General features: G+C 37.9%; 3 protein-coding genes and 1 long non-coding RNA gene across 4 annotated transcripts; 2 read left to right on the plus strand and 2 right to left on the minus strand.

Moving 5' to 3' along the window:
- Nucleotides 1–4536: 4536 nt before the first annotated feature.
- LOC113095812 (small conductance calcium-activated potassium channel protein 3-like) lies at nucleotides 4537–14204 on the minus strand. Its single transcript, XM_026261182.1, has 5 exons — nucleotides 13678–14204; nucleotides 8937–9032; nucleotides 6026–6480; nucleotides 5495–5630; nucleotides 4537–5317 (listed from the first exon to the last, which is right to left on the minus strand). Exons 1-5 carry the CDS (start codon nucleotides 13960–13962, stop codon nucleotides 5270–5272), a joined length of 1020 nt encoding a protein of 339 aa, XP_026116967.1. The 5' UTR covers nucleotides 13963–14204; the 3' UTR covers nucleotides 4537–5269.
- A 1096-nt stretch (nucleotides 14205–15300) lies between these two features.
- Nucleotides 15301–20620, minus strand: LOC113095816 (maternal B9.15 protein-like). The gene is made up of 5 exons (XM_026261185.1): nucleotides 20479–20620; nucleotides 18213–18393; nucleotides 17792–17929; nucleotides 17358–17637; nucleotides 15301–17166 (listed from the first exon to the last, which is right to left on the minus strand). Exons 2-5 carry the CDS (start codon nucleotides 18383–18385, stop codon nucleotides 16972–16974), a joined length of 786 nt encoding a protein of 261 aa, XP_026116970.1. The 5' UTR covers nucleotides 18386–18393; nucleotides 20479–20620; the 3' UTR covers nucleotides 15301–16971.
- A 4598-nt stretch (nucleotides 20621–25218) lies between these two features.
- Nucleotides 25219–55649, plus strand: LOC113095815 (uncharacterized). Its single transcript, XR_003288419.1, has 4 exons — nucleotides 25219–26196; nucleotides 39954–40042; nucleotides 55088–55145; nucleotides 55401–55649. It is a non-coding gene; the product is annotated as an uncharacterized LOC113095815 (long non-coding RNA).
- An 11683-nt stretch (nucleotides 55650–67332) lies between these two features.
- LOC113095804 (uncharacterized) lies at nucleotides 67333–70551 on the plus strand. Its single transcript, XM_026261175.1, has 6 exons — nucleotides 67333–67339; nucleotides 67582–67682; nucleotides 68692–68848; nucleotides 68943–69116; nucleotides 70189–70369; nucleotides 70464–70551. Exons 1-6 carry the CDS (start codon nucleotides 67333–67335, stop codon nucleotides 70549–70551), a joined length of 708 nt encoding a protein of 235 aa, XP_026116960.1.
- Nucleotides 70552–72089: the final 1538 nt, after the last annotated feature.

Genomic DNA, 72089 nt, shown 5'->3' on the forward strand with positions numbered 1-72089 from the left:
CGCCTCTATGATTGACCCATCTCGTTTAGCTAAAGACTCTTACGATCTTTGCCGTGACGCTGGCTTGCTACGTCCTAAACGATATATTCACCGGGGTTTGAGGCGAAGCTTTACAGCTTCATCTTCTCCCAGCATTTGTATTTCTACATGCCGACGTAAGACTTACAATCTGTTTTACACTTGTATTGATCAACGTAATTTAATACTAGTACCCCGTGTGGAGATTAAGTCATTGTTGACTCCATTTCATAGCTCGACTTATGCTGCATTATTTAATGCCCGCTCTGTGAATAACAAGGCACTGTTCTTATCGAATTTTATTCTGGACAAAAAGTTGGACTTCCTGTTTTTAACTGAAACATGGCATAGAGAAAATGATGGATTCTGTTCAATTAGATCACTCCTGTTGGTTTTGGAATCTTAGATCTTCCGAGGTTATCTGGCAGAGGTGGAGCATTATTGTGATTTACAGCCTGCAATTCAAGATAAGCCCTGTATCTGTTTCCCCTTCTCATCATTTGAATGCCTAGTTCTGAGTATTTCTGCTCCTACATCTACCATCAATTGCAACAGTCTATAAACCACCTAAGACATCACACAAAGCTTTACATCAGAATTTGCTGAGTTGTTGAGCTTGAGCTTGAAGTTCCATAGAATTCTTATTGTGGGGGACTTTAATATACATTGGACCGAAGTGACTGCTGCGTTGCCAAGGAATTTTTATCGCTTCTTGACTGTCTTGACTTCTCACAGTTGGTGACAGGCCCAACTCATTATAAAGGCCATACCCTGGATCTTTTGATATCAAATGGTTAATTTGTATCACAGTTATCATCTGTTGACATTGGATTGTCTAAACACTCAGCTGTTTTCTTTAATCTGGAGATGCATCTTTCAAGTGTGCCTACAAAATGAACTGCAGCATTCCGGAAGTGGAAGTCTATTGATCAAACAGTTTTTTCTAATTCTGTTGTATCCACTTTAAGTGACCAGCATTCAACATCTTTGGAGGAGAAAGTTTCACAGTTTAACAATGCACTTGTTACTAATCTTGACTCTTATGCTCCTCTAAGGTCACGTCAGATTACTTCAGCCCACACTGCTCCTTGGTATAATGATAATTTGCACACTAGGAAGGCTGCATGTCGTAAAAATGGAGCGTAAATGGCGTCTTACTGCTTGAATGGTCATTATTTGGCTTGGAAGGACCTTTGGGTGACTACAGAGCATGAATTGAGACTGAAAGATCTTCTTATTTTCTCAGACTATAGAAAACAATCAAGGAAACCCCAGACATTTGTTTCAAACTATAAATAGACTGCTTAAAGTTGATGCTGCCACACTTGCCTGTTTCTCAACAGCTATCTGATTCTTTTTTAAATTTTTTAACTCTAAAATTAATAGTGTTCACAAAAAAATTTCTGTTGCATCTGCTCCCACTGTCTCACTTCTCTGTTCATCTGGGTTTACTGGTTTTCCTCTCACTAATTTTCCACATCTTGATTCTGAGGTCTCAAAAGGGAGGTATCAAGCATGAAATCTACACTTGCTTGCTTGATCCTATTCCCTCAAGCTTATTTAAATATTGCTTCGATGTTTTGAGCCCTATTGTCCTTAGTATTATGAATGATTCATATGCAAGATGGGAGAGGTTCCAGCAGCATTAAAGATTGCTGCTGTAACCCCAGTACCAAAAAAAGAAAATAGTACTCTGGAGGATTTTAATAATTTGTGACCTATCTCCAAACTTCCGTTCATGGCAAAAATACTTGAGCGAGTATGTTACCTTTCATCTACGTAACCATCTTGCAATTAATAACCTGTTTGATCCTCTTCAGTCAGGTTTTCGTAAATTTCACAGTACTGAAACGGCTTTGGGTCAAAGTTACCAATGATTTGTTGATGGCTTCTGACTCTGGTGTAATTTCCATTCTCATCCTTCTTGATTTAAGAAGCAGATTTTGATACTGTTGATCATAGTCTATTACTCGCCCGCCTTGAACAAGGGGACAGCTTTGAAGTGGTTTAAATCCTATTTTACTGACCGCTCTCAGTTCGTTTCCATGGGTGGTTTCAGGTCTGCGATTAGGTCTGTTTTCACTGGGTTCCTCAGGGCTCAGTCTTGGCCCTTTGCTTTTTAATATTATCTGGCACCACTTGGACAGTTGTTGCAATCGCTTGGCCTCCATTATCACTTTTATGCTGATGATACACAGATTTATATACACTCAAAGTCTGGTGAACATCTTGATGTTGATTTTCTGTCCGGCTGTGTTTCTGAGATAAAGGAATGGATGAGTACAATTTTTTTGTGTCTGAATAGTGGTAAAACTGAAGTTATGCTTATTGGTTCCCGTCGTCAAATTTCAAAAGCTGGTTCCTTATCTTTGACTATTGATAGGCTTTCATTTGAATCTTTTGTCCAGAGTACAGTTAAATCATCCTTTTTTCACCTCAGAAATATAGCTAGATTACGTCCTGTGCTAAATTTCTCAGTAGCTGAAAAGCTGATGAATTCCTTTGTCATCTCTAGGATAGATTACTGTAACGCCCTTCTAGCCGGAGTCTCTAAATCCACACTTAACAAACTACAATATGTACAAAACTCGGCCACCAGGATATTGACAGGGTCCAGGGTATGCAATCACATCACTCCAGTTTTGGAGTCCTTACACTGGCTCCCAGTCCCGATTCAGAGTAGATTTTAAAATTATGATGCTGACATATAAAGCATTGCATGGCTTGGCCCCTTATTATTTATCTGAGTTGTTAACTTCCTATACCCCAATTCGGAGACTGCGTTCTTCACAATCCAAATTGTTGGCTGTTCCTCAAACACGCTTACGATCTATGGGTGACAGGGCCTTTTCTTCTTATGCTCCTGTCCTTTGGAATTCTGTGCCTCCTGATCTTAGGGAAGCACAGGGCTATGACATGTTTAAAGGTAGACTTAAGACTTATTTTTTTTAATTAGCATTTGATTGTTGATGTTACTTTTATTGTTTGAGCTTTGTATTGCTTGCTTTTTGTACAGCGCTTTGAGAAGTTGCCTTTAAAGGCGCTTTTTAAAATAGAGTTTATTATTATTATTATTTAAAGTAACAAAATCTGTTTTATGGTTTTAGTTTTAATTAACTATAATAACCCTGTTTATAACCAGTGTGATTTTATTTATTTATTCATACTCAATTTCTCAATGATAAGTATCTATTTGGGCAAGAAGAGAAAACATACTGATGAAGAATATATTTTTTTTGCAGTGCTGGTGGTGGAAGTGCAAGTCAAACACACAGAAGTGCATCATACTTCAATTTGATGGGTAACAGGTGATAATGGAAGCTGATCTCGACACTTGAAAGTCAATAAAATCTCATCTTTAAGTAGAGAAAGTGATGTGAGGCATTTACATGAGACAACCAGGCATGTTGAACACTCCCATTGAATGAGCTGCAGGTGAGAGGGCTATCCCTAATCAACATCCCGTATACTGTTCCAACTGAATTAGGAAACATTTTTCTGGTTTTCCAAGTCTTGGGCACAGGTTGGCACACCCTCCTGATCTAGTGGCGCCAAATGCTATAAACCACCTAAAAATGGCAATGGTGGAAAGTTTTCCCTTAAAAAAAAAGGGGAAAGCTTATAAAAATACTGAGCGAGGGAGAGAAAGAGGAGTGAAGGATTATTTTCCACTGTGTCAGGGAGGTGTCTGGGTTTGGCTTTAGCCTCATGCTTCTGTCGTGTGAGCCGCATGCTCCTATCCTGCGGGCTTATCTGCTCTGATCGGAAATGAGGGATGGAGAGAAGAGAAGGGTGGACAGTCCGGTGCAGATGCAGCTGCCTGAGTCAGAGAGGGGCTGGAAACCTAACCCTCACGAATATACGGCACAACACAGCACATGTTCACAACACGCACTGGCACACGCTACGTTTGTTCATAAAGTACATTAGTTGTCATGAACTAACAATGAAAAATAAAGAACTGATTAATCTCAATTGTAAATAAAAGACTTTTTAAATCTCAATGTATTGCTCATTGTTGTTATTTACTGTTAGTAAATGTAGTAACTAGTGTTAACTAGTGTGACCTTATCGTAAAGTGTTACTAATCATCCTTTCATTTTCTTTGTTAATTACCTTGTTTTTAAACTACAAAATTGTAAATCTACAATAAAAACGATCATTTGACCCTAACGTTAAGAAGTAATATGTGTTAATATTTAAAAAGAATAGTAATATTTAATACGCTTCTTCCATGAAATTAATACATATCGACAATATTTTCAATCATTCTGTCTGAAATGATCTTGTACGGGTGTAACCAAAGTACTTGGTTTACAGACAAAACAATCTGTGTATCATTTTGCTAAATCATTCCCTCCCTTCTTCACTTACTGAACTCAATGCTCAGATACACCCAGACACACACAAAGCCTGAGAGTCCATATTTAAAGCATTTTTAAATATGTTCATCATGCCTTAAAGATATGATTTAAGCATACAATCTATAACAAACAAAAACTAGTTTGCTGGATACTTGTTCAAATGCAACTTATTTATTCAGATGACCGTGTTTATTAATCATGCGACTGAATAGCTGAAAGAAGTCACAGACTGAGACTATGATTCTATTTAAATCGTAATCTTCATCCTTCTTCAGAGGGCCTGCTTGCACAGCATCACTGAGTGCCGCTGTCAGGAAGGGTGGAAGAACAGCTGTGACTGTACAAAAAATGTGTCCAGATGGACGTGGATCTTATAAATCAGTCACAAAGCTTTAAGTGTGATGAAGTGGAACCAGTGCAGCAAGGTGTCATTTAAGAGACAAATGACTTACAAACCACATACAAGCATTCTTAGACCGGTATTATTTAACTGAACTATGTTGTGAATATGCATCTTTAATTATAGGTTATCCTGTGATCAACGGGTCAGTAAAATGTACATCTAAAGTATATGGCATAGTTACAGTTAACTGAAAAATGACTCATAGTGATTCTGATTTAAAGCACAAGCTCATGAGCAAATTTGAATCTCTTTTAATAAAACGAACATAAGAGTAAGTTTTCACATCATCATGGCTCACGCTGTATTTGTTGTTGTTATGAAATATTACATACATATACTGTACACCAATATAGCTGACTAAAGCACACACAGTTTTCAGGCTAAATTATTGTCACATTTGCGACTATTAAAATCAAAGTCGAGAGCTACCTAACAATGCATATACAACATCCTGTTATAATGCTAAACAAAATGTATTTCTTTACTAAACTAAAGAAATGGAGCTCAGTGAAACAGTAGGAGTCTTTGTCTTCTTTCATAAAAAAAAAAAAAAAAAAAGTTTTCATCTTCAGTAATTGTCAATAATTACATCATTTATTGCATTTGTCTCAAACTGCTAGTACCAGTAGATCGAGAGCATAAGAGTAATAGTTAAAATGAATAATAGTTGAGTAATATGAGTAATAGTTAAAAGTAAGTTTTTATTTACCATGACACCTGTGAAGAGACACACCAACTTGCCACAGCTGGTGTGAGGGTACACATCTCCATATCCCACTGTGAGGAAGGTGATGGCTATCAGCCACAATGCTGTGTCCATGCCACCTGTCTCTACCTGTTGCTGCCTATAGGTGGAGACAGAGAGTGACTGTAAATATACGTAGGGTATGTATTCTGCAAAACTAACAAAACCAGACTTAAACTGATTAAAAATGTCTAAATAATTGTTGCAAAAAGGCAATGACTCATCTATGCCATGACAAGTAAAACAGAATATATTGCTCCAAATTTGATGGTCAGTAATGAGCTGATGCTGAAGAGCAATTTGTTTGTTCCTGAAATAAATCTATTCATAAGAAACGTACGACCACAACTCAAATTGACCATAAACATCAGAAGAAGCTTGATAACACTTGATTAGCTGTTTCTAATGAGTCGAGCAAAAAGCAAGTGAATGGAAAAAGCATAATAAATACTGTCTGTGTCAGTGTTTCGCTGCAAATGATTGCACATTCTGTACCTTTCACACAGTCGCAGCATCCAAGCTGCGGAGAGCCAGAAGAACATAATGAAGACCAGCAGCGTGCGGGCCGGATACTTGTTCATTAGCACCTTGAGCACAAAGCGGAAGCTGAAGTTGATGTTGTTGAGGGAGCCGATGCTCCTGTACGAGGCGCTGAGGAGCACCTTGCTGTGTAGCAGGACGGCTCTGTGCACGAGATACAGTCTCAGGAACATGAGGGCCGACAGCAGCAGCTCCACATCCAGCATGACTTCTTTGTGACTCGAGGACAAGCAGAGGGGGGTAGAGGAATTTTGCTCTGGCTCCCCCGCCAGTCTGTCCCCCATATCTGGCCTCAGGTAGATTGCCACGGGATGGATAGCACAGACAACGAGTTCCAGGGAGATGCCAAGCACCCGGTTACTGGTCATGGCAATGCGCCAGTCCACCTGGTTGTGGTCAATGATAAAAAGCTTGAAGAAAGGAAAGAAAAACAGAGGCAGGATGTGTATCAACAAGAGAATCACTTGATTGATCTCATAAGGAAGCAAAGATTAACAAAAGTAAGGCCGAGACGAGAGCGTGAGCAAGATGTTCTTGATTCACTGTAAGAACGGGGCCAAAACAAATACAGCCCTGCCCTCCCTGATAGGACGCCCAGCTGTAAACTGTTTTGCTTGTGAAGGACATGTGTGTCGGTGAAACTACCCGAAACCATAAATCACAAATGAATGGCTCATTAATTACATGACACAAAAAATATTAAACATGACTTGAAAAGCTGGAAATGAGTGACACCACATATCAGCAGTCGTCTTGGATTACAACAGACGGTTTGAAAAGTACATGGACCAGAATTCGGTTGTAATTGTAACTGTTGCTTACATTTTCCTGCTACACTTATTGTACCAGATCCAGCCGCTGTATAATCTGCAAAAGTTTTTCACTCTGCACTGCAGAATTCTCCTCATACATGAGGTCATTGGGGGCGATGACAAGACACAGAATTCTAGGTAATTTACTCAAATGTTTAGGCATTTCAAATCAATAGAGACTTACTGTGGCAAAAAGGCATGGTTTAGCGAGGAAAATTTATAATGCTTAAACTACACCAAATAATGTAACATATTGAGTGTAACATAATTAACCACACTATAATCTAATGAAAATAGAAATATATTAGTAGTAGGGTTATTGCATGTGCATCCCAAGGGGTTCCAGAGTGTATTTGGAAAGGTTTTGCTTTTGCTTTGTGAAACTCAGGTATAAAATAAATGAAAAATATTAGAACTGTCAGTATATGAATATACTTAATATTGATTACAATCTTGATAAAGGACAAAAAAATTTAAAAGGTTATTGTGAATTTTCTAATATTTGTCTTGTTGTTATGAATTTATATCTCACGTTTCAGACTTTTCTTCTCAGAAATGCACTTTCACTGGTAGAAACATTAACTTTTACATTAAACTTTTTCATTTTACATTAACTTTTATAAAGTGTTTCTGTAGCTCAAACTATAGAGCAGTGCATGGCACTATACCATGCTCATAAAAAAAACGTATAAGACAAAAACAAACTATAGCTTATATTATTATTAAACTTATAATGTATAAAACTAAAACAAAATGTAAACATATTATGTTGCACCATAAATACTTATTAAAAAAAATACTTTTCTTAAAAGGAAGCTTTTCACCCTGCTGTACAATACTGATAGCAACATGTAGTTGCATAAGTTCCTGCTATGATAGGAATGACAACTGAAAATATCAATACTGAAGAGTCACCCCAATCAACAAAAGACTACTGGACTACAAAAGTGTTGGCCTTAATCTGGAGCAGTGTATGACACTTAATATATCAGTCCATATGACATTTTACATTCATTTGCTTCAATAGAAGTTAAGCAAACCTAATTCATCTGGCTGCAGAGAGTCAGATTTTGTCCCCCTCATGGAGACACAGTTAAGGGCTCGTCGGGTGCAAGGAATGGGGTAAGGGTTGGGCTGGTCTGAGAGAGATGTGAGATTGTGTAGAAGCAGGTAATGTCGAGTGGGACGATGAAGACATGTGCTGAGGTACTTAAGAGTAGCAGGGGTTTTTGGCCAAGCGTCATGCTTTCCCAGAGTACAGCAGATTTTAAAAGACAAGAATTAAGAATTGTGCATAAATATGCTTTCTCATTCAAGTTCCTAATTCTTCTGTTCCTTTTTATCTTCGCTTTTGTTTTACTTCATTGCCCCAAATGAGTCAGAAAGTGTAACTGACTTTTTAACTTTAAAGACCATGAGGTCCCTTTGGCCCCCATAATGCTAACTCTGTGCGAGGAGTTCAGATAACCCCCATCTGCTCCTCACACTTCACCCTTCTTATCTCTACACTACACTTGTAGATAGATGCCCTGCTGTGAAACGTTTTCTGAATTTGATGCTGCCAAAATTTAGTCCGATTTCTCTTCCTGGCCTCAGTAAATTTTCTCTTTAACCATTATTCATTCCTGCTTAAGCCAAAGCAACATACATTATAGTTTTGGAACTGTGGTCACACAATCAAGTGACTATTTTTCAGAACTAGAAGAACTAGAAACAAAACTGAAAACAGTACTAAAATTAGGATGAAAAATATCTTCAAGAAATTCTTAAAGGACCAGTTCAAAAAAAGAAAATTATGTGATTGTTCTACAAGCTAAATATTTGAATGCATGTTTCAACTAAGTTAACATTCATTATATGGGCAGAAAATACCTTTGTTTGTGTTTCACAAAAGAAACAAAGTCATACAAGTGTCGAACAACACAAGGCTAATGAGTAAATGATGACAGAATTGTCATTTTTGGGTGAACTGTACCTTTAAGAGTAATATCTTCTGACATTCAGAGTTTAAAAGGAGGCGATTCAACGTAATCAGATTGAACAAAAACACTCACTCTGATGTCTTTATAATGGAAGGCGATGATGAGAATGAGCAAACAACCCGTGGAGAAACTGATGAGACCATTTATGGAGAGGGCATAAATGGATTCCTGGAGAGAAGAGAGAAAACAAAGAGAATGAGAGTGAATTATACCATAAAGGTTATAATGTTGTACTACTTTTCAATGGGAGAACTGAAAAATAGTACTTAAATTCAAATGATAAACATTTAATAGTCTAAAGTTACAGTATTTCACTGTAATTTCCACTGATTAATTATTACATTTGGTTTAAATAAAGTGAGGCAGGTGCTTCCTGTTGAAAGAAAGCAATGAGCAATGTAACATTTTTAGAATCCTATTTAAGATAGCTTTGCTAACTTCAACAACCATGTTATGTGGGGATGACCATGCATGAAAATCGGCATCAAGCTTATTTGCCATTAGAGGTCAAAACTCAAATCCATTATTCAAACAGGCGCTAATTATGCACTAAATGATGTGGAAAGATGCAATATGACCGCAGGCAGTGTGAGCAACACAAAGGGGAGGGAGACAAAATGTGGAAAAACTTGCATAAATAGCCAATTTTCCTGCATAACCTGTTTTCCAAGAGAATGGTAAGCTTAAATAAATTATCGTGCCTGGAAGATCGTTCTGTTAGCATGTGCTCCTTCTCCATACCAATGCAATGAAAACAAACTAAAACAAATTCATGCACTGCAATGCAACTGTGAAAGCAAATGCCATTACATTGCCAGAGGAAAATATACAAACAATTACATCATTATACCGATTCTGATATAATGACAGTTCAAACAGATCATGTTTCTCAGCAGTTTTCTGAGCAGATTTTCTACAAACACAATAATTTTAACATGAAAATGTGGTAACTCATAATTTACTAAATAAACTGATCACTGAATGAACATAAACTTTAATTTGGCCTATAAACTAAGTGATTTGATCTTAAGAGTGACATTAAAAACCAGAAAGGACCCTGCCACTTTTGTGTTGAGTTAATAAACAAGGTGTCCTGCATCAGTCGGAAACAGATTATTCTATGCATTAAAGGAATCATGCTTGGCAGGTATTTTGACGTCAACAGCGTATTTAACAAAATCAGAGTCCACATTTCATATAGAGAAATCTGGTATAACCAAAGTGGTTTAATAAGACCAGGTGCATACGTAGAGAGGAAACTTCCATTGCATAGGTTATATACCCAATCAATGCATGCTTTGGGTTTGTATAATAACTTGGCAACTTCCTGTACACAGTTCTGCTCAATCAATCTTCAAGCGATCACCCAAGTTCAGCCAAAAATGTAAATTCTGCCATAATTTCTTTCTTTCGTCAGACACAAAAGAAGATATTTTGAAGAATGTTGGTAACCAAACAGCTGCTGGTAGCCATTGCTTTCCACAGCATTTTTTAATTACTGTGGAAGTTAGTGGGGACCATCGACTGTTTGGCTGCCAACGTTCTTCAAAATATCTTCTTTTGTGTTAGAATTTTCATTTTTGGTTTAACTACCCCTTTACATTTACATTAAGTCGTTAAGCAGACCCTTTTAGCAGAACCTGATTTTACCAACTGAGACATGTTCCTGGGACAACATCTTTGTTGACCCTGAAACAACATTGTGATTAACCAATCAGATTTGAAGAACAAGTTTATAGATTTTGTGAAGTTTACGCTTACAATCACTGTTAGGTGCTTGTACATCAGTGTCATTCATCTATCATTTCCTCTGATTTTAAGGATCACTCATGGTTAAGGTTAGGTGTAAAATATGTTGACCTAGGAACACATCTATTTCAGCGATATCAGGACGTGTGATGCTTTTATCCAAAGCCATTTACAAATGAAGACAATGGAAGCAATCAAAATAAAAGTCCCTTTAAATCCAAAGTCTAAAACCACATAATTGTGATAAGCATCTATAGAAATAAATGAAATGTATAATTTTGTTTTAATTGTATGGATGGCATGTGCGGTATTGTAAAAGTTATTCACAAATTGGCTTCAGAGAAATAATGAATGATTTCTTTGTGTTCATGGTAAATGCACCACACTGACATTCAGGAAACAGTAAAGTTTACAGGGTGTAGGGCTGAAGTTTGTTTTGCCCACTTTAATCACCACGGAATGTGGACAGGACAGCCTATGAAAATCAGCATAGTGCTTATGTCCCGTTTGAGGTCAACACTCAAATCCATTATTCAAACAGGCGCTAATTATGCACTAAATGGAGTGGAAAGATGCAATAGGCAGTCTGAGCAGCAGAAAGGGAGAGAGGACAAAATGTGGAAAAACTTGCATAAATAGCCGCTTTTCCTGTATAATTTGGTTTCCATGAGAATGGTAAGTTTAAATACACCGTCACGGTTGCAGAATTAGGCTATGCTTTGGAGGCGTAAATTAATTATTTCTCTAAATTGTCTGAAGCAGTATAATCAAAAATAAGTTTTAAGCAATATAACCAAAAATAATTGGAGGAAACTTGCTAGAGCGTATCAAGAAAACCGAGATGAGAACACTGATTAGTTGTCAGTCAGGGCGTTAAAACTCTTCAGCCATCCATGTTGACTAGTACAGTGTGAGACTGCAAAAATAGAGATTAAGTGATAGAAGTGAAGAGTAGTACATTTTATAAAGGTCTAAATGAAGAAGATGCAGGTCTTAATGAGCCTGGTTTCTCCCAAGGTTTTTTTCTCCATTCTGTCACCGATGGAGTTTCGGTTCCTTGCCGCTGTCGCCTCTGGCTTGCTTAGTTGGGGTCACTTCATCTACAGCGATATCGTTGACTTGATTGCAAATTAAAACAGACACTATTTCAACTGAACAGAGATGACATCAATGAATTCAATGATGAACTGCCTTTAACTATCATTTTGCATTATTGAGACACTGTTTTCCAAATGAATGTTGTTCAGTGCTTTGGCGCAATGTATTTTGTTTAAAGCACTATATAAATAAAGGTGATTGATTGATTGATTAATGTAGAAGAAAAACAGCTGATACATTCAGGTTTTGTTCACAATAATATAAAACACTAATGAGGTCTTCAAATTAGTGTTTTTATACATTTATGAAATGTAAATCGGGGCCAGATAAAAAAAAATTGAAGAATGAAGTTAAGAAATGTCTAAAACTAAATTCCAAGAAGTTTGTAAAATTGTTCCTAAGTGCAATAAATAATAATAATACAATTTAAGAAATACTCAAATATTTTCTTAAGAACAACTTTTTTTTCTTACAAAAAATATGTGAAGGCTTTGCAAGGTCTGGATTCACAAAATAAATAAATACATAAATTCTAAAGAAGGAAGTTTAGGAATTTTCTTTAGATAAATTCCAAGACATTCATAAGAATGTCCCAAAGGGCAATTCCTACGAAGAAAATTATTAAAACATTATGAACATCTTTCTTATTTTTGTTTTTTTTTTAAGTAATGACAGTCTTTTGTAAGGAAAATAGCAGTTAAGAAGAATTCTGTTCCTAAGAATGTTTTGTGAATCTGGCTCCAGAGATATTATCCCTTATTATTGTTATGTTGTTGTTGTTAAATACAATCCAAAATATATATAACTGTTTAGTAGAGCAAGGTGCTAGCAAAACCAAGGTCATGGGTCCAAATCCTAGGGAATGGATAAACTGATACATGAATGCACTGCTGCACTGGACAGCACTGTGATTTGCTTTGGCTAAGCGCATAAATGATCAGACAAATCTAAATAATGACTCTGGGATACATAACAGTTAATAAGTGATCACAGTGACTATCCGGTTTCCTGTGTTAAGTTTGGTTTCTGAGAATCTACTCAGTATTACATGTTCTGTTGTGCTTTATTTGTATGTTCTTTTTTCACCTTAGCGTTACAAATTAATATTTTTCTTCTGAAGACATATGTGACCAAGTAAACCTGCTATAGAGTCATGATTTTGCAAGACTAAAAGATGTTTCCTCTTTTGGTCAACCTGATACCCCCATTAATGTGTTCGCAAAAAACGACTCTAGCTTTTTTCGAGATTACTGGCTGATTTGTGGAATGGAACGAAAGAAACTCCATTAATGTATAAATGCATTTGTGTGTATTACCACCTGCAGGGACATGATATGAGACCTCAGAGAAGTTTTGATTGGTGGAAGTTAATAAAGCGTATCTCATGTATTTCCATGGGTGTTCTAGCCCCCTAAATGAACAAGTTTTATCCAGATGAAACAATAAAGAGTTAGATCAGTGCTTCCCAAACCTGTCCTGGATGCCCCCCTGCCCTGCACCTTCTGTATGTCTGCCTTATCTAACACACCTGATTCCACTATTCAGCTCGTTAGTAGAGACTGAAAGAACTAAATTGGGTTTGTCTGATTAGGGAGACAGACGAAATGTGCAGGGCAGGGGTCCTCCAGGACAGGTTTAGGAAGCACTGAGTTAGATCAAGTAGTAATAGTGCATTAAGATAACAACATGTATCCACTTTTTAACAAAAAAACTGTTACAAAATAGTTACTTTTCTTTGGTTCCCCACAAGTCCCTATTTCAGGCGTGCAGTTTTGGAATTTTTAATTTCTTTATTAGGGTAAATGATTGTGACTCTTCTCCTAAATCTGGATGATGTTTCTCTTTATTGAAAATCATTTTACCCTCTAGAGCCCATAACTGATGCCCCATCCATCAAATTCACTACTCACTTGTCTCAAGCGCTCTGGTGTTTTCTGTATTTCACAATAGCTGTAGATCTACTTACTGGTTGATACACTAGTGGGCACAGCTCAGCATGTAATACCATCAGCAAAATGCCTAACAGCGCGGCTCCCAGTGCCCACGCGCAGAGGCGCTTCTTGTCCTCCAGAAGGAACTTTCTGTCACGCAGTCTGTAAAGATTCCCCCCCTCGATCGGACCGAGTCTCTTCCCCGTGTGAGACAGCGGTACTCTTATCTCAGTCGTTTCCCCGTTATGGTTGACAAGTCCATCACAGTTTCTGCCATCCACCTTGGTGTCCAAGTGCGCGAGGCGAGCGGTCATCTCCATAGCGCGCTCTTGTCTTCAGTCCATACAGACGTCAGTCGCCTTGTTCTCCATCCTGCTGTCCTTCCCCGTCTCCAACCAAAATTTCGGAAGGCATAACGCGTTGAAGTCGAGAAGTAGCCTATTTCAAAGCTCAGAGCGAAGACCGAAACGCGCGCTCATACCTGCGAACTTCCACTGTTACGCGCCTCAGCATTTGACTTGGGTCTGTGGGTAGGAGCTCTGAAACGGTTCACTATGATGAAGTAGCGTTCTTACGTATGCTGTGCTCTTACGTACGTATTAACTATACAGTTAATTGTGTATAGGTAAAGCGCTCCAATTATAATATACTTTTTAATGATTTTATGTATCTTCGAGGCACAAATCCGTTCCCGCGTGACTTTTTTTTTCTTACACAAAACACACACAATATTTATTTTTGACAAGTTTGTAAAGTGATAAATAGCTACTAACGGAATTTCTCATGTTTGTTTGTGTACCGCCCGATAGTGATATTTATATCGTATAGGCCTATTTAAACAAGTTGCAATTTTTGGAGGTAAATGAAACATTTCAAAACACCAATCAAAAGGAATGCATTTTTTTTAGACTTAGCCTTTCTTAAAGTTCCTTTTCAGCCTTAAAACATATTTTGCTGGCAGGTGGTCCTCAAGCAGCTACTTTACTGCCCACAGAAGTTATTTGTTCTCTTGTTTAACACTGACACCTAATTTAAAGAATTTGGTAACGAGATTTCTATAATAGACCATTTGGAAAATGAAACATGAAACTGTCACTTTCATGATGAACACAAGAGGGACAGGAACTCAGAAACTAAACATTCATAGCCACGAGGTTTGTTGCTCTCTCTTTTTAGTTTACAATCCCCCTCCTTCAAACCCAGTGAACTGAAGCAGATTCTATTTCTATGCTGAAATCCTTGCTTGTCTTCCTCTAGGAATGACGTAATGACCTTGGGCCATGTGACGCACTTGCCCCATGTGGATCCTTCCGCCAGGGCATCCTGTACAGAATTTACAACCATTATTCCAATAAGTGTTTAGTCCAGCTCACTCTATAGGAGCCCATGAAGAGTAATACATTGGTAGGAAGTTTCCACCATTTGGCCTGATTTCAGAGGTTAGAAGGTCTTAAGAAAGATCACTAAGAGCCTGTAACCTTTAGACTCTACAGTAGGCCTATAAGACTCACCAAATGCTTAATTCTTCAACCCGGCCATAAAGAGTGTGTAAAGATTTAAAAAAAAAAAAAGGTTAAAGAGTCTGAGTTTGTTTATTTTCAGACTATGAAGAATACTGTGAATTGCACAATTCAGGAATTGATTGTATCCAGAATCGGTTAAAATTCAGAAATTAAGTAACATTTATTTACCATAATCAAATAAATAAAAAAACTGTTACTGTTTTAGTAATAAAATATATATTTGTAACATCAGGACATAGCTTTAAAAAAGATCTCATTACTCCATTGCTAAAGCAGAAGCAATATTTACAGTGACTGCATAACAGCACAACATTATTTAAAGCTCCAATAATCAACATTAAAGCACATAGATATGCATTTAAAAAATACGCACAAAAAACTGCCAAAAATTTGTAAAAAATAATGAAGGTTACAAGTTTGACATACAAAATTGCACACAATTAATTTATATAAAACATTATAATGATATATCAAAGGTAAAAGTCCAGTGTTTAAGACTTATACTATTACAACAATTAGTCAAAATTACATAAAAGCTAAATCTAAAAAGGCAGATGACAAAATCATTTCATAGATGTCCTGGTAGACATGACAGCACTTGTGAGATGAAGACACTGTACACATTTTTACATGTGGTTTTCACAAAACAATTACTATCAGAAGAAAATCTATTGTGTACAACCAAAAAATCAAGATAATGAAATGCGGAAATATGGCTGATAATGAAATATGGCTTAAGGCAATGTATACTACCACCTAGTGGTATTGGAATAAATAACAGTACAATTATCCTTACCATTTAGCAAAAGTAAATGGTAACATTGTGCACAGCATCTAGCATAATTAACTAAATGTTTTTGTTAATGCAGTCCTTCCTGTATCTTGAGCAGATATGATTATTATTAAAGGTGATTTCACATTAGTAAGGAACCTCACCCACACGGCACTCTTCACCTTCAGTATATGAGATTATTATTATTTATTTTTTTTTTTATATAGAAAAGTTATAAGATGCTTGGTGTTTTAGAGGTAACTTCATAAACTATCCCACCTGAACCGTACTGCTGGTAATATTTGGGAATGTGATTCCATTTAGTATTTCACTGAATAATTACATTCACTCAGAATTTTCTATTGCAATAAATATCACTCAAGCATTCTATGAATAAAAAATTACCAAAACAAATTACCCCAAAAAATAATTTCCATTTCAACACTCACTACTGAAGCTGCTTGAAAAGTTCTGATTTGTCATACCAGGCGAATTTCATGTAAGAAATTCTTATAACACAAAAAGCTAATTATGCTCCCTTTTCACTGGTTGTCTTTAAAATTCAAATCTTGTGTAGGCTTAACCCAGGCTATCTGTAATCAGAAGCACATTTAAAACTGGAATATTATTTAATTTCATTCACAGGTGTTTTATGAACACATAACCCTTTCTGGATTATAATCCACTATCAAAATGATCAATTTAATTATTCCAGCTGGTGTGAGCACCAGTACCACTCAAATGAGAAAAAAAAAATTATAATATTACCGTTGTGAATCGGGTTACAGCAAGGCGGTAGTTTTGAACCCTGGCTTGTTATGTACTTGCTCAAGTATTGATTTCGGATAATTTTTAACCAAAAGAAAAAATGTCACGGATTGCAGCTTTAAGATTCATTAGAATATGATTGAAATCAGTGAAAAGTTAAATAGTTTACATGATTGACACTATATTTCAAGTTTATGATAAGCTATAAAGTTCCCTGCAGTCTGGCAGATACATCTTACGTTATAGATATACTGGTCCTGACCTCTTTACCCTTTCAATGTCCCCCAGGTTTGGAGGGCAGCGTGAGGCACAATGAACCGCGGAGGGGCTTTGGGTACGACGTAGTAAGCAAAGAACGGAGAAGGTGCCGGTGCACATACAGTCGTGAAGAACATGCCTCTCTTCTTCTTGTACTGGGGCCACATCGGTGAAGGGTTATAATAGTACTGCAGGCCAGGGATCTGTTAATGACAGAAAATATTTGACGATGTTAGTTTAATGACTTTCTTATTCAGTCTGAGAAAGTGCTGAGAAAACAAATCTTGCATGAACTGAATATAATAGCAGTTAATAAAAAAAATAAAAAAAAATCACTTGAGTGTTCTGTAGTTTGCTGAAAAGAGAAATTTAGGAAATGCATAATGGTATTTACCTGAGCTGGAGAAAACTTGCGTGGCCCTTTAGGTTCCCTTGCTTTAGATCTTGTTGTGTGAACTGTGCTCTTCACTGTTCTCTGCCCCACTTTCACCTCCTCTTCTGTATCACTTGAGACTGCTGAGCCGCAGTCAGATGAGGTCGCGGAGTGGTAGTCCGATGTATCCAGATTCACAGAATCCACTTGGCTAAAAGTATCTTCCTGATTCAAGTCATTTTTCTCATCCTCCACTTTAGCAAACTGAGCTACTGTAAAATATCGGCCATTCTCCCCAGACCTGCGGGAAAATAGATATGTGAACCACTGCTTTTAGTGATAAGTTCTTACTTCACAGAAAATGTAAAGTATAAAAAATATAAAAAAGGCCAATAGGAAACAGTCTTCTTTTAATTTATCAAATAAAAAGCCTTTCATGGAAACATGGAACTTACCGCGCACACACCTCTGACGGGTCGATCCATATTGTGAGCTCACGAGGAAAACCCAATTCACTTGGCTTTAAGCCGCTCTCCATGCAGGCTTGTGATACTGATTCGTCAAAGGGAATTCTGTCATTTATTCTGATGCATCTGAGTAGGGAATAAAAAATGGTCAAATTGTGAATGATTGCTATTATAGTTTGTAGGTCTTTCAGATATCACTTCATGCAGAGTATTAAATTCAACTTGGACAACAAATGAAACGGTAAGTTATTTTTTTTTAATCAGCAATGATGCAGTAAATTGATCAAAAGTAAACACATCACAATTAAAAACAACGTGTAATATATAACTTATAACTTTAATATATAACTTATAAAAGAAAAGTATAATAAGTTTTCCTAAATCAGTAAATCTTCTTTTCTTCATTTACCTGTACGCCTGTCCTTTGCTAGGATTGTCTGGGTACCAGTGGTCTGTAAATTTTTCAAGAAGAAGCTCTTGTAATTTAGATGCAAAACGTTTGGCTTTGATTTGATCCACACCTCCACGCTCCACTGCCAATCCTTTCAGAAAGTTCACACCAGCAATCACTTCCTTCTTCATTCTCACAGCTGTGAAGAAAAACAAAAGTGTAAAATCCTCTTTGAGGCTTTCCTAAATTAACAAACCACAAAAGTTAGGAAATCAATCTGATTGACCTCCTTAAGTCAAAAGTTTTAGCATTCTTTTTTTGAATACTGTACTCAGTGTAAAAAATTTTTTATTAGATTAAAACATACAAAAGGCCTACAAATATAAAGGGCTGAGAAAAAAAGTTTCATATTGCATTTTAGTTTCCAGTCACCTGCCAAAAACATTAACACATATTAAATAAATAATTACTCATGCTAAACCACAACCTGAAACACCAACATATTTGTAGATCATCTCTATCGGCATCTCTGATAGAGGAACTTCCCTAAGCACTGTTTTCTCTTTGCTCTGACACCTATTGAAGCTGTGTCATCTGTTACTCAGCTCCACCACATGTAAAGACTTGTTATACTGATAGAATTCCATGGTCATAATTTGCATTACAGGCAAATAAGATACAAATGAGGGGAAAAAAGTCACTCTTTTTCCAACAGCATATTGCTAAATAGGGTTTACAGTTACAATTAAAACATGCATCCTTTGGACTCGCAGTGGAGAGAAATTAGTATTATCATAGTGCTATATTCCTGAACAAGATACCTGACTTAGGCCACTCTTTAATTTTTTATGAATCACAGGATTTTATATCCAACACATTTGAAGCCGATGTTTTTTAGCTGCCTGAGCTCTTACTAAGAAAATTCAAATGTGTAAATATTTTCTCACTTTTAAATAAAACCACGTTGAAGTTATGTGTAAATGAATAAATGTTTCGTTCTACAATTAACAACTTTTCAAATTAAACTTAGGGTTTTACCTTGGGAATCATGGTAGCTTGCTTATGACAATTCACAAATCTTTGTTAATTCCAAGAAGAAAAAAAATCAGGTAAACCTATATAATTTATATAACACTAATTAAACCAAATAAAGAAATATCTGCCACTCTAAACATGTGGCTGAGGTTGTTGCATTAGGCAACTCTGTGAATCTACTCATGCATTAGTCAGAGTGCTGATCTGAGTGATACAATAATAACTCATTCAAGAGTAAGTCTCTTTAAGAATGCTCAAAGATCTCAAATAGAGCTGAGATTAAATCTATTTTCCACCTACATGTCAAACGTTTGGGCTACTTGTGAAAGAATCTGCAAACTAAGCCAAGCAGAATGTCCTAATGTCATATGCATGGGTTCAGATGGACTACAAACAGCTGCTGACTCATGTGTATATATTGAGCAGGTCAACAGGTGCTGAAAGTTTTGTCTAGGCTATGATGACTAATAGGGTAAATTAATGACACATCATGACAATTTATTTTGAAGAGAGGTCGTATTTAATGTTTAAATTTGATTTTGTTAAGTAGTAGCAGCCAAATAAAAGGAGAGCTCATTGACATATTCTATTAATGGACTCTGAACGGCGGTCCATTCTACATCTCCATACAATGTATCACCCGTTATAAACTCACTGTAGACTATTTTAGGTAAAAAGCAATTTTCCATACAATATATATCTGGATATCTATTTTCCAAACCGCTTGTTCTTATGTTTACAATAATCAGATATTATATTATTTTATTTTACTCTAGTCAAGTAAAACTGATAAGTCCATTAGTAAGCTTGAGCAAAATTACTGCAAATAAGCAGCAAAAAGCACAGGATACACGCAATTCAGTCACGTGCTACACGCAATACTAAAGGGCTTCAAGCAAGCAGCTGGGAAAGAGCATCATCGGAAATTCTCAAAAAGAAACCCCCAAATCATATCTACTATGTGTATGTAGCCTATATTTACTAAATATAATTCATACAGAGTGATGAAACCAATATGGTGTCTCCAAATTTATTTTTTTCAGACTTTAAAAAATCTTAACATAATGTTGCTGTCCAATTACAGTAACAAGTACGATCGTGAAACTAGGAGTTTAACATTTTACATAAATCATATTTATGCTTTAATACTTTTACAACTTAATTCCCTTAACTTCTAGAGAACTAATAAGAAATTTAAACGCAAAACTGTTATTGTGTATAACGGATAGTTCTTAAGGTAATTTCTTACCGATATAAGCTGAATCCAAAACGATCGGATGTTTTTCGTTCTCTTTAGTTCTACGTCCTTAAAACTGGAAATAGGCTAATTATCTGGGTAAGCACGTTGCTTTCTTGTTGTAGTACACCAGTGTTTCCACGTTTCGCGTTGGGCTCTGTCGACCAACAAAAACGTCATTTTACTGTCAGCGATTAAAATATGACTCACTTCCTTATCCATAAACTACAGCTTACACCGACTCTACTACAGGCAGCCATGTCTGTTAATATGACGCTGATTCATTCAAACTCCAAATATGGTCAGAGCTATTGCACTAGGAAGTAAGTAGCTATGAAAAAAATATAATGGCAACACAATAACGTTCCCTTAGTTAATGTAGGCCTATTAACCAACATGAACAATACATTTATCACAGTATTTATTAATGTTAGTAAATGAAAATAGGCCTAGAGTTGTTCATTGTTAGTTCTTGTTAATTCACAGTGCATTAACATATGTTAACAAGCTCAACTTTTGATAGAAGGTGAACTTCTTCTGATGTGCAGCAGATGGCAGAATTGATTCCTCCTTTATCCCTTTTTCTCATTTATGCTGCTTTTCTGTTGCCCCCCGGGTAGGGATCTGATGTAAGAGCATGTTCATCAACCTGCGCGTTAGGTCAGCTTGCTCATATTGAAAATGGAAAATGTCCTGATTCTAGAATGGCCTAGAAAACAGCATGAGTTCTTCTTTCCATTGTTTTTTCCAACATTCTTGGCTCAAGACACTTTGTCAGTGGGTAATTCCAGTTCTCAGATGATAGACAGATAGGATTTCTCCTGGACGCCTTTGAACAAGCAATTAATTTGGTCAAAGAGCCATGGGTAATTTGGCATCCCTCTTGAATTAATAGTGAGATGCATTCCTTTTACCTGGCACCTCAGCCCTTGTGAGGCTGGCATTACATGAATTATAATGAAGGAAATCTGTGTACTTGATTCATTTGCATCTGATTCGTTTTTCTTCAGTATGGAAAAATGTTTTGAATGTGACATTTTGCCCATCCGTAGGCTGATTTCCCCAAAGTCCAAACACTGTGGCTCAATCAAAACATTTTTTTTTTTTTTTTTTGAGTATCCCAACCAGCCCAGCAACAGTGGCTTGACCAATGGGATGAGTTTGGGGCAGGACTGCAGCATGACTGACCATAATATAATATTTTAGTTTGGTCAAAATTTGTGCCAGTATGGCAACATGCCAAAGAAATTATACATTTCACATTTAATTTCTGAAAGTAGAATACTTTGAATTATTATTATTATTATAATTCTCCTAATTTCCCAGCTGCCCACAGGTCCTTGGCTTATTATCCACAACCATAACAGAGGTTGAAAAAAGGAGCTTGAGGGTTTTTTCTTGAACTTATTGCTACTGAGGCAAAAGAGCTCGTATAACCTCATATTAGAAACCACAGGTGCTTCATAGCCATGGGAAATGATCAAGAGGAAGTTATGAATGAGGGCTTGTACAAATGGCTATTTTTGGGTGCCCCGGTTGAGCTCTGTGACAATATAAGATTTCTGCACTGGCTCATCATATCTGAAGACAGTGTATACTTTTAAAGTAATACTAAAATAATTTAAAAAATTGAATTTTAAATCATATAATATATATTTTTTAAATATGTTGCATTTTAATAATATTTATTTGATTATGTGTATTTTAATTTCTTTAAAATAACCTCTTTGTATCCAGTTTGTATTACTGAAACTCACAAATGCTATCTGCTAGTTGCTTCGCCTTTAAAAATGTATCGATTTCTTGGGCTCCCAGCAAGCTTAATGTAATCGATAGCGATGGCCTTTCAAGATCAGCACTAGTATAAGCATACCATCCTCACATGCACAGTTACCTCTACACAGCTACACACACACACACTCCCTCTGTATCCCCCGCACATCCCCAGGTAATGATTGTCCTTGGGCAAAAGAACAGTTTGTCTGCATTAGGAGTGAAGTGTTCCTAATGGGATTGTTCTCCCACTCTAGTAAAGATGTTATGTATAAAGGGCCAGTTTGGTTCTATAATGAAGGTGAAAGAGATTTCAGCACACTTCTCTTTGACCTCTGCTATCTACCGTGTCTTTTCTCTGTCTTCCATCCCATCTCAGCTCTCACCAATTCTGAAGAAGATCGATAGTTGTTTATGTTTGCAGTGTGCTCAAAGATCTGCCTCGCTGGTTGTGTGGAGATAATGTGTGGTGTGATCTGTCCTTGTTACTCTGGTTGAGGGAAATCAAAGAGGTGAGACTGTGATTTTGATTACTTTTAAAGGCTTGCTCAATGTCGTCAACACAATGTAAAGCTCTGTTGGTCTAAACATTGTGTATTTACAAAACTACTGTATAATATTAATGAACTGCATGTGCTTAAAGGGTTAGTTCAACCAATAATGAAAATTTGTCCATCTTCTACTCACATGTGACTTTCAGAATAATCAAATCAGAGTTATATTAAAAATTGTCCTTACTCTTCCAAGCCTTTCAATGGGGTTAAGAAGGTGTTTGTTGTTAACAGTTTAGAAGACATGAAATAAAGTGAGCCCATCTGTAATAAACTGTCCCTCACACAGCTCCGCGGGTGAATAAAGGCTCCCTGTAGTGAATCCATGCATTTTGTAAGATAAATATCCAGAAATGTAATAAACACTTTTCGTCTCACTTCTGCTGACTGATTGTTGGGAACCAGAAGACATGCAGGTAGATGCTGTATTTTGTCAGCGCTGTGTGGTTAACGAAGAGTTCAGAGAGAGAACAAAACAAAATGCCAGTCACGAATTATAAGCAAAAAACGAAGATTTGTAAAGAAAAATGTCGGAGGATTTCAAAATAAGCCAAGAGGTTTTCCTTGCTTAAGTAAACTTTGTTTACTTTGCTCCTACATTTCCCAGAGGCACAGACGCGACGCATACGTCTTCCATCTAATGCCTGCACGTCTTCCGCGTCCTACAGTCAGCAGATGTGAGAAAAAGGGTTTATTATGTTTGAAATCTGGATATTTATCTTACAAAAACGCATGGATTCGCTCCAGAGGGACTTTATTCACCCCCCGGAGCTGTGTGGGAGACGTTTTATGACAACAAACACCCGCTTACCCCCAATGAAATGTTTGGAAGAGCAAGCAACTCTGTATTGATCATTCTGAAAGAAAAAAAAGTCACATACACCTACGATGCTTCAAGGGTGAATAGAACATTAACAAATTTACATTTTTGGGTGAACTAACCCTTTAAATGCAAATATTTTGTGAAACTGATTGTAATAACTATACATTGTTATTTCTAGGGCACAGGTAGTAGTGAGAAAAAAATGTCACAAATGTTTCAGTGGTGATAGGGGTTATGAAAACAGTTCAAACAACAGAACAGCACAATATTAAAATTACCTAATACATCATATCAAATGTTATTTGCTTGCAGTCCATTGATAAGTCCACCATATTGGCATTAACAGAAACTTCGGGGGATTTCTAGTTCCCAGTATGCACCATATTGACATTAACAGAAACTTTGGGGGATTTCTAGTTCCCAGTATGCTTTGCAGGAGAATGTTTCTGAATTCTGCAATAAGAGTGAATGTTGAAGTTAGTTGTCAACAGATGTACTGTATTGGCCGATTTTTAGCCTTTCTCAAATATCAGCATCTGCCGATAAGTTTTTCTTTTTAACCGATATATTTAAGGCGGGGCTTTTATTTTGACAGAGTGGCAGACTTTTTGAGACCTTTTGCTATGAAGCTGCTATATGGACACGCGGGTTTGTTTACACATTAAATTCGTGGCCATGAGGAAAAACTATGTTGTTCCCTCAACATAAGAAGTCGTGAACATGAGAAATGGATATCATTCTCTCAATATAACATCTTGAGGCCACAACATAAGGATGTTGTTACTTCGACAAAATGATCTCGTGCCCACGACATAATATTATGATGAGTTAATATGATGTTCCCTCAAATGAATATCTCGTGGCCACAACATATTATCACGTTCTCACGAGTTATTATATTGTGGCCACCACAAAACTAAGTGAACCAACCATGTCACCTTACAGGCACCGTAGTTCTGGAAAGCAAGAACTTGTTCCATTTGAACCACAATTATTACAAACGTGAATATAGGGATTCTGAGATCTGAAGGGAGACATTTGAATTGACCTTTCTGCTCAAAACAAAGGTGAGGAAGGACTATGTAGTCTAAGCACATATAAATATGAGGATTGGGGGCGGATTTTCACACCTTTTATTTAAGTAAATATTTCTCCATGCAGGCTCATTTTTTTTTTTTTTATCGGCACATACTGTAACTAAAATCATGAAGCTGTTGAATGTTACAGAATTCTAGACAATGATAATAAGAAGAAAGACCCAAAGGTGGGTGTGTTGCCACATAAGGGGCAATTTGTGACCATTTGTAAAAATGTGACAACCTGCATTGATCTGACATAATTTATGAAAAATAGAAGAAGAAATATATGCTTTGGTGTAAAATCTACTTTCATTATAAAGTTGTCTAAACACTCTTATCTAAATGTATGCTGGTGTAGTTTATTGTGTTCAATTGTTTACCCAACAACTATGTAAATATGATAAACGGGGGAGGGGAGGGTTTTGTGACACATGATACCAGAGCCTAAATGATTTCCTATAAATGATAAAAACTATTGTATGTACACATTATATTGAAATGTCTTTTTGAAGAGTCGTCTGTCAGGATATCGCACCGACTCTCCTACACCTCGCTGCTCTGCATATCAATGTTCACTTTCCCTTTCTTGCCCCTCAGACTCAATGTGTTTCTCCTGCAGGAGGTTCCCAGGCAGGGAGAGGCCAGGATGGGGTTGCAGACCAGGGAGAGAGTTACAAGTTCAAGTGCAAGATTACATGCTCCTTACCAAGAGGACGCGCTGAGAATAAAGTACAGTAACCAAGCCGAGAGGAGTCATCTGTATGCTCCTGTAACATTAACAGCACATTGATCCCAAATGAGAGAAAACGTGAACATGTGAATAAATCCACCCCTCTGCTTCCTTTTCACTGCCACTCTCCTTCTCTCTCCCTCCCACTAAAAGATATTCTTTCTGAAGCCACCCCCCTTCTCTCTCTCTCTCTCTCTCTCAATCTGTCCTGTATCCTTCACTCTCTCCTACTTATGCACATACTAATAAACACCACTTTTCTTCATCTCACATCAGGTCGTCTTTTAGCGCACCGCTTTAAGAGCATCTAGTATTGCGGTTTCACCCGACGGGTGGAGAAACCGGCTCAATGCGGCTCTCTCTCTCTAAGCTGTGTATCACACACTGGGATAGCCTGTTTCTCATTGAGAGGCCCTTTTTTTTCTTTTTTCTTTACTTGTAACACACAAGTCCCGCTCTCTTTACGGTGCAGGTTTCCCTCCCCCTCCCCTTCTTCTCTACACTTATCTGTAAAGAAAGGAGGGAAGCGGAAGAGAGAGGTGTCTGTGAAGAGGAATGATGAAAAGGCACAGAGAGAGAGAGAGAGAGAGAGGGAAGGAGGGGGTAAAAGAAGAGAGCAGGACTGAGCAGAGTGGACTAGCAGAAACCTGAAATATGAGAGGGAGAAGAGTAAAGTAGGAGAGAAACCCGTGCGAGGAGAAACGAGGGATGGCTGACCTGGAAGTGGGCAAAATCGTGGGAAGAGAAGCCACCGTTTAATTCCAACACTTGCTGGTATTTCGCTTTTCGCTTTGCTTTTGTTTTGGTAATTTCTTGTCTGCATTTTTCATCTTTCTTATTCTGTTTTTCTATATTTTTTTATGCTAATATATTCTAATATTCTTTTTCCTGGGTGATTTATTAGTGTGTAACTAATGTGCTTCTTAATGTGCAAAAGTAACCATGCGTTTGGAGACTTGAGGCACTTTTCCTTCCTCTTCCTTCACATTTTCCTTCCTGCAGCAGTCACGTTTTATTTTCTTGTTCGACACATATTAGCTTTGGTTGTGAATTTGTGTAGACACTTTATTGCTAACACAATAGACTTATATTCATGACTCCACCAAAAGGTTAAAATGGGGCCCGTAAGTCTAGATGATCGCATGAAAGGTTTAGTACTTACCGTTTGCATCAATTAAATTAGTTCTGCACTGATGCACTTGTAGAAAGTGTGATCTTTATGCAAAGTCTGTCCTGGCCTTCTCAGTTTGTGGCACTTTTGTTTCACTTGAATCGGATTAAATATGTAGCGTAGTCCCTTTATTGGGGTGTCCCCTCTTCTTTCTCCATAACATGCTCCTCCCATCACCCCTCATCCCCACTGCCTGTGCCATTGCGAAAAGGTTTACAGCTGTAACGCTTGTTATTATCAATCCAGTAAATTCAAATGTCAACATCAGCAAACAGTTTCCCCACTCTCTGAGAAGAAAGTAAGTTTTATTCCCCTCTTATGATTTGATAATGGCATGCTATTCCACCCTCTGTCTCTCTGCTTGCATTTGTGTTTCTTTCAGGGTTTTATATCTCACCTCTGACTGCATACCTGTCTTCACGGTGATTATCCTCTACTGCCCCTAACCTCATGGTTCCTGCTAACTTGCCGAGGTATAAAAGCGTAATGGCAGTCTAGTGGTTAAAAAACAGCCCAGAACTGATGTTTGCTTTCAGCATAAATCTAATGAAGACAAAGTTAAGAGCTTTTGCGTTTAGATACTGTGATTCTCAGTTCCCTCTCCAGTCGATTTCTTTCTTTTGTGTTCTTAAAAATTGTGCTTTTTATGTGAGCACTATGAGTTTTTCGTGAACTTTTTTTGCACTGTATGATTTAACTGCAAGTGTGCAAAAGAATATACATTTATCTAGTTATGCCAAGCTTTAAAATATTTCATTTCACATAGAAACTAGTTATATTTGACCATCTCTAATTGACTTGTGCTTTCGGAGTCTGTGATAATCAAAAACCAAAAGAATGGATGGAAGTTGCATTAATCTTTGTATGCTATAACCATCGACTATATATATATATATATATATATATATATATATATATATATATATATATATATATATATATATATATATATATATATATATATCTCGAGCATTCAATAAGCAGAGTTATTATGAGGAATCCGCACTGGTTTACATACTAAATATGCCTTTTCTTTGAATAACCATATACAGTACTCTGCATGGCATATCTTAATTATTTATTATTTTTTTGTGTTGCAAAAATCTATTCAATATTTGTGTAGCTAACTTTCCTTGAATTTTGACTCTCAGCTGAAACGTCAATCATCATTGGCTTGCAAGTGCATTTATACAATACTACATCAGATTCAGTATCACCAATGAATTGCCTTGAGCCTTGTCTTGAATACATACCACCAGCTGTACAAAACAGTATAAGGGCCATTGACTCCGTATGTTCAAGTGTCTCAGATTGCTTGAGCCCACCCTCACTGAAGTGCTCAAAAAATCAATAGGTTTGACATCAGCGCTGCCTCCTCTCTTACAATTTCTCACTAAGGAATAGAATGTGGAAAATTCATTTTGCTGTGAATCCCAAAAAACTCACAGTGGCTCTCCACTGCTACTGTTTGGACATTCACTGCTGCTTCGTTTAACTTCAGGTTATTATTAGGCTCATTTTTAATTCTATAGTAAAACGGTTCAACTTTGTGCAATCAAAGTAACAAAGATTTATTCATGACTGATATATTGTCATATGGAGTTAACGTAGATGGCATTTGCTATTGTGAAGAAAAAAAAACTATATTCCTGTGGGCTCTGTATAAAGCATTTCTGCATACAATGGAACATATACGACAATTTGCCTCGTTCTTCTGGTATCAAATGTGTCCGTAAATGTGTCTAATTGGCCTAAATTGTAGTATTTACTGTATATTTTTAGCTAACCTTACTAGTGACTCGGGTCTAAATAGCTTTTTCATCAAATCTCAGCCCACTTCACCATCCAAATTAGATTAAATTAAGACGTTTTTTGGGGAGTTAATGCCATTTTCAACAACAGGTAGATATGCATTACATTCAGTAGAGCAGAAATATAGCTATCTTAAGATTTTTTATTACATTTCTGAAAAATGATCCTGTCTAAAGTTCAGTTGCAATAAAAGTAAGCAAACATTTTTTATCTTCTTTAAACAGCTTATATTCTGTAACAAAAATGTAACTGCTCACTGTTTAATTAACTTGATTCCTGAGATTCTGACCATAATGGCAAACCCAATTCAATATAAATATTTATTTAATATACAGTGTCTTTATAATTTTTGTCATGTAATGTCTATGTCAAATGTAACCCTCAATTTTAATGGATAAATCACAAAAAAAAAATTTGTCATCATTGTCTCATGTTTATCTAAACTTAAAGTAAAAATAAAACTATTAAAATTATTTTTGGTAATGAAAATAAAGCTGAAATAAAACTAAATGAAATGTACATGAAATGAAAATTATATATATATATATATATATATATATATATATATATATATATATATATATATATATATATATATATATATATATATATATATAAACATATGTGGCCTTGACAACTAGCGAAAATAAATTATAGTTGACTGGAATTGATAATACTAAAAGCTGTATAGAAATATTATAAAATAATAAAAATATTAAAAGCACATAAAAATTCTAGAAGGTGAACTATAGTTAAAATGGAAACTTCAAAATGTTTGTCATTCCAAACCTGTTTGACTTTCTTTCCTGAAGGTCTTACCGAAGAACTATTTTTGGCCACACATTGTCACAAGTCAAGGGGGTACAAAACAAAACAACATCGGATCACACACTTTTTGTGACCAAAATTGTCTTTCAAAATATCTTAAAGGGTAGTAGATGATATCAGAATTTCATTTTTGTAGAACTGTCCCTTTAAGAACTGAAAGGCATTATTTCCTGTGGTGCTATAGTGGAGGTGATATTTTTCAGGTGATATTCTGCACCTGCACAGTCAAATGCACTGACAGTATGGGGCTAATTAATAGTTGCCTGACTGCTGTTATACTGTGTGTTTGGAATCGCTGGAGAAGAAATGGTACCACTATTGTGTGTATGTGTGCACTAAACAGGTTTACGCGGTGAGGGTGACACAGAAGTGTTAGTATGTATGACCAAGTGAGAGTGATATATTGTGTCATCATGACTGTATAGTCATATCTGAGGTTTGCTAGTGTGTGTACAGTACTCATGTGTGGTTGTGGGTGTATATACAGTGGTCGCGTGGGGGTTAATATCTGCAGTCCAGAGGAATGTGTTTCGGGTCAGCAATGAGAATTCCTCAGTTCTGCATTAGTAGGTCACAGCGCTGCTGCTTGCCTCAGTAAACTCCCTCACTGGCGATATTCTCTCTCATTTTTACACCTTCTCTGCTTCCCTTCTTTTCCTTTAGCAAGGTTGCATTTTCATTTTTCAACCTTCACTTTTGCCACATGCAATTGTTATGCATCCACTCATTCTTTCTTTGTTTCCCCTCACTGCTGCTAAGACAACTGAGATGTAGGGGGTTGGGTGAAACGAATATGTGTGTGTTTCTGTTATATAAATGTAGCCACGTGCACGTGCTCGGTGCTTATGTTTGTGTATGATTTATGTCAAAGATTTCTCTTATAACCAGATGTCTTATAACCAGTCTCCTCTGATGAAGTAAAGGGAGTATCTACCATTCAAACGTCTAGGTTAAATAAGATTAGTTTTTGAAAGAAATTAATACTTTTATTCAGCAAGAGTACATAAACTGATCATAAGTGACAGTAAAGAGTTAGAATGGTACAAAAGATTTAAACTAATTAAAACAAATGTTAAGAAATGTTAAGAAATATTAGATTTTTTTTTTAATCTTTAAAAAAGATTGTGTTTCTGTACAAATATATTACACATTGAGCAAAGGAGATTCTTTCAAAAATATTGTAAAATCTTATATACCTCAAATTGTTAAATGTAGTACACTACTGTATATGCTGCATCTGCTCACCCAGAAGTATCTAGCACCCAAAAGTTAAAGGTTTACATATGCCATGCACAACATGTGCACTCACAACTCACACACAGGTATCCACATGCACAGATTCACAAGCTTACAGATATGCAAACTGGGGTATCATGTACACATTCGCTACCGAAAGCAGGGTAAGATTTGGTTTTAACTATACAAATTCAGTTGAACATATGGCCTGCAGCTTCAGGATAGACACACTTTTCAATTGTACCTTTGTTCCAGTGTCCTCAGTGCTCTTTTATTTGTGTTGTATCCCTGTCTTTCTTGTGGAGATACTCTTCTCTTTCTCGACTTTCTCTCTTCCATCTGTGTCTGCACTTTGTTCATGTCTGCTTCCCTATCTCCTGCCTGTCTCTGCTATCTTATCCTCTGATCCTACACTGTCCAGGTTGTTTGTGTGTGTGTGTGTGTGTGTGTGGTCTCAGAAAATGGTATATTTTTGTCACACTCTGTCCCCAAAGCTCGATATGGGTCTTTAAGCTCATCTGGGAACCTGGGAAAAGAGAGGCATTTTCTCAAAGGATATTTTAGTCCATTTCCCAATTCAAAAGAAAAAAATAAATTAAACAAATGAGGAACTAGGTTTATTCTCTCATCTGAATTAATAATGGATTGTTATATCTAGATTTGGCTTATTAACTACATTGATAGTCTTGCATCTATTGTTGTAATATCAAAATCTAGGACTCAGGCTTTGAGCTTCATTAAATGAAAAGACAATCTTAAAAGATGGCTTAATGATTTTAAGATTCATTGAACTATGGAGATTTAAGCTGTTTCCTTCTTGGTTTTACTAGACAGATGTTTTGAACTAGATGTCTAAGCTGTAAGTTTAAATTTCTTCAAGTTTTATTAGGACTTCATTTGTCAAATCAAACTGTAATAGTTTGCTTTTTTTGTTTTTGGGGCATTTAACATTAAACAATAACTTTTTTTATTTTAATATATTTTAAAATCTAATTTATTACTTTATCTAATTTATTCATTCATTCTTCAAAACAGTACTGAACACCCAGAGGCTTTCTTTTTTTCCATTTTTTTTTTTTTTTGATACTTAAAGGTGACATATTATGCCCCCTTTTTACATGATGTAATATAAGTCTCTGGTGTCCCCAGAATGTGTCTGTAAAGTTTCAGCTCAAAATACCATAAAGATCATTTATTATATCATTTTGAAAATGCCTATTTTGAGTGGAAGCAGAAACACGCTGTTTTTCATGCCTGTCTCTTTACATGCAAACGAGCTGCTGCTCCCCTCCCCCTTTATAGAATAGAGCTGCATCGTTACAGTTCGGGCCTGCTCGAATCATTTTGGTCTATATAGCTAATTTTTCCCTCATGACAACTGTGAGGGGGTGATTTTTTTATTATAACTCATCCATTTAAATTATATTAAGCCTTAAAGTTCTGCATAATTAAGGGCGTGGCCACTTCACTGACAGGTTGATTGCCGCAGCTGTCAATGCTGTAGAGCTAGGAGGGCGTGGATTCAGCAACCAGCTCCCGCCTTTTTCCCCAAATTCGATTGTCCGGGAGAGTCACGTGGTGACGCGCTGCCAAGATGGCAACGGCCCGCACTGTACACTTTGAGCTTCAAAAACAATCTTCAGGAGTCTACGGGTGACGTCACGGATACAACGTCCATGTTTTTATACAGTCTATGGTGCAAACACTTGTGCATTGTTCAAGTTCAAGGTGAAGTTTGAAGTCCAACTGAAATCAAAATTGACCATGTTTGCCTAAATTGAACGTTTTGTGGTGAACAATTCCTCCATGCAAGTCAATCCACACAACTTAAAAAAAAAAATCTAAATCTGAAAATGTCCCTCTTCTCTGCATTGAAGGACCTTCCCTGATGACATAGGTTTGACGGTCTGGGTGTCTGCTTAGCATCCGTAACTATGCCCCTCCAACTGACAGTATTGTGTTCACTCTACTGTTATGTTTGGTCACAGTGAGAGCATGTTTGACTCTTAAATTATTGTTGATAGTACTTCAGCAGTAGCATTTCCTAATTAATATGATGAAACCTTCTGAAATGCTCTCAATTTGTGTGCATTAATGACTTGAATACTGGAAAAAGAGTCACTCAGTGAGCTCTGAGTATGTTGGCTTCACACTATGCTGTAGATATCAGCTTGACCTGATTTTCTACAAGTGGATTTAAATAGTTATTCAAATTTAACCAGTTAAAGTTGACCCGATAGATATTGTCACGGGAGGAGCACAAGACAGACACAGTGGGCGTGGCGTCAGGCCTCGGAGAGGCTTTTATTAACAGAAATCATAAAACAAAGGGAATAAAAGTGGCCAAAAAGGGGGAAAGTGTCCAAAATAACAGGGAATCTGGTGTCCTCGTTGTGCTGCGGGGTTCGTGTGGGTCAGGCAGTGTTCATGGAGGAAGGGTCCAGGTAAGGGGCGGAGTCCGGCGGCCGCACGCGCTCCCCTCCTTGGTCCGGGGCGCGAGGGGCGGCGGCTTCCTCTAGCGGCCGCATCTCTCTCGTCGGCCGCGGCGCTGGTAGGGGATGGACGGCCCGGCATCCTGGCCCGTCGGCCGTGTATACGGGTGCGGTTCCCATCCGGATCGCGGGTCCGGCAGCTCACGTCTTGGTGGCGCGGGAGTCCCTCAACGCACCCTTCCTGGACCCACGAGGACACCAGTGTGCATGCACGGGGAAGAGACCGGTCTCCTGAGGAGAGGCGCGTTGGGCTTTTAAGCAGCGGCGGTAATGAGGCTCCACTTCCTTCAGGTGTGCCCCATCACACGCCGCCAGCCCTGACTCGTCCAGCGCCCCTCCTCTCACACACCCACTCCAGTCGGGAGCCTGGTGAAGGGCGGCGATTTAGGACGGGCTGCCGGTGATAATCAGGGAGGAGGCAGCTGACTCGTCACATTCCCCCTCCCAAGCGACATCCCCGTCATCAGGGCGCCGCCCACACGGGAGTGCTACCATCCTCAACCAGGCTCCAAACGGTCGGAGTGGGCGGGGTTTCCTCTCCGGGCGGTCCTCCCTCTCGCAGCGCACCAGAACAGGGACAGAGAAACCGGGTTTTAGTGACAGCCTCAACCAACCACAGGGTAAAATGACAATGGAAAAGTCACTTACCCCTTGTGTGGCTGGGAGGCTGTCCCCAGTTTTCCTCCGTCCCAGTCTGGGTTCTCACGAACGTTTGCAAGCGAGAGGGAGTGACGTCACCAGACGTTTCCCAACTGCGCTGTCTAGGCTCCGCCTGCCCGCATTCTCCACCAGTGTCACGGGAGGAGCACAAGACAGACACAGTGGGCGTGGCGTCAGGCCTCGGAGAGGCTTTTATTAACAGAAATCATAAAACAAAGGGAATAAAAGTGGCCAAAAAGGGGGAAAGTGTCCAAAATAACAGGGAATCTGGTGTCCTCGTTGTGCTGCGGGGTTCGTGTGGGTCAGGCAGTGTTCATGGAGGAAGGGTCCAGGTAAGGGGCGGAGTCCGGCGGCCGCACGCGCTCCCCTCCTTGGTCCGGGGCGCGAGGGGCGGCGGCTTCCTCTAGCGGCCGCATCTCTCTCGTCGGCCGCGGCGCTGGTAGGGGATGGACGGCCCGGCATCCTGGCCCGTCGGCCGTGTATACGGGTGCGGTTCCCATCCGGATCGCGGGTCCGGCAGCTCACGTCTTGGTGGCGCGGGAGTCCCTCAACGCACCCTTCCTGGACCCACGAGGACACCAGTGTGCGTGCACGGGGAAGAGACCGGTCTCCTGAGGAGAGGCGCGTTGGGCTTTTAAGCAGCGGCGGTAATGAGGCTCCACTTCCTTCAGGTGTGCCCCATCACACGCCGCCAGCCCTGACTCGTCCAGCGCCCCTCCTCTCACACACCCACTCCAGTCGGGAGCCTGGTGAAGGGCGGCGATTTAGGACGGGGTGCCGGTGATAATCAGGGAGGAGGCAGCTGACTCGTCACAATATTTATCAACAGAGAACAAAGGCAAGTAAAACAATAAAGGAGTCACAGATTGTCTGGATGCATGAATGATCATACAGCATCATCCTCTGGTGAAGGAGGTGATTTGTGCTCAGCTGTGCCTGTCTGCCCTCCCAGACAATGTACAAGGTCACAGCCAGAAGGTCAGATGTCAAAGCTGGGGAAATGTGACACTTCCCTTCCCCTTAGCTCTTGTCCGGTGACCTCCTGTGTGTTGTCTGGTCGGCTGATATGTGTCTGTTTTTAACACCCCGTGGGATGCCCTTTGTCGTGCTGTTAACACACAGTCAAGCTCTTCATCCTGTCTGAATGAATAAATAAAAAAGATGCTTCCAAACTATGAAATTGGTAAATCGTGGCATAGTGGTTAGAGAGTTTGTCCTCGAGCAAGGCACTGGACCCCCAACTGCTCCCGGATGCTGCAGCATAAATGGCTGCCCACTGCTGCAGGTGTGTGTTCACAGTGTGTGTGTGTGTGTTCACTGCTGTGTGTGTGCACTTTGGATGGGTTAAATGCAGAGCACAAATTCTGAGTATGGGTCACCATACTTGGCTGTATGTCACTTTAATTTCAAATAAAAATTATATTATTTGTGGGCGAAATTATAATGTTTATGTTTTCATTGTAGTATAATAAAATATATTTTATAAATATTATTATTAATATTTATTCTGTTATATTAAAGGGGGGGGGGGTGAAATGCTATTTCATGCATACTGAGTTTTTTACACTGTTAAAGAGTTGGATTCCCATGCTAAACATGGACAAAGTTTCAAAAAATAAGTTGTACGTTTGAAGGAGTATTTTTGTTCCCAAAATTCTCCTTCCGGTTTGTCACAAGTTTCGGAAAGTTTTTTTCGAGTATGAAATATCTATCTATCTATCTATCTATCTATCTATCTATCTATCTATCTATCTATCTATCTATCTATCTGTCTATCTGTCTATCTGTCTATCTGTCTATCTATCTATCTATCTATCTATCTATCTATTTATCTATCTATCTGTCTATCTATCTGTCTATCTGTCTATCTATCTATTAAGCAGCACAACTGTTTTCAACATTTGAAATAGTAATAAATAATATTGAACAATTCAGCATATTAAAATGATTTCTGAAGGATCATGCAACACTGAAGGCAGATGAGTAATGACTAATATAGATTAATACATTTAAATTAAATTACATTTATGCATTTAGCAGACGCTTTTATCCAAAGCGACTTACAGTGCATTCAGGCTAAACATTTTTACTTACTGTATGATGTGTTCTTGGGGAATCGAAACACCCAACCTTGAGCTACCAATTGAGCTACAGGAACATAATAGCTTCTGAAAATTCAGCTTTGCCATCATGAATTACATTTGAAAATATATTAAACACTTTCATTATTTTAATAATATTTTAAACTATTACTAAACTTTTTTTTATCAGGTAGATGCAGCCTTGGTGAGCATATTTTTCAAAAACATTAAAAGGGTGCTATTATGGTTTTTCACTTTTTCAACTTTAGTTAGTCTGTAATGTTGCTGTTTAGCACAAAAAAGATCTGCAAAGTTACAAAGCTCAAAGTCCGATTCAAAAGGAGATATTTTATTGAACTGAAATCACTTCAATGAACGACTCGTTTGGACTACAATGCATATTGTCCGGGATTTGTGATATCACAAATATAGACAAATGGGATGAGAACTGGTTGAGCTACATTAGACAATGCAACAAGTGTTTTCACTTTGTCGGAGAAATGCTAGCTTTCCCAAGGCAGACGAACTTAAAATGGTTTCAGTTATCCGGATTTTGATGCAATATTTACACTGAAGCTCTCAGGCGACTATGGTAAGGGCATGACATTTCCTGACCAGGAGCCGAGTGCTTCCAGTGCTAACCATTCACAGCACATTTCATATTTCAGAAGGCGGGCCTTCATTTGATATAGGAACTATTCGAGCCATTCATGCCATGCCAGGGAGAGAGGTGTTATAATAATGTCAAATATGTGAAAAATAAACCGAACAACCTAGTATGAGAGCCTGCTCTAGTACACCCCCAAAACAAAATCAAAACTTTGTAAAAGAGCATAAAAGGACCCCTTTAAAAAGTCCAACCAACCACAAACTTTTAACAAGTATGTAAAATAAATGTATATAACAAAATGCAATGTATTATTTAATTTATGTATGCATAATTTTTTCCTGAAGGCATCCTTGAAGGTTTTATCAGATTTAGCAAACTTTTGGTTAAAAAATTTGTCCACAGTATAGCTAAGTAAACACACACATAAATTAGGTTCTGACTCACCCCTTTACCAGAAAGTCAATAACAGCACAGGAATGATTAATCAGTGGCTCTATTGTCCAATTCCACCAATCCCCCTTCCTCTCTTGCACACTCTGGGCCCCTCTCATGGCATAGTATTGATCTGAATGCATTTGCCTTCCTTTTATCCACTGAACAGAAAGAACTGTGAACTCACCCGGTAGTGTGCCCAAAACCATCTAGGGAGGGATCACTTGCTTGCCATAGACATGCACAAATAGGTTTAGGGTAAGCGTTAGTCAATGGAAATGTACTCCGCAAAAGCTTTAGCCTGTTTTTTTCCCCCCTGAATTAATTAACAACATCTCACATACTGTTGGTCGTGTGTTATAAGGTCACATTATTTGGCAGCGTGATACAAAATTACATATTGCTAGTACACACCAGCAGAGAAACAGATAATAATAAAAAAATCAATATTCAGGCATAAGGCATTAAGGTTCAGGAAATTGGAAAACTGTGTATCATGCAGTATTGAGTATGAGAGAACAAAAGGTAATTAAGTGATGGAGTTGGTTGTGGGAGTTTAAAGGAGCCGCATACACAATGTTTGATGCTGTAAAAGTGCTATTTACAATCAGACATACAAAAAAATTGACAGTTTTGCACTTTCTTTATGGAAAGTAAAATAAGATAAGTATTATTTTTTTTAAAATCTGTGTATTGTGACTAATATACTTTCTTATATCATTTTAATATAATCTATATAGATATGTACCATATTTGACATTTATCATTTACAAATATTACATTTACTCTTTTCATTTATTTTATTTATTTGTTTATTTAGTGTCATTATTTTCTCTTCTGTTTCTGCTTTCGAAACATGCTTGTCACTCATCACTTTTTGTGAGGAGTTTGTATGTTGCTGTTTGTCTGTGAGTTCCAGTCTGAAAACCAGCAGAGGGGTTTGAGAATAATTTGACAGACAGTCTGTTCAAAGCCCTCCCTGCCTACCCTATCATTCTAGTTGCTGAGAGTCAGGTTGCCATGACACCAGACTGTTTTGTCTGCCCTTTGACCCCTTTAAGAGGTGCTTTGGTCAATCAGGCATTACCCACGAGGGGCCAAACAAGGGGGAAAGATGGGGAGACATTTCCTCTCTGAAAATGTGGTACAAAAGGTTTCTCTATACATCCGTTGTATGCAGGGGTATTGACATAGTTATGGGGAGGCACAGGCGCACACACAAACAAAAGCACAGATGAATTTATCCATGACACAGTTCTGCCTTGAAAGAAAAAGAAAGGATCTATGAGGTCCCTTGGGTAGATGGAGCTTGTGCTTGTGATCAGAGCAGCTACCAGCAGGAAAGATTTTCAGAGGAATGCTTACTGGAAAGATTAGAATTGGATAGTTTGACGGTCAGAAAGGTCGCTGAAAGATAAAATTAAGGCACTTTATTTTATAGGTTAGTTCATTAAAAGAAAAAAAATTGAATATCATAAAAATATGATAAATTTAATCATGTAAAAATATGCACTACCATTCAAAAACTTTAAATAACGGTTTTCTATATGAATGTATTTTAAAATGTACTTTATTGCTGTGATGGCAAAGCCGATTTTTAAACAGCCTTTCCTCGAGTCTTCAGTGTCACATAACCCTTCAAAATCATTCTAATATGATGATTTGGTGCTCAAGAAACATTTCTTATTATTATTATTATCAATGGTGAGAACAGTTGTGCTGCTAAATGTGCTTTTTTTTGATGAAATTAAAGTTTGAAATAAAAAAGCATTTATTTGAAATAAAAATCTTTTTAAATATTTTATTCTTTCACATTAAAGTATTTATTTATTTGATTTGTTTTTAAATTAGGCCTAATTGATTTTCAAGTGCATATCAGTATTTGTTGAGCAATGTCTCCAAATGAGGATAATTCAAAAACACTATATCATTGATGGATAGACATTATTTCTGGCTTTATAGGTCAGTTGTATTTTTGGTAGACTTCAGTTTAGGTAAAGATTTAATAATAGAGAAAAGTGGAGTAATATTCCACCCATCAAAAGTAAAAAAAAAAAAAGTGATTACAGATCATCTTATCCTGTCACAGTTCTACTGCAATCTGCAGTCTGATTTCTACAGATAGCACCAAACCTATTAACGTAATCATATAAATATTAGTATAGTAGGACCACTTTGGCAATCATGGCTAGTAAAAGGACTATCAAGCATAATATAAGTCCTATTTAGAATTGACTCCAGTAAACCAATGCCTGACAAGCCTTTGAAATGAATCCTATCTAGCCAGAACTGCAACATGCATCCACCTCTCCTCTGAGGATTGTTGTGACTCGCTGTGAGTCCTCGTCAGGACTGATAAGATTAGCGTGGGTTCTGTTCTCACCCTAGGACACAAAGTATGTGGAACAGAATAACAGCTCATGGGAATTTATGTTGCTCTGTTTAATGGTGTTAGATACGTTATGCTTCAGACTATGAAATTGGCCTGGAACAGAGAATTTGTTCGGTTTTCTCTCCCAAATAGCTGCATAAATGCAGATAATCACTGATGAAAATGAACTTTCTGAAGGCTCCTTTCATTTCAGCTTTATTTACGTTGTGAGCGTTGACCTGCATGTGACCTGTTTAATATGTTATATGCAGATAAGATTACTGCCAGGCGAAAGGGTGGATTTTCTCATGCAGATGAACACAAAACAGACATAAAATATTAATTGCATACCAGAGTTGTGGAGCTGGAGTTTGTTTATATTTAAACACTTATGTGCTTTCTTGGCATGATGTCACAGTTATCTGGGTAAGATGATGCATCAGGGTATCTGGATAGAAATGAAAAAATGAGAGCACATGCTTGCAAGCAGAAAGCAGAAAATAATTTCATCAAGCAAATTTTATTGCATAATAATTATTAATTCAAGCATTCAAATACACTGTGGTCCAAAAACGAATTTGGATAGACTAATCTTAAAAATGTATGAATTACTTTGAATTGTAAAAACAAATATCAAATCAAGCAGGACTGTGATGTCAAAGCAGGATTTTCAGCAGCCATTATTCAAAAGAACAGAGATTATTTGAAATAAAGATATTTTGTAACAATATAAATGTATTTACTGCCATTGACAGTAAAATATCTTTTACTGTCATTTAATGCAATTCATTTGTGAATTTGTTATATCTTTTAAACTTTCAGTCTTTTGTCTTTTTAGGAGCTGGTTTGCATCCTCCTCCTCAGGGACTACAGGTGTTCACTTCATATGATATGCCGCTCAAAGGAGGCCAGCTGGTCAGCGATCAGGTAACTATACTTTTCTCTCCAACCATCATTTTCCACCCTTTGTTTTCTCCACCTACAATGCTCACACACCAGAGCTGAATACCACCTATGAATTGAAACTTTAAATGCTTAGAACCTGTTCTCAGTCTACTTTGTGGCTCCAAATAGATATTTTGTTATTCTTCAGTATAAGTTCCTCTACGACTCTGCATATGTTTCTAATATATTTCATGTTTCTGCTGTGGTTTGTAGGTTTTCTTTATGAGTCAGCTTTTATCATAGAAATATTTTTTGTACTACCTCACATTCGTGTTTTATTTCCCACTCTTCTCTTACATTTAACGGTTGAAGCAGCTTCACTGGACGTCAAGTTGCTCTCTGAATATTTGTGATTGTTCCTGAATATCCTTGGTATTCCATTATGCACTTACAATGCCAGCTGACCTTCATTTGCAGCTGACCAGAGCTGTGTATGTATCTCTCTTTTCTCAGCAGCAGAGCTCGGTCCCACCAACATGCCTGGCATACACACTAACCCCTCTGACGTGATTGACAACTCTGCCCTAGCAACCGCTTGGCACGTTGCCGGGCTGCCCAGGGTTGCCAGGGAAAGTGTTCCCATAGCAACATGTTTAACCACTTTATTTGCCACCTTGAAATGTAGCGAAGGTTTTGCAAAGAGGCAGAAAGGGATTACTGCTGAAATTTGCCCAGGAAAAAAACGTGTGGAAAGGTGATTCGATTTTTATAATTAATTTTTTCCATTTACTTATCTTTTTATTTTACATTTTTGTATGCTTTCAGGGAGTTCGGCTGCTAGTGCCCAAGGCTTTTTTTTTTTCATTTTGTAAAACAACATAGATTAAGGGAAATCTAATTTCGCCTTTATGGTGGACAAAAGGTCCCATTATTGGCTTACATTAGTCAAACATCACATGTAGGAGTATGAAAACCTTCCATTTAAAATCACAGACATCAATATTCAATTTAACATCCATGTGCACATCACAGATTATCATTTGAGTTCAAGTTCAAGGATGCACACATGTGAATCATGTGTTCACACATATGCATTTCAACCCACACCTTGACTCACACAGTTACTCATTAACTCAGATTCAGGTGTTTAGGTTTACTGTCTCCAGTATTGGGATTAATATGGAAAGTGGGATCTGGAGAGGGTGAATGAGAGTGCATTGGGGAACTGAAAGGAAGTATGGAGAGGTTTTAAAAAACAACTGGAAGAGGGGGTATTATATAAGCTGTATCTTTTCAGGATCACACTGATTTGACATCAGTGCTGCATTTATGCATGATTTGATTTTATAAGAGAACAAGGGGGTGCGGAAGTCAGCAGGGAGACTGTTAGAATGAGAGCCAGGTGAGACGAAGGTGGTCCAAAGTTCAGTGAAGTAGTAAGATGGAAAAAGGGACATTGGGATGTGGGCAGAATTACGGAGAGAACCTGACAACATTCATGGTGTTGTGAGAGTTAAAAAAGGGCAAGAGTCTGGAGACAAAAAAGATATAGGGCCAAATAATCTTCCTGGCAACATGCTAAAGGAGGCTCTGGTATTGCCATGGTAACGTGGCACAGGATTGTCACAGGTTTTTGGAGTGTCGCTCATCTTTTTTTCATTCTGTGCAAAAGTACAGAATCATAGAGGTACACGCAAAGGTTTTAGTTTTTTGGGGGGTGTTGTTTAAGTGGAGCTTGTGTTTGATCAACTCTCTGCAGAACACCAAAAAATATATAATTTTTAGAATTGTGGTAACAAAATAGTTTTATTTTTAATATAAAACTCTGCATTATTTTAATAGTTTTAAATATTGTTATTTTACATCTATTGTATTTAATAGAAGAAAATAAAACTAAAACGATTTTCAAGCTACCTTCTTTTGTGTTTCAAAGAAGAAAGAATATAATGAAGGTTTTAAAATGCTTTCTTGTGCCCCTCCTTATCCAATCACAAACAGGGATAGTGTTCAGGAATACCCATTTAAAACAGTTATTCTTTCTACTCTGTTTGGTGATGTTAGTGGTGAAGAAATTGCACATTTTTAGCTATCACATCAATACATAACAAATAGATAATCTCAGATTAACCTCAACTCTTTCTCTGTGAGATTCTGCACTGCATTCACCTTTCAGGCCATTTCCACATGTTCACGGGCATTTTTACAACCTGAGTCTACATGAAAATGGAAAAGCATGCTATAAAGCACTGTCAAGAGCATGCCAAGCCAGCAGGTAGCGAAATAATCTCAACCCTAAAGACTTGCCAATCAGAAGTCTGAAACAGTTTCCAGTAGGCGGAGATAACATCGCATGGTCCGACTTCACAATTTTCACTATGGCAGGAGTTTCAAAAATGTTTGGTTTCAGTGACCTGGTGCTGTGTTTTGCATGTGGACTAATGACCAAACTGCACAGGAAAAGCCTCAATCTCCTCATCATTGGATCTGTGGCACAAACTGTGGTTTATCCCTTGCCCATACACAGTGAGAGTACCCCTGGGTGCTTCAGTGGTGATCTTTGAGATCATATTTCCACAGCAAAGACTCTGGGGAGGGCGATGTCAACCTGGCAGAGATGTGGAAAGGCTGAAAAAGTGCGCTTTCTCAGTGCCACCATTTCTCAGGATGGTCTCTTGATGACACCATTGAAGAATTTGCGTAGAGATTCTCCACGGTTAAGAAATGGATAACTGTTTTGGCATAGGTCAGGTTCTACCCCTGCACTCCCAAAGCAGCACCCTCTGTTTGTCGTTGGGGATGGCCTCATGCGAGAACTAATGAGGCCCCATAACAGCCTGGGCTGTCAGTAAATCCTGAACAGCGGCCAGTCACTCGCAGGAAAGTGGGATCGCCAGCCCGTCCTCAGGATGCTAAGGACTAGTGGATATCCGATACCAATACCAGTGTTGGCATCGATACTATCGATATTTAGATCGATCCTCCCACCCCTACTAAGGACCCATGAAAGTCTTCGTAGTGAACCTGAGATGAGAGTAAAGCTCCACCTCCATGTGGGGATGGGAGTTGGATCCTGCTGGGCTCCGGCTCTCAACCACATGGAAGAGAAGTCACCAGATGGCCATTTAAAGAGATATTTCCTCCTTCCCTGATCTCACTCCCAGCATTTCTGACCCTCCCATTTGTGTGATGGCCAGGCACTAAGATTGCACATCAGAGCCTGTTCAGATCAGATTCTCTGCTTCCTCATGTTCTGATGTAACAACTCAGTGATTGAGTCAGTATGCTGCATGTTGATGAACTCTGGTTCCTGCATTTGGCAGTGACTTCTTTGACAGACCTGGCGTACAGGACACTGTGCTCCCATGAAGGACACATGTCCTCTGTCATTGTGATTTCTCTTCTGCTGAACCCTTGCCCCAGGTATGTTAAATGTAGTTCCACTGAGATGCTTGCTTAAGCCCCCCAAGTCTTACCAATTGCTCCTCAGGAACATTTGGCTCAGCTATGCGATTCAGTTTGCTAGGCATCTACCGAAGTTCAGTGGCATTCTGTTACCTCATAATGCTAACCCTCAAACACATTTTAACATGTGTCAAAAACCAAGATTGGTTCCCAGCAATAGACCTGAAGGATGCATTCTTTCATTTCTCAATCCTCAACTGCGCTTATACCATTGGAACTGATGCATATGAGATCGCTTCATATCAAAGTCCTAAGATGGGCACTGCACCGAGGCTTACATCTGGCCTTCTATCTCTTACTGTGGAGCCAACAGAGATTCAGGTATCTGTGAACCACTTGCATTGCAGTTGAACTCAATCATGTATTGGTCTCCCTCTCACGGCAGGTCATGCTCAGGGGTGAGTGGACGCTACACACCCAGCCGGTCCACCTGTTTTGGAGTCGATTCAGTCAGATGCAGATTGATCTGTTGGCCTCACGAAAATCCATTCAATGCCACAGTGGGTTCCCTACACGAGGCCCCCAGGTTTGGACACACTTGCAAACAACTGGCCCAGGCTTACTAGAATAATCGTTTTCCCCATTGAGCATCATTGTACAGTGCAAAGTAGGAATGTGCCCGAATAGTGTGTCAATATTCGGAAAGGCACAGAAAATGAATAACGCATTCTACTGAGCCACTAAAGGGATATGATTAGCCACTTGCTAGTGATAGCCTGTTACATTACAGTGCATAACATTTTAATTACCAAATAAACAGAGTAAGGAGAGATGACTAATAGGACTATGGCAAATGATTTGCAGGTCATGAGCACCACTGACAAACATCTAATCTTGTAAAATGTGTGCTAAGTACACACCCCTCTGTAGTAGGGCTGTGCAAAAAAATCAAATGCGATTTTCATGCGCATCTCATCAGTAAAGACGCTACCGTAATTAGAAGTATATCTCCAGCACGTGCATTCAGATCAGGGTTGCCAGGCTTTCACAACAAATTCTGCCCAAGTTCGTTTCCAGGAGATTCCGCAATAAAAATTGCTTCCCGTGGTAAAAATATAAGTTTTTTTGGCAGGGTTGCCTTGGTAAAATTAGCATTTTAGGGGCTAAATATCATGTTATATCACATTATCGGGGCAGAGAGAATGGGCGGCAAATAACAGATAAATGTTCCAGATGAGACGAGCAGGAGCGTGACAGAGTGGAGATATTCCTGGGGTCACACCATTTCTTGTTAATCATGAAACAAACACACTCTTCCACCTTTGGATTTACCGGCCTCGGCTGTTCTGTCCATCCATCCAAACAGAGAAGCTTTCAAACTGCATTATAGCAGTGTCTGGGACCAACAAAGGATGTTGGAGACAAACAAAGGATGTTACAGTCCCTAATGTCCCTTGTGGAAACTTATCCTGGCTCTAAGATCGTCCATCTTATTCTCCAGAGACTGGACATTAGCTAGCTAAATGCTCTGTAGAGGAGGACTGTGAGCTCTTTTCCTCAGTCTTTTGCGAATCCCAGCGCATTTCCTGTGGTGTTTCTTGATCCGTCTCCTTGGGATGTTATGCAGGCGGCCATTGTTCATCTCTGTATTCCGGAGAATCTCAGATGGCCACCATGGATTGGAGGATTAAGTGTCCTAAATGATCAGTGCAGACATTATGTGTGTTAAAAGAGAAAGCAAAAGTAAGTAAAAAAGTAAATAAAAACACAATCTAAGCGGAGCGACAATGGACGGCATCCAAACTTGGCGGCGCCATCTTGGAATGTAGACAAACTGATCTACATTCAAGATGTATGTGTCCACAACATTGTAGATTGCAGATCGATGGGGAAACACAATCTGGTTATCAGATTCTTAGGAGGTGCCCGGAAGTTGAATCCTCTGAGGCTGTGCATCATTGCCTGTTGGGATCTCTCAGTGGTCCTTTAGGACTTACAGAGAGATCTGTTTGAGCCCCTTCAGTCAGTTGGACTTAGTGCCCTCTCTATGAAGATGGCCTTCCTGAGAGTGCTCACTTATATCAAGAGGATGGGGGATCTCCAACCCCTCTCCTTTTATGGATCATGCCTGTAATTTGTGCTGGCAGACTCTCACGTTGTCCTGATACCCCGGCCTGGATACAGTATGTGCCCAAGGTTCCCACCACTTCTTTTAGAGATCAGGTGGTAAACTTGCAAGCTATCCCCCCATACGATGGGGACCATGACCTGTCTCTGTTGTGCCCAGTGTGAGCCCTACACATCTATTTGGAATGGAATTGGAGTTTCAGACTATCTGAACAGCTCTTTGTCTGCTTTGGAGGTCAGCAGAAGGGGAATGCTGTCTCCAAACAAAAGATCTCCCACTGGATTGTAGATGCAATCCTTACAGCCTTTCAGGCCAGAGGCTTACCATGCCTACTGGAAGTGAAGGCAGACTCAACCAGGAGCATTTGTGCTTTGTTAGCCTTATCAAATGGTGCCTCATTAGTGTATATTTATAGAGCTTCAGTTTGGGCTACACCTAATACATTTGTCAAATTCTACAATCTGTGAATAGAACCAGTGCCATCTAGAGTTTTGGGCCCTAGCTTTTAAAATTAGATGGATGGTAGAGTGTAGAGCTTGCATTTAGTGCCTTCACAAGGTTGTAATGTTCTCTTACATTTCAGTTCAGTTCCTTCTTATGAACCCTGTACTACCCTTCTATCACTCATGCACGGATCCCACCACAAAAATTGTATTAATTCCTATGTAGGACTCCCTTTTAATGAGTCCATAGGATTTATATCCACATGTTACTTCCCGTTCAGGTAGGATTTGTTTATTGAAGTGTTCTCTGCCCACTTTGGGAAATTAACACGTTCCCAATGTTGCAACCAGGAATTCTCAACCGTCATTTTTCATGTTTTTCTCAGAATAAAAAAAGGGTTCAGCTGGAGGTGAACTCTGCCTTATTTGCCAGCTCTCCCTGATGTAAGAAATCGAGATCATCATTCTTGGGTGTTGGAAGGTTACGAGAAGGAAAGGTGAATTTGTTTGTAGCCCCGCTTGTCAACATCTACATCCGCCTTGGACTAATTAATGCAGTTGAGCGGCTGTGGCATTTTGTATAGGGACCCCTAGTGTCGGACCGACTGAAATTCTAAATGGAAGTGATCATTCCTATCACCTTGGAGTGGGGACTTTGGAGTGAGCAGGGCACATTCATGCCATTACACAGTCATTTGTAATACACTTGGCAAAGGGAGTGACAATTTCCTCAATTTCTTCTGCTGACAGTGTTCGTCAGTAGATGTCGCTGTTTTAATGTCATAAATGTCTTTTTATTGTTGTTAGCATAACTGTAGCAAAAAAAACCCATAAATTTTATATGTTAGAAAAGTGTTTAAAATATGGTAAATTATAAAAACTAATGTGTAACACTTTTTAAAATATAAAATAAATATTTTTTATGCTGGTGTTCATCAGCAAATCTGCTGACAGACACCATGCTGTATAGTCACAGGTACATGTCAGCTAAAGATAATGAGGAAATTGTTGTTCCCTCTGCCAAATGCATTCCAAAACGACTACATAATGACACGCATGTGCCCTTCTCACTCCAAGGTGATAGGGAAGATAACGTCCATTTGGAATTTGCCCGTGAACCGTGCGGTACACAATACGCTTACCGTTACACCCCTAGTGGCCAGCTATGCAAATTTTGCTCACCAGTTTCATTGACCTTTTCTCATTGATGTCAAAGGTATCTGGGCTCCCAAGTGTAACCGCTAGTGTCTTTAGTGTTGGAAGTTCAACACAACATCTCTGTTCCCTCTATCAGGGAACAAAGGTTTCCATATGTAACCTAGATGTTTCTTAGCTTGCATTCATATCTGTAGAACCCCACAAATGGCATGCAGGAAAAAAATAGTAGGATAAATTTTGAGCACGATTTACTAATTTGTTTCATAACGCAATTTATAAATCGAGAGAACAGATTAGTAAGAAAGTGAAAGTGAAGTGGCCAATTATGCTGACCCATACTCGGAATTAGTGTTCTACATTTAACCCATCCAAAGTGCACACACACGGAGCAGTGGGCAGCAAATTTTTTTTCTGCTGCAGCACCCAGGGGATTGGTGCCTTACTCAAGGGCAGCTCAGTCGTGGTATTGAATGTGGGAGAGAGCACTGTACAATTATTTCCTCCCAACTTACAATCGCTGCCAGTACAAGACTCAAACCCGCAACCTTTTGGTTACAAGTCTGACTCTCTAACCACTAGGCCACAACTTCCCTGACTTAAATCGTGCGACTTAATAAATTGTGCGCACAATTTAGCAAATCGAAGGAACGAATAAACAAATCGAGGTAACAAAATATTAATCGTGTGAATGTTTTAGCACATTGAGGGAACGAATTGGTATCTTGCGCACAATTTATTTATTTTTTCTTGCATGTTATGTACATAGTTGGCTATGTACATATCTGTAACTACATAGAAGTACTTAGTCTAATTAGCTGAACCTATACACTCAAAGCACAAACCTCTTGAATTAATTCACACTACAGTAAAATAAATGAACAAACACCAACAAAGAAGCCAGGCTGTAGACCTAACGACCTATGCAAGTGTAGATAAACACATTTGCATTCCTTTGCATGTATGCCATGTGTGAAATGTTTGTAGTTGGCATGCAAAGTGAAACAGCTTTAACCTATGGCTCTCGTAGGCATTTGGGGTCTGTGTGTGATAATGAGAGGTCTCAGTGGAGCTACACCACTGCTTTCCTGCTGAATAAGCACTAGCTTCTCTGTTAGCAGAGAGACTCCTGCCTCTATATTGCCAGGCCTGCAGAATCAGTCTAGACTGATGGACTACAAGCTCACAGCAGTGATTTGGACAACACTCTGTACACACACACACACACATACACACACACATTTATGGGTTTTAATGTGTATTTTGATGATTTTGTAGCATTTCATTGTCATTAAATAAAGATAAGTAAGCATATTTTTCTTAAATAGTGTGTGAAGGAAATTACTGTGTGTGAGGGGATGATGATGATAAAAGAAAACATATTATCAGGGCAGCATGAATATTTTAGTAGTTGCAGAGAGTGGGTGGTTTCACCAAAAAGGACAGACTGTGTGCGTACATGTGGATGCATATGTGTGTGTGTGTGTGTGTGTGTGTGTGTATTATGTATGTGAAGCCACTAATGAGCACAGATAATGCAGGAGGCAGGGCTAAGATGGTTCAGTGCACAATATCACCAGCAGAGGGCAATAATGCCACAACAATGATTGTAAAATTATTTAGACAAGATTGTTTGCTAAATATACAAGAGTTTGTTTATGGGGTTGTTGTGTTTATTTGTGTGTATTTGCATATGTTGTGTACCTAAGGACTATTATTATATAGAGAATTTTAGGTGAGACATGAGGCCTTTATATTGGTTTTGAATACAACAGTAAACATATATTAGGAGAACTTTTACTTTTGTCATGAATGCTTTCGAATTCAAGAGATGGAGATGGAAAAAAAATATGGTTAAAGAAATAAAGTGCACCAGTTTATCTGGCAACTGAGTAATAAGGTCCTCAGCAATGTCTTTAATGGGCTTTTCACTGCATGTGCGTTGCGGTGTGAGGTAGTTGGTTGTATGGTTTCGCATTATAAACAGCCTGGAGATAACTGTACAACCTTCTAGCTTTCCCTGCGGCTGCACGTTTACGGCTATCAGAACCCACTATGACGCCTAAAGCAGCATGGGGTGAGCTCATGTGGACAGCCAGGAGCAATGATTCAATTACAGTGGTTGTGTGGTGGATATGTAAGAGATACTTTTTTTTTTAAAGATCCAGGGGGGTCCCAGATTAAACATGTGGAAATCAATGTCTTCTTTCAAATCTGAGGATAAGCAAAGTTGTCAGATGTTGAAAAATCTGATAAAGAAACCTTATGATGTAAAATGAATTATGAATATTGAAGATTCTAGGTGGCTAATCAGACATGCAAATCTGTGAGGCTCTCTTGTGTAGATGGAGAGATGTTCATCTCACCATTTGATTCTGATTTTCCATTGAAGCACAAGATGCTCTTAATGCTAATTATTTTCAAATCATGTTGGAGAACATGATCATCAGGTTTTACTCAAACCTGTGGAGTTCATGTAAACTCACTCTGAAATTCATTTTAATTGTTCACTTCAACTTTTCACACAAATTATGCTAAATATATAATTTTTAATGAGGAAAAATTACAAAACATACAAACAATGCATATCATACGATATGTCATTTTCAAAATTAACTCTGTATCACTGCATAAACTACCAAACACCTTTTATTATTCACTGGAAACATCAACACTAGGTGCTTTAAGGCAGCATGCATGTCGTGAAGTCAAATGATTTTTTGTTTGTTTGTTTGGTGGTGACTGAAGAATGCAAAAGGCACAAAAGCAGCAGCTCTTCATAGTCTGTATCAATTTTAGATCGAAAGGCAACATATTAATAAAAATGAATTTTTCACACACCAGTGGTATGAGGCATTGTTTATATATCAGCTTCATAGAAATGCTAAGAACATGTTTGTTTTGATTTATTGCTACTGGCCTGCAATTAAATTAAACTCTTATATCCAAGACTTTCAGATCTTTCCTTTAGTTTTTTTTCTCTTTATTTATTTTCTCTAATTTACTTTTTTTATTAATTTCTATCTGAAAAATGTCCTGCATTCACCTTTTTTTCGACCCAGAAACATGAAAAACTTTAACAAAGCAAAACACTTTTACTGGTTGTTTGTGTCTACACACTGGTTTGTGTTTGTGTGTTTATTTGTTTGTGCCTCGTATTTCTGCATCACCATCCAAGTCACCCCCCCCCCCCCAACCTTCCTTCTCCTCCTCCCCATCTCCCCCTGTGTGTCTGGCTGGTGGCTCAGACAGCCAGCATCCGCATTGCGTTGTAGCTCTCTTTTACTCCCCCTCTGTGTCTTTCTCTCTTTTCATTCTCTTTCTCTCTCACTCTGTCTTATTCTTCCTGTTTCACGTCCATGGGGTGGAAAAAAGGGCATGTATCGGCATATATCCTATCAGAGCTGTGCTGAGAGGTTGTTCTGTGGTCAGATGTCGATAGTTTCTGTTGTGTTGACGATTCAGTGTTCATTTCACACTCCATATTGGTTGAAATGATATGTTTTGGGGTCTGTTCGCCACTGCTGTGTGCCTGCGACAAGACTGGACCAGCTCTGCCTTCATATTCGGCTATAATTTTCATATCCTTCACACCCTTTTACTTACTGCTGTTCAAATCAGCTGCATTAACACAACTGGCATGAGGTATAATAGAATTCAAGTCTTGAAGGTGGTGTGTTTGTGCTTACAAACACCTGCTTGTGCATTTAAACTTGAATGTGCCCTGTGGCTGGGTGAATTTGTATGAGAAAACCAGAGCAAGTTGTTACACCAAGATCTTGTCTCAATCAATCTATAGGTTTGAGTGAAAAATCCAATTACACAAATTTGTGTTTTTATGTGGACTGGTTATCAAAGATTTTGTTTATTTATTTAGCCAATGGTACAATGTTCGCTTATCTATTTGAAAGGTACATTTAAAGTTTTGTCTATTTCATACGTTTTTACTATTAAAATGTTGCTGAATAGGCTGTTTAATGGCAAGTTTCACTGTGATAACAACTTGCCTCACTATGTCTGCCATTAAAAAAATGTCAGCCCTTCTGATGAACCGAAAAAATTTTGCCCGGTTTATAACATTGGAAATATTCTATTATTTCTATGTATTCATCCCTTTTAATATATACACTACCTGTCAGTCATATTTTTTCAAAAGAAATGAATAGGCTTACTTTTATTCAGCAAGGACAAATTGCTTTATTCAGTTTCCACAAAAATATTTTCTTTTTTCAGCATTGATTACATTTTTTTTCAGCTCCAGATCAGAGCATGAGAATGATTTCTGAAGGATCTAGTGACACTGAAATTACAAGAATAAATTACATTTTCAAATATTTTAAAGCATAAAATATATATATTAGAAATACAAATTTGTTATTTTAATTGTAATAATATTTCACAATATTAATGTATTTACTGTATTTTTTATCAAATAAATGCAGACTTAGTGAGCACAAGAGCCTTCCTTCAAAAACAAGTTAAAAACATCTTACTGACCCCAAACTCTGTGTGTATACTGTACATACAGTAAATGGGCAAAACCTACCCATACATAAATAGTTAAAACAACAGTTGTCTAGAATGACAACTAGCCCCAGTCTTGAGTGGAAATTTTCCTGACATTTTTTTTTTATCGTCTTGTGTCTCGAGGAAGCGGATGCCTTGGCACGTGATGAGCGGTTCAATTGACAGTGACTTAGAAGTGTGGCCATCCGGGCCCTGAAATGGGGAGACCTGCACTGAACACGGTGACGTCATTCCTTCAGGGAGGAACTCAGTGCTTTGTCTCAATGTCCTCCCTTACTGCAGACATGCAGCAGCACACAGCACAAAATAGAAGCATCCATCCAAACCAAGACAGAAAGCAGTCCAGATAAAAAAGGTGATAAAAGCGATACACGACTTGCATTAGAATATAAAAAGGTGGATGAAGACAGAGGGGTATATATATATAGAGAGAGAGATAATAATTAAGTTAATTTATGAGTGCATAGACACATAGAAATGAACAAGAGCAACGAGCAGATAAAGCTCAAGCTTTTGCAAATAACTGCCAGACTGCCTGCAGTCAGCAGCACTAATAACAGCTGTTGCCATCCCTCTGAGATGTGGAAATGGATGTTATTAAGCATTCCCTTTGAATAAGCTGCTGTAAAGCTAATGTATAGCTGATCCATACTTGTGCACCCTTTTTTAAGTTGGCTCTTTCATGTTCCTGCGCATCGCCGTCTGAACATCTTTATCCCAGTCTGTACTAAATATGCTGTCTGCAGCAGACATTTTGGCTCCAGTATAAGGGACTTTCATACCCGCTTGTTGCGATGGCACGGAAAGGGGCTATAGCTATATAGATATATATAGCTATAGCTCTTCCTCGCTGATTTTTGCACCTATCTTCGTCTTTGTTACTGTTCGCTCTCAAAGCGAAATGAGTAGCCTCCCCCACTCACTGTACCAGCATGTCATAAATCATATTTAAAAGGCTACACCTCCACTGAGGCTGTGGGACTGGAGTGCGACTGGCTAAAGAGGCCATGCGAGGACAATACAGCATTTAGTCATAGAAATTAGAGTTTTATATGCAGCTGGAATTGTTTCAAACTTTTGATTTGTCCAGCAAACTGTTGATATGGTTTGATTTTGCCATTGTGTAAAAATGTTGTACACTTTTTAAACACATATGCACCAGTGCATTTCTGTGACACATGACCTTAATAAAGTATAATTTGACAAAGGATACTGAATATACATAATGCATGTTACGTTAAGTGAAGAATAAGTGTTTTACGCACAGTATCTCTGATGATTTTATTTCTTTTTTTTGTTTTTGTTCACGACGAAATGTAAATTCTGTCACGTCACTCCAAACCTTTTTGACTTTCTTTGTTCTACAAATCACACACCAAGGCATTTTGAAGCATGTTTTTGTCCATACATTAAAAGTGAATGGCGTCCAAAACACGGACTTTCATTAAATTGCTGTTCTTTTGAGGTTTCTATGTGTCAAAGAATCCTGAGAAAAAATGACCACAGTTCCCACATTGAAAGTCAGTGGGGTCCAAAACAACACTGAACCCAAGTAACTTTTTTATTAAATATTAACAAAAAATAGTGTTCTGCAGAAGAAAGAAGGTCATGAAATTTGGGTGAGTAAATAAGGACAGAGTTATCTATTTTTGCACAAAGTATCCTTTTAATGTCCATTTTAACCTGCTGTGAGTTTATTCAAATGCACAGAGCACGATGCTTCTGGTGCTGAAAAATCTATGTAGTAGCCTATAGTGTGCGAACACGTTAGTGCACAAGTAGCTATAGGCGATTTGCTGCACTGGTGAAGCTGCAGCATGTCAGGAAGACAGAGCGTAATCTGATGAAGCGTACCCGCGGATTGATTAACAGAAGATTGCAGCAAACGCGGGGAGTAATATTTTCCAGCGCTTTATCATTTTGCTAGCCTGATGCTCAGTGGCTTCTCTCACCCAGTTTCAGATTCTGACCCTCCCCCTTCGTTTCCCAATCCTTCCGACTCTCAGCTCTTTTCTCTTCTCCCCTTTGCCCCCTCCCTGCTCCCTCTGTCTCTCACACACATTTCCTCTCTCAGACGCATGCATACACGAGTGCACAGACTGCGAAGGGGGGGGGGGGGGTTAACAGAGACACGATGCCTGAAAAAATGTGAGCGAGGGAAAGAGAGAGAGCAAGAGAATGGGGTTGTTGTAGGCTAGGGAGGGAATGAGGGAGAAAAAAAAGCAGGAGAGTTTGAGATTGGGGACAAGGGATGTGAGTGCATGAGATGCTGAGGAGAGACAGAGTGATGGAAGACTCAGAGGCAAAGGCAGAAAATGTGTGTGTGTGCATGTGTGTGCGTGTGTGTATGTCTGACAGGGAGGACACAGTCTGAGGGGCTCGTGGACTGCTGTAAGGGAGGTAGGTTATGTGCTACATATGGGATCAGCGTGATTGTCTTTGCTCTACCTGCCTGTGGGCTCATTGTCTGTATGTCTGACTGGCTGTTTTTCTCTTTCCAGAGAAAAAGGGAAAGATGACCAGCCACGTAGATTGGACCTACAGAGAGTGGAAAGGAAGGACGTTTTCCGTTTTCTTTCACTTTTTCTTTGTCTCATCAGGTTTAACTTTTCCGAGTCCGACATGTTTCAGCATCCTTCATGCTGTATGTGAACTGTTTTTTTGTTTAGTATGTGTAGTTTTCGACAGACTTTTTTTATGTCGACATGCACTTTTTGTTACCACAAAGGTAGACATTGTCAAAGTCTGCATGTTCCAGATGCCACGATAAGGTAGTACATCTCCGTTTTGGATTTTTGCCATTTGCCTCTGCTACATCACTGCGCTTTTTGCCACAGCAGAGGCTTGTATTTGTCGTAGACAGTTTATTGTGATGCCTGAGATTGACACACCTGTGCACATGCATGTATACGAGACGGATAATCATTCTCAAATGCTGAGATGGAGAGATGTTTTGAGATACACTTGTTTGGTTTATCAAAAGTTTTTTTTTTTTTTTTTTGTGTGTGTGTTTGTCTGTGTTTTTTTTAAAAAGACAATAGAACTGTTGGTCCAACTACTGCAGTCATTTTCATAATTCATGACGGTGTGATGTTTGAGAAATATTTTAGCGTCATAGTATTTTCGAGTCAAGTATTGCATGTCTACAACACATGAACATCTTAATCGGTTGGTCAACTTGCACATTTTTGGTAATAGTCATGGAAAAGATTTAGACAGTTTGCTGTCTCTACTCACTCAGTCACTGTGTCAGTTGTAACAGCTGTCTACCAAGAAGGGGCACTATTGCACCATTTCACCTTCAGGTCCCCATTTGCAGTATGTGCACAAATGTAACATAAATCCATCTAATAATAAGTGTTTTTCACTTATTTAGCATCTTTAAATATTTTAATTAGATATATTTATATTTGTTTTGTTTTATTTTCACAGGTTTCAACCAAACTCCTGGATATTTGGGGAAAATTGGATTACTTCCCGATACTGTGCTGTAGGTATTCCATTTTGCCCTGTCCTCATGTTACCTGATGGTAGCTGAAATAGTTGAATTGTCAACATGTTTCTAGCTATTTCTGTTGGTTCATTTATGGCTTTTTATTTAGTAATTTACTAAGAATTACTTTACACTGTAAGTTAGTTTTATCTGATGATAGTTTTCTCCTGATATTTATGTAATATCGTGGAGAAACCCTGTACTATTGTCTCAGGAGTCAGCTAATGTGTCTTTGATTTTCCGTAAGAAAAGCTCCTGAAGCAGATGAGGTTTTACTGAAGCTCCTGGTTGAATCGTGCGGAGGATAATGCCATGGCTTACAGCCTCTGCGGTGGAACATATTGCAGTAAAAGTACCCATCAACAACACCCCATGGTTTTATTATGACTGACACAACACAGTTTGGTGCAAACATTATGTGTTTACTGCTCTCTCTGCACCTTCACAGCCTGAAGGAGGTGAGGGTGAAAATCTGAACAGCGCAATGCAGTCAGAGCCCTTTTTCCAAGCGCTTTCAATGAGGTTTTGAAGATATTAGAACGAAAGAATGAAGTAGTTGTGCGTTTTTAATTCCAGAAACAGGGACCTATAGTTTTTTCACAGTATGTCTCTTTGTCCCTGAGACCCTTAACCTGTGAGGTCAAACTAGGTCACAGGTGAGGTCCTCAGGAACAAGGCCGCATGCGCCATCATCCCAAAAAGTCAAACCAAGAAGAAACATTTGCATTTTTATTATGCCTTTATTAAATCATTCTTAGCTATACTTACAGTAACTGATCAAATAAATGCTGAAAAATATTAGTTTTATGTTTAGATTTAGCATTTACTCTAAATGATTAGATTGTACTCTCGCCTTCCAGTTTTGGAAGAGACTACTGGGGACACACCCTATTGGCTGGCTTTGTGTTCTACACAAAGAAATGGTCCAATAAGAAGACAGCCGAGGGTGGTGACCCCATATTATTATCAGCACTGATACTGTCATTCCGTTCATACAAGAAGAGGCAGATTAATTTTCTGAAGATACAAATGTGTTGATCCATATATGCCATTATCTCGTCTCCCCTTTATCGATACCAGTGATATTTTAGGATCATTTAGATAATATAATAGTTTTTATTAATATTTAGAATTAGTTTTTATTTTTATATTATATTTTTTAATTTTAAGTTTGTTTTTCTAAATATTATTAGTTTTTTTTTTTTATGTCAGTATAGTTTTTGATAGTTTTTTATTTCAGTTTTAGTTATTGCAGTACAAGTTAAACTTTATATTTTATTTCAGGTAATTATTTCAATGTGTATATATATATGTGTGTGTGTGTATGTGTGTGTGTGTGTATGTGTTTGTGGTTTTAGTTTACCATAATGGGCATGACCTACACCTGATGCAGATGCCTTATTTCAAACATATTGGTCAGTTTTCTTACTTTCATATCTGCATAATTTGTTCATATACTTATCAATAGAGCTATTTAAAAAATGATAATCAATGAAAGAGATATTCAACATCTCACAAAGCATCGCTGGAGACTGTTAAGTTGTTTGGTGCAATGTTTGCTAATCTCTGTGACCGCTTGAATGAAGTGAGCCTGAAAACATGACTGAATCTGAGCAGTGCAATGCAGTCCCCCTTTTCAGGTACAATTTGTCTACACTTATCTCTGGTCCTGTTTTTAATTAATGCAAGAGAAATGAAACATCCCACAGAGCATAAACAAGTAACTCTTCCGCATATAATGCACATTCAAAAGCACAAATGAAAAATGAACCTGGGAAAAAAAAGAGACAATCACTTCATGATATGTTCATTTTTCATTGTACTCTCGCTGACTTTCTGGCCTCCTGTTGGAGGGCCAGCTGTAGAATTCACATTTCCACAATGCAGCGCAATGCTACCTGTCTTCTGATCACTGCTGATAGGCCAGCTGACTGACTACACCCTCTTTTCTCTGGCAAGCCTGCGGTGGGGCTCCTGCTTGCTTACTATTGATTGGCTTGTCTCTGCAGAGACAGATGAATGCATTAGTACCCAAGTCGCTCCTGCCATTGGAAATATATTAACTTCATGTATTAGGCACTCTGTCTCGTTACCATGGCGACACTTTGGAAAAGACGGGAGGGGTTGTGGAGGGAGAAGAGGGTTTTTTTGGGGGGGTGATGGAATGGGGGGAGGGGTGTGGGATATGGGATGCGATGAGCTTGTGGGCTTGATTGGTAGTCTCTATTTCTTAGACACGCATTGATTATATGTTGGGAATCCTATTTTATCATTTTTAAATATGTTTATGTTTTAATCTTTATTATTAATCTTTTAAATGTCAATTTTGCCTTTTCAAATGTCTCACCCATTGTTTCAATATTCAGATTTTTTGTTTTGTTTTTTTCCTTCAATTCGTCAGCTGCTCAGAGATCACTAATCGATTACATGCACAGAAAGCCTTTTGTTTTCCCTTTGTTCCGGTCAATTTGGATCATTTGCAATATCACGGCACCCCACCAACATCATCAACAGGCACACAGGCATCACCCTCTCCCTCCCTTTTCCCTTCTCTCTCTCCCTCTCTTTCACACTCACACTCCCCATCTCTTTACTTTGCAGCAAAATGGTGCATAATGGGAGCAGGAAGAGGGTTGAAAAGACAATGCAGTAATATGTCTTTATGGAGATACACTGCACAAGACCACCATGAACATCACATGCATATATTGCTTTTGTCTGGAGTCATTGCATGATAAAGATGAGCTACCCTCTCATATTAAATGGATAGTCCACCCAGGAAAACTTAATTTATTCACTCTCATGTCCTTCTAATCCTGTATAACTTTCTTTTTTTTCTGTGGAACATGAAAGACAATATTTTAAATAATGTCTTTATCAATTTTCTATTTTTAAATTTTACTACAGTGGAATCAATGGGAACTGATCATTGGTTACCAATAGACTTTGGTCTGGTTGGCACCATATTTTTTGACAGGAATGAAAATGAGTCTGTGACGGATAGAAGTACATATATATATAACAGTAGACAAAACCCCATGAAACAATTTTTATAGTTGTGAGATGGTGAAAATGATATGATGTGACCTTTATACAGTATGTGCAAAGGTAAAGACTTTAAGTCTATCCCTCACAACCTTGTTTTCATCTAAATTCAATATGACGTCTAACCTGACTATAAACATTAAAATATCTTCGTATATATTCCAAAAAAAATAAAAATAAATAAATATATATATATATATATATATTATATTGTCATGCAGATTTGGAAAGACATGAGGGTGAGCTAATGAAAGTTTATATTTTTGGGGTGGACTATCCCTTTAAGAAAGCTACACGAGCCTATAATCGACATAAATAACTTTAAAATAATCAAGAAAAATTTTGAGATTTGTTAATTATTTATACATTTTGTAATGTATGTTAATTGTAGCACAAGTAATCACCACGTAAGATCATTACTTTTTGTGTATAACTGTGCCCATGTGATAATTATTTCGTCATGATGATGTAATCCTTAAAAATAATTTTTTAAAGATGTTTAGTTTCAAGCAGGTTGAAGAATAACATGATTAACTGGGCAAGTTGCATAAAAGGTTAAGACTAGTCTTAAAAGTAAGAAAGCTCATTTTTGTCTTTAAGATTAGCCTAGTCCTTTTATTATTGTTATTATTTAGTTACATAAAAGCATAGATTAGTCTAAGTTGGATCCAAAAATAATTACCCTTTGGCTAAGTGCTAACTTTAGCTGGACAAAAGCTTTGGTAAAAGCTGGTAAAAAGTTAATGTTAGTGGCCCCAGGTCCAGTAATAACAGAAATATTTGCGATGATCGTAAAGCTGTTGTTTTTCAGCTCGGTAATTAGAACAGCTTTGAATTGCTATCAGTGTTTTATTGATGTCGATGACAGTCTTTGTTTGTGCTGGGGCCATATTCTCACCGAGTACAATATAAGGAATGTCGACTCTTGTTTCTACACACTCGATCGCATATTCAACAACGAGTAGAGAGTAACTGAAGCAGGAAAAGTAGGTAAGAATTTAGAAATTACATAGGTTATTGTCGGTATTATGCTAAGGCCTAAAGTTACTGTACGAGAAGCGTGTTAGTAAAGTCACGGTCGTATCTTTTTAATTTTAATAAAAAAAGGTAACGTTAGGCTAATAATAAAAATACGAAGAACATAAATTAAAACTATGTTTTAGTGAGTATTAAGCTACCCTTCAGCTGTAATAAAATTCAGCATAATGTTGCTTCGCAACAAAACGCTGTAATGTTAGCTGAGCAATATTTCTTGCAAAATAAAGCATAATCAATATGTTTCGTTTGGAAGAAGTGGTCACAAAATATCACAAAACACCTCAAAAGCAAACGTTTGACTTCTATTACAAACCTTTGCTATAATATTATATTTTTGGAAATATCATATACACACCGTAATTCATAACCTAAAGCTCTTCTTTCATGAGCTCTTATGTATATTTCTGTTCAAGATTGAAAGTAATTGACAGAGAGATGGTAAAAAAATTATTGGTAATCACGAAAGCAAGATTGAAACCAAACTTTTTTACTGTAAACATTGTGGTTGTGAATACAGTATTACACAGAACAAAAGAAAAGAAATACATCAACCATGTGTAGATCTGCATTTATAGGCCTATTCTAAAGCCATAATTGCTTGGTGTTAGGTAAAGGAGTGAGTGTTTGCACTGATGACGAATTAGCTGGCATTTTGATTGGTTGTGTTTGAAAAAGGAACTCGAGATACTTCCTGTTAGATTTTTGTTCGTTACATCGAGAATTGTGTGTTGTGTTTTGCAAAAAAAAGTGTTTTATAAAATTGAAAACTGAGTCAAAAGCTGAGAATTAGTTTATGGTTTTGCAGATTTGGGGTGAGTTTTAGGTGTTTGAGTGTCAGGTTTGAGAAACTGTGAAAAGTAAAGATTTTGTGTGTAAGCAGTTCTGTAAATTCTGTAAAAAAACAACAACAAAAAGCTGTAAATTTAGCGTGGACTGAAACATGCAATAAATGTTAAAAATAAAAATAGGAGTGCAATTAAACTTAATGTTATTTATAGCGAGTTCATAATTTGTACAGTTTGTTATTGTACAGGTAATGTTTTTGCAACCCTTTCTTAGGGAGAGGCTATGACGTAATACTGAAGAATATCTTGATGGCTGAAATTATGCCTATAGTGGAGGAATTTGACCAGCAGAAAAATTATGGTAACAGGTTTATCTAAATACCAGACCTGTGACAATTCATGAGGCCATAACTGGTGAGGATTTACCCTGAGAACAAAGAGTAACTATTCCCTTTCAGGCGTGACCTGTGGGAAATGGTAAACATGTAGACCCTTATCCATGAACTCCAACAATACTTAGATTACAAAGGGAAGACCTAAAGACTTACATAATGTGTACTGTTAAAACTGATATGTAGGACTACAACTGTGGAATGATTGTCTAAACTCACCGCACCCAGAAACACAGTGTTTATGAGATGCTGGGTGTTCTGAAGCTGTAAATCTGTCCATTCTAGTGGTTTGATTATAAGGAGACAAAATTGTTTATCCCTTGGAAATGCTATATTTGATCATCAGAGACAATACAATTTAAGTGTTTTTCTCCATTAACCCTTTTCAACAAAAACTGCCTACTTTAGGTCATTTCTAAGCATTCAACAATTAAATTGTGGAGCCCATCTTTCTTTCAAACTGAGGAAATCGGAAAAGACAGACAGAGACTGGCATGAAACAGACATGTAATGTTTGACATACACACTTTGACTGAAATTGAGATAAAGGGCTCTGTCCTTCTCCCCTCTCCTCCCTTCTTTCAGACACAGTGTATGAGTTCAGGCTTCAAGCAGCTGCAAACAATTTCATTGCTGCAGCCTCAAGGCTGCCCAGAGGTGAGACTTACATTATCACTTCATTTCTTTTGCCATGAAAGCCATGAAAAACTTGACCTGAGCCTTCATCTTCAATACAGCTCTCACTTTTCCCTATAAGTTCCATTACAATTTCCACATATTTCTCTCTTAAATCATAGCATGTTTTCCAGTTCTGAAACACTCTGAGCACCCAGATACCTCAGTATTACTGACTATTAAACCTTGCACATGGATACTGCAGTATATAATGTCTATTTTTGTACAATTTCTTGCAGCCTCTGGATGTTTCCCCCCATGTGGTGAGTAACACCTATATATGTCATGACTCTCCCGATGAAGCTAAAAAAAAGTGCTTGTTCTGTAATTTGAGGTTTCTCAGATTGTTACAATGAACTCTCTGGAAAAAGGTGCCTCAAATATCCTAGTGAGTACTAAAGAAACTTAATATATATTTCAAGTGCTTTCAAATAATTTCCCTTATGATGGTGGTATTGTAAGTACCACTGACGGTCTTGCAGAAATGTATGGGTTCCATCTTTTCTTTATTGGTTTTTCAGAACAGGCTGTTTAAACTAGTGCGTACACTGAAAAATTATCAGAAAAAAACACCCATATATATATATATACAGTACAGACCAAAAGTTTGGACACACCTTCTCATTCAAAGAGTTTTCTTTATTTTCATGACTATAAAAATTGTACACACTGAAGGCATCAAAACTATGAATTAACACATGTGGAATTATATATGGAATTATATACATAAAAAAAGTGTGAAACAACTGAAAATATATCTGTCAGGGATCTGCAAGAAATGGGACCCAAATGCAAAATGAGCAGACAAGGGTATTTTATTAACAAGACGAAGACTGGAACAGGTAGGGCAGACAACAATACGGGCAGGAGGGATGACCACTGAGACAGTCCAAGATGACCACAGGCCCAAGCACAGAGTAGGTAGCTCCAGAGGAAGGGCCAGGTAGATACAGGTAACTCGTAGCTTCAAGTGAAACTGCAACGTCACCAGACTAGTCGCCAGGTAGAGACTCACAAGACCAGAGACTTGACATGTGAGAGAGGTGAGCTGCTTCCAGGCAGTGGGGTACAGTGGTCAGGAAATCTGAGTGGGGCCAAGACAGGACAATACACAAAAACAAGACTCAAAACGACACAGAAAATTGAAGACAAAATTAGAACAAAGCAAAAGAAAACCAAAGCTATAATCCAAGAGTAAGAACAAAACTCAATCCAAAACTGGAATCACTTAAGCAAGAATAAATGAAAGTTTAAATCGAATGAGAAACAAAACTAGATTAGAATACACAAAAAATATTTCCTTTTCTTTCAAACTAGACAAAGCTAAAGACCAAAAAGAATATAAACAACTAGATAAGAGATCAAAATAATTATCACGCTCAAAGGGATAAATTCTAGACCAAGAGACAGGTAAACACCAAAAACGAACCAGCAGAGACACAAGGAAAGAAACCCCAATATATAGGGGAGTACACATGAGGATCAGGTGAAAACAATCAAGCAGACAAGGGCTAAACAAGGGGGCGTGACCAGGGGTAACAAGGAGGTGGGACAAGGGGAGCACGTGGCAGACACAAACAAAGACAGAACCATGTGCTTAGACACAAAACAAACAGAGAAACATGGAACAGAGACAAGATGGACAGGGCTGTCAGGGCAGGATCCTGACAATATCATATTCTGGGTTCTTCAAAGTGGCCATCTTTTGCTTTGATTACTGCTTTGCACACTCTTGGCATTCTCTTGATGAGCTTCAAGAGGTAGTCACCTGAAATGGTCTTCCAACAGTCTTGAAGGAGTTCCCCGAGAGATGCTTAGCACTTGTTGGCCCTTTTGCCTTCTGTCTGCGGTCCAGCTCACCCCTAAACCATCTCGATTGGGTTCAGGTCCGGTGACTGCGGAGGACAGGTCATCTGGCGCAGCACCCCATCACTCTCCTTCTTGGTCAAATAGCCCTTGATGCCTTCAGTGTGACTACAATTTTCATAGTCATGAAAAATAGAGAAAACTCTTTGAATGAGAAGGTGTGTCCAACAGAGCCTATATATATATATATATATATATATATATATATATATATATATATATATATATATATATATATATATATATATATATATATATATATATATATATATACAGTACTGTGCAAAAGTCTTGGGCCACTAGTATTTTCACCAACAGAAATTCAGTTATTTCTATGTTTTGCTGTAGTGTGTTAGTAGGAAGTATCAGTTTACATCTCCAAACACTATTTTTGCCATTAATTGTAATAATCCAGTGAGAATTTTGTTTTGCACAAGGAGTCTGTTAACCGCCAGAGCACACAGAGATCTGATCTCATCCAAAAACGTTTCAAGAAACCTGCAAAGCTACAGTACTGTGCAAAGTTTTAGGCACTTGTGTAAACATACTGTAAAGTGAGGATGCCATCAAAAATAATGCAATAAATATATTTTATTAATGAACTTCTATTGACTTGACTTAATTAAATCAACATTTGGTGTGACCACACTATGCTTTAAAAAAGCATTTGTCCTAGGTGCACTTGTGGAGAGGTGCTCCAAAAGCATTTTGGAGACATTGGCACAGTTCTTCTGGATTGAGTCTATCTGAGTTTGTTCTGTTTCTTCATGTTAGTCTAGACAGACTGATTATGAGGAGATCAGATCTCTGTGTGTAGCAATGGCTGTTGTCAGACTCCTTGTGCACACAAAATTATTACAATTAATGTCAAAAATAATGTTTGGAAATGTAAACTGATATTGACACACTACAGCAAAAGATAGAAATAACTGATTTAAAACCATTTTTTGTTGGTGAAAATACTAGCGACCTAAGACTTTTTATATTTAATTGTTTCTGTTTAAATTTTTTTATTAAACTTTAGTCAACAAAAAGCAGGTCTCATTAATTGAAATACAATTTTGCACCATTAAATCACCCTATAAAATATTTATTTCCAAAAATTATATGTTTTAATTTAATCTTTTAAAATATATATAATGATGATTTAACAATTACTTTCATTCCTTAAAAAGTTTTCATAATTTTATAATTGCTTTAAGAAGTACATTTTGCTATAAAAATACATTACAGATATTACAGAAATAGTAAGTTAAAAATGGAATGGAATAATTTACAAATCTCTTAAACTTATATTTTATTCACAGTAGAATATAGATAACATATCAAATGTTGAAAGAGAGACATTTTGAAATGTCAACTGGAAAAGTGAACTGTACATATAAGGAGCAGCTGGAGGACCAATTTGCAACTTATTAGGTCAATTGGCAACATAATTGGGTATAAAAAGAGCCTCTCAAAGTGGCCGTGTCTCTCAGAAGTCAAGATGGGCAGAGGATCACCAATTTCCCCAATGCTGCAGCGAAAAATAGTGGAGCAAAATCAGAAAGGAGTTTCTCTGAGAAAAACTGCAAAGAGTTTGAAGTTATCATCATTTACAGTGTATAATATCCAGTGATGGGAATAACGGCGTTATAAATAACGGCGTTACTAACGGCATTACTTTTTCCAGTAACGAGTAATCTAATTGATTACTCTTCTCATCTTAATAACGCCGTTACCGTTACTGCCAAAAAATGCGGCGCGTTACTATAACTGATGATGAAGCTGTTTTTTTTTTTTTCATCAGACCAACTAGATCTCTGAGCGAGAGGCAAATACTTTTTTTTACTGTTCTTCCTTGGTTAGTGGGCAGAGCACGAGACAAGCGCATAAATGCTGACGATTGGCTGAGGTAGAGTAAAATTTCATTGTAAGCCAATCAGAGGTAGAGTTGGGCGGGTTTTCGAAAGCACGCATAGTAGTGATGGGAATTCGGCTCTTTTGACTCAGCTCACTGAAAAGAGCCGGCTCTTTGGCTCACAAACGGCTCTTTAAATGACTTTGACTATAATATTTCAATTTTTATTACATAATTATTTAATTTCTATAGGCTAAATTTGAAAAAAATTTAGTTGGCTCTTCAGATATGCGAGCCAGCTCCCGAAGTTCAACTAAAAAAGCCGGCTCTTAGAGTCGGCTCATTCGCGAATCGCGAACGACTCCTCAAAAGCTCATTCGCGAACGAGTCGATCCATCATCACTAACGCTCATTCGCGAACGACCCATCATCGGACAGGACAGGACACACAACGAACAACACAAGCCAGTCAGTCAACGAGAGACAGGTATGGCGACGAGCCCAAATAATCCAAAAGTAGCCTTCTCTAAATAGAAGTATATACATTACTTTTTCCTTCAAGAAATTAAAGAAACAATAAAAGGAAATATCAAAAGTTCCCAAAAATCTATCGTGTTATTTGCATTGATCCACTATATAAACATAATATCTACATACATGCCATTTGATTGGAGGCTAGTCTCACTTTGTCCCACAGCAACTTTTTTTTTTTTAGATGTGTGTACAATGTTTCATGTTTCTGTTAATAATGTATTGTATTAAGTGTCCATTTCATTATAATATTCAGATTTATCATAAATAATTGAACATGCACATGTATTTTAAGTTCCTTTAAAGAGGGGTAGAGGTGGGGTCACGTTTGAGCATTTAAAATTTAATTTTACTTGAAAGTAACGCAATAGTTACTTTCTTAAGTAACTAGTTACTTTAAAAATTTGTAACTGAGTTACTAATTTAGTTACTTTTTGGAAGAAGTAACTAGTAACTGTAACTAATTACTTTTTAAAAGTAACTTGCCCAACACTGATAATATCATCCAAAGATTCAGTGAATCTGGAACAATTTCTGTGTGTAAGGGTCAAGGGCGGAAAACCATACTGGATGCCTTCGGGATCTTCGGGGCCTTAGATGGCACTGCATCACATACAGGAATGCTACTGTAATGGAAATCACTCATCTCTTTCAAGGAAGACCTTGCATTTTCCAACATGACAATGGCAGACCACATACTGCATCAATTACAACATCATGGCTGTGTAGAAGAAGGATCCGGGTATTGAAATGGCCAGCCTGCAGTCCAGATCTTTCACCCATAGAAAACATTTGGTGCATCATAAAGAGGAAGATGTGCCAAAGAAGACCGAAGGCAGCTGAGAAACTAGAAGCCTGCATTAGACAAGAATGGGACAATATTCATATTCCTAAACTTGAGCAACTTGTCTCCTCAGTCCCCAGATGTTTGCAGACTGTTATAAAAAGAAGAGGGGATGCCACACAGTGGTAAACATGGCCTTGTCCCAACTTTTTTGAGATGTGTTGATGCCATGAAATTTAAAATCAACTTATTTTTCCCTTAAAATGATACATTTTCTCAGTTTAATTATTTGATATGTCATCTATGTTGTATTCTAAATAAAATATTGAAATTTGAAACTTCCACATCATTGCATTCTGTTTTTATTCAGAATTTGTACAGTGTCCCAACTTTTTTGGAATCGGTTTTGTATATTTCTGACATGATTTCTTCAAGTAAAAAAAAAACGTTATTTTTATGGGTTGTTTTGAAGACCTTTACACTCCTGTGTGAACAGTATGTGATAGTTTTATCTGATAAGATGTTAAAATGCTTACTGCTTCACTTAGACGCAAGTTCACGTGGCGTATCATGGTTGATTGAGTATGGGTATATATTTATAAAAATAATATTGTAACTTATGTATAAATTAGTGTTTTTGAATTTAAAAATTTTCTTTATATTGCCTTTATATTTTAGAAAGGAGATTTTTTTTTAAAGGGATAGTCATATTTGGGGGTACGTTGCAAAAAATTTTTTGAAACCTTAAGGGATCTGCCATTGTGGCGATTGTTAATTTTTTTTCTATGTAGACATAATTAATATCTTCCATATGCTACTCCTCTAAATATGTTTTTTATTATGGTTTTTTATTTTCAAATACAGTTACATTCTTTCAGAGACTACAAATAAAAAGAAAAAAAGTATATTATAAATGGGATAAAAACCTATTGTTTAGGTTTCCAGCGCAAGGTGCTGTTTATAACTGCATAACATAATATATTATGATATGTTATTCTATGCAGTCCCCCACTCACCCATACTCTCCACACTTGACATGATGGATATGTTATAACTCAACCTGACAGAACCACCTCTGTAATCATGTAACAGCATTTACGCAGTGCAAACATCTATAGCTTTTAACTCTACTTGGGAGCACAGCAAAGTTGTTAAATGAAACCTTGAGCCTTGACACACTTTTCCACATAATATCATTCCGCACAGATAGCCCTTTGGGTCACCTAAGATGGCAGGCCTTCTCCCACACACTGTGGTATTCATTTCCACTCAACACAGCTACAATTATTGCTCAGCGTATCGTTTCTTTGGCTGCTCTCACCAGAGGCTTTGCATAAATATTATAATTAGGTGAATGGTGGGCAGATTGTGCTGCCTCTGTTCTTCTGTCGACAAAAGGCATTCAATTGCAAGGTGAAGTGTTACAGATCTGCGTCTAATGTATCGCTCTGCGTGTGTGATTTATATGCTTTTACAGTGAAGGAAATCAGTGTAAAGGAGAACAACAGGACTCAGATGTGGTGTAAGGTCCCTTTTCTGCTTCCCACAGATGCAGAGATAGTCTGGAGATACGCAATGGTGATGAGAAAATCACTTCAAACGTGAATAGCTAACATAGTTTATGAGCAAGAATAATAATAACAAAAATTTATATGTAAACAAAAAGAAAAAAGAAAAAAAGTAAATAAATATATACATATATATATATATATATATATATATATATATATATATATATATATATATATATATATATATATATATATATATATATATATATATATTGAATTCTGCACTCTTTGACAGTTTCTTGGTTTGATTTGGGGGTTTTTTTTTCAGACAAAATTATGGGACTGTAAAGCACAAAATTGCAGTATGATTCATGTAGAATTTACCAAAATTAGAGGAAAACACAGCATTATATAATTTTTTATATATATTCAATTCCAGTATGTTTCTTGCTGCTTCAATTAAGATTTATTTATTTATTCATTCATTCAGATAAAAATTTTATGTTTCCTGCAGTTTTAATTCATAATCATTCATTCATGCATTTTTCCTTTTTTTTAATGTAGACAAAATTACAGTATATTTCCTGCAGAACTGAACAAATTTGGGGAATGTAGCAATATCTGTAATATTTTTATGCCAACAAAATTAGAGTGTTTCCTGCCATTTCAATGAATATTCATTAATGAATCCATCCATTCATTCATTCATTAAAAAAAGGTATATGTCCCACAATTTTATTTAACGGATTTATTTGTTTATTCATGCTTTTCATAAATTTTTTCAGTCTTTATTTATTTATCTGGTTTTTATTGATTAATTTTATTCGAATACAGACAAAATTACAGTATGTGTTCTGCAGAATTGATCAGAATTAGAGCTATAGCTATATTATTTTCATTTTATGCAGACAAAATGACAGTGTATTTCCTACTACTGGTATTTCAATTACTATTTATTCCTTTAGCAATATAGAATGTAGCAATATTTGATATGTGTAAGTCAACATATTGGAATTAAGAGTGACTTACTGAATGTGACTCTTTCTGTACTTACAACCACTGAACTTGACAAACAGGAGAGAACGATGTTGATGGATCGGTTTGACGAGGTCACGGTTGGAGTGGATCTACTTTACTTCATCCCCTCTGCCCGGCCAGAGCACTCGGGCACCTACCAGTGTGAAATATTCTCCCAGGAGCACTCACTCGTCCGTATCTACTACTACGTCACAGGTGACCACTCACATCTATGAAAAATTATGTCATTCCTGGGCTGTTGCTATTACTGACCACTGTATATACCAAATGTCTGTGGTTTTCACCTCAGTAGTCCCTATGGCACAGATAGGCCATGCAGAACTACAGGATGTTTTTGAACAGGCTCTGCTCCCAGGAGGCCAGTTCTTTTCCCTGTCCCCTACAGTTCCATTCACCTTATGGCTTCCCAGTCCTGCCCTCGTCACCACCTGTCTGACTGCAATACTTCTGCTGGTCTTCATTAGTCTAGGGTAATAATTTCTTAATTTTCAGTTAAATAATTCATTGTAATTCCTATTTATTTAATTTTTAAATGTAATTTTATAAATTTTTTGTACATTTTTGAATAACATATTTGCATGTTCACGTACTAGGGATGTAACAGTACATGCATTTGTCCTGAACTGTCACAGTACAGACGTCACGTGATTCTGTCGAATCTCACAATATCTCAACTTAAAGAGATCTTGTACGTAAACAAACATGGATGTCAATATAAAGGTATCACTACTTATTTGTGGTGCAATTTGTTCAGGAAAAAAAAAAAACATAAAAAGAGGAAAAACCGGAAGGATATGGTTATGGTCCTGTATGGAGAAGCAACATTGATACTCTACAGAAAGAATTAGAGTAAACTAGTGAGTAAACTTTGTTAAATTACGTTCATTTTAGGCTAGGATAGGTAAAGCTAACGATCTATGTAGTGAAATAGAAAAAACAACCTCAACATCGTTTTTGTCACAAATATTTTATTTTTCAAATATATACATAATGACAAAAACTATAGAATACCCATATAGGGACTTTGATAAAAACATTATTAATTTCTGGAACTGTTTGATTGATAATACATGCAGGCAGACACAGGCACTACGCTCCAGTGAGAACTGACCAATGTGAAAGCACAGAGGAGAAAAACAAGCAAAACAAAAAAACTGTCTCGAATTAGAAGTACAAAACGAGGATTTGTAAAGAAAAATGTTGGAGGATTTCAATGTTAGCCAAGAGGAGACTGGTTTTCCTTTGCTGTAAGCAAAACTTGGTTCTCGCGAGACATTTCTTTTTCTTTATGTTTCAATGCCGTCTGACCGTAAATGAACACGATCACACACAGAGTGCCCATGATTTCCACCAGAGGGCACTTCATCCCCATTTATCACAATCCTTTGCCCAAACTTATCAGCACTCATCAGGAGTTCACAGCTTCAAAAAGACTATAAAGGGTCCACTCAGTCACATACACATCAATGTTGATTGTTAACCTGTAGCGTACCCCTGTTGCCGGTGTGTGACATGTGAAGTTCCCGTTGCCACAGTTGCAGAACCTCCAGAGGTGACGGCATCCGCTGCAGAACCTCCAGAGGCAGCAGGGGTGTTCGCCTCAGCTCCTCTCAAGACAGGGGTGTCCACCTATGAACCCATCGTCTGTCCTGACAAGGTCATGGAGACCGTCAGTGAATCCCCTGTCAAACCTGTCACGGCCATCGAAGCCAACCAGTAACTATCAACCCTGCCTGAGACAATCGCAAAGACTGCCTCTGAATTCACTCAGTGCCTTTTGTGAACTCTATGATTGTGCCGTTGTGGCTAGGGAGTCTCTCTCTGAGCTCATAGTTTGTCCTGTTATGGTCAAGGAGGCCATTTATAAACTCTCTGCCTGTCCTGTCATGGCTCTGTAGTCCGTCTGTGAACTCTCTACCTGTTCTGTCACAGCTATGAAGACCGTCTTTAAACTATCATGCCAGATCCACCAAGGGGGTCTTCAATTCCATTTGCTCTGCTGTTGTGGTCATCTGCTCTGCCATGGGGATATTCAGTCTTGTATGCTCTGCCCTGGTAGATCTCTGACTGCTCTGTCTAGTCCACCCTGGTGGTCCTCAGTCCCACTGGCTCCACCCTCAGTCCCACTGGCTCCTCAGTCCCACTGGCTCCACCAGCTCTGTCGGCTCCACCCTGGCACTCTGCTCTGCCTGCTCTGTCTGCTCTGCTGGGGTTGTTTTTAGCTCTGCCTAATCCGTTCTGGTGGTCTTCAGCTCTGCCCAGGCACAGTAGTCCGTCCACTCTGTCTGTGCCGCCCTTGTGGTCATCAGCCCCACTGGCTCCAACTCTTTTGTCCAGTTCTGTCAATTTTTGGGTGGACTGTCCCTTTAATTCTACAGTTTAAGACTCCACATGCACATGCACTCCACAGTTTAAGAACAACATTTTAATTTAAACGCAGGGCAGAGTTTCTGATGCAGATGCAGAGCACTGCACCCTTGGAGAGCATTTGTTCAAACAAGTCACTGAATTTGTCCGCACACTGAAAAATATTATATATAACACCAAAAAAATTCTCTTAAAAATTTAGTTTTTATTACAAAAGTACAAAATATTAAAAGTGCAAAAGCAGAGATTTCAGCCCTTGCTTTCTTCAGTGCTCGTGGAGAGGAGGAAGAGCACATAATGCCAGCCATCATGCCAAACATTTTTGCAAGATTTGAAGTATTTTTGCCCTGATTAAACAGAGGGGTGTTTGATTGTGGAGGGTTTTCTTGATCAAAAAAAAGGTAAAGGAGTTGCTTTCCTCTGACAGGTCATCTTGATTGAGGGGGTAGTCATCTGATTTAATTGATGAAGCACATATTTATAATTATTATTATTAATATTATTACACTACTATTATTATTATTATTTTATAAAGCAGCAACTTATACCACCCTACTTATTTATAGTACATATATAGGCTGATTTATACTTATGCATCTCATCTACACCATAGCCTACTGTATGCACTCCCTTATCTCTGAGACACCACATGTTTTGGTTTAGGGGTTAGAAATTGCGCTTGCACTGCTCTAGGTTGCCCCTTCTCCGATTTTTTTCTTATGTGCTCTGTGGCTTTTAAATTTACTAAGTACGTCAATTCACCAATTAAAGACCATCTGGAGGATGAGAAGACACCCTCGATCAAGATGACCTGTCAGAAGAAAGCAACTCCTTTACCTCTTTTGATCAAGAAAACCATCCACACTCTGTTTAATTAGGGCAAAAAAACTTCAAAGCTGACAAAAATGCAGGAGGCATGATGGCTGACATTATAGCCGCTTTTCCACTATCGGGCCGAACAGTTCTAAGAACTGTCAGGTAAAGTTGCGATTGTATTTCCACATTAGCCTGGTACAGTGTGGCACATTTACAAACCGTTCTTGGCCCAGTTAGACAACTGTGAGGTTAG

The sequence above is a fragment of the Carassius auratus genome, unplaced genomic scaffold, assembly GCF_003368295.1.
Source record: "Carassius auratus strain Wakin unplaced genomic scaffold, ASM336829v1 scaf_tig00215795, whole genome shotgun sequence".
In the NCBI taxonomy this organism is placed as follows: Eukaryota; Metazoa; Chordata; class Actinopteri; order Cypriniformes; family Cyprinidae; genus Carassius; species Carassius auratus.

Coding starts and splice junctions, on each gene's coding strand:
- LOC113095812 (XM_026261182.1), bottom strand. CDS start 13,962: ATGGAGATGACCGCTCGCCTCGCGCACTTGGACACCAAGGTGGATGGC. Junction 6,481..8,936: donor TCCATTATAAAGACATCAGA/GTGAGTGTTTTT, acceptor CCTTTCTTCAAG/CTTTTTATCATTGACCACAA. Junction 5,631..6,025: donor ATGCTGCGACTGTGTGAAAG/GTACAGAATGTG, acceptor CTCCACCTATAG/GCAGCAACAGGTAGAGACAG.
- LOC113095816 (XM_026261185.1), bottom strand. CDS start 18,385: ATGAAGAAGGAAGTGATTGCTGGTGTGAACTTTCTGAAAGGATTGGCA. Junction 17,930..18,212: donor AGCAAAGGACAGGCGTACAG/GTAAATGAAGAA, acceptor TTCCCTACTCAG/ATGCATCAGAATAAATGACA. Junction 17,638..17,791: donor CCGTCAGAGGTGTGTGCGCG/GTAAGTTCCATG, acceptor ATTTTCCCGCAG/GTCTGGGGAGAATGGCCGAT.
- LOC113095804 (XM_026261175.1), top strand. Junction 67,683..68,691: donor TAGTCTGGAGATACGCAATG/GTGATGAGAAAA, acceptor CTTGACAAACAG/GAGAGAACGATGTTGATGGA. Junction 70,370..70,463: donor ACGGCCATCGAAGCCAACCA/GTAACTATCAAC, acceptor CGTTGTGGCTAG/GGAGTCTCTCTCTGAGCTCA.